Source organism: Diceros bicornis, chromosome X, assembly GCF_020826845.1.
Source record: "Diceros bicornis minor isolate mBicDic1 chromosome X, mDicBic1.mat.cur, whole genome shotgun sequence".
NCBI lineage: Eukaryota > Metazoa > Chordata > Mammalia > Perissodactyla > Rhinocerotidae > Diceros > Diceros bicornis.
The window spans coordinates 134,226,246-134,294,365 of NC_080781.1; the positions used below are offsets into that span (position 1 = coordinate 134,226,246).

At 45.2% G+C, this 68,120-nt stretch overlaps 2 protein-coding genes and 2 pseudogenes across 2 annotated transcripts; 2 read left to right on the forward strand and 2 right to left on the reverse strand.

The window, feature by feature from the left end:
- Positions 1–3,532: 3,532 nt before the first annotated feature.
- LOC131400390 (melanoma-associated antigen 10-like) lies at positions 3,533–4,639 on the forward strand (annotated as a pseudogene).
- Positions 4,640–17,459: 12,820 nt separating this feature from the next.
- LOC131400157 (heat shock transcription factor, X-linked member 3-like) lies at positions 17,460–18,951 on the forward strand. Its single transcript, XM_058534878.1, has 2 exons — positions 17,460–17,951; positions 18,361–18,951. The coding sequence occupies exons 1-2, from the start codon at positions 17,460–17,462 to the stop codon at positions 18,949–18,951; spliced, it is 1,083 nt and encodes a 360-aa protein (XP_058390861.1).
- A 1,314-nt stretch (positions 18,952–20,265) lies between these two features.
- Positions 20,266–21,506, reverse strand: LOC131400391 (protein EOLA1-like). Its single transcript, XM_058535129.1, has 2 exons — positions 21,326–21,506; positions 20,266–20,489 (listed from the first exon to the last, which is right to left on the reverse strand). Exons 1-2 carry the CDS (start codon positions 21,504–21,506, stop codon positions 20,266–20,268), a joined length of 405 nt encoding a protein of 134 aa, XP_058391112.1.
- Positions 21,507–60,055: 38,549 nt separating this feature from the next.
- On the reverse strand, positions 60,056–61,216 carry LOC131400392 (melanoma-associated antigen 8-like; annotated as a pseudogene).
- Between the last annotated feature and the right edge of the window lie 6,904 nt (positions 61,217–68,120).

The window sequence follows — 68,120 nt, forward strand, 5'->3', positions numbered from 1 at the left end:
GGAGGGTCTATAGGCTGCATAGACGCAGATGACAGGATGAGAAGGAGGAAAGATTTCAAACTTCTGCTCCTCCTTCACTGCACACATCTGAAGCAGGCCCTCAGACCACACATGCCAGTGGGCCTGGGGCAAAACCAGGACAGCGGGAAAGATGGGTCGATTGAGGCATTTGACTCCTGAGTCTGTGCTAATAACCACCTGAAACCATCTTAGTGGGTGAGGACTGGCCTTTCAAAAGATTCTCATTTTAATAGAATATAAAGAATAGATAAGCAACAAAATAGCAAGCCAGCCCTGATGACCATTGGTTAAAGGTCATTGCACACTTCTTCGGCAGCTGAGGTTCCATTCCCCAGCACGGAACCGCACCACTCGTCTGTCAGGAGCCATGTTGTGGCTGCGGCTCACATAGAAGAATTAGAGGGACCTACAACTAGAATATTAAACTATCTACTGGGTCCTTGGGGAGGGGAACAAAAGAGAGCAAGACTGGCAACAGATAATAGCTCAGGGCAAATCATTCCCAGCAAAAAAGAAAAAAAAGAAAAAAGAAACAGAATAGCAAGTATCAGAGCTAATCACATAGAGAAAGAGAAGGTGTTCCTTCATAAAGGTATACACATATATATATAGTCTACATGTATCTATAAAGACTAATAAAAACATACATGATTGTATACACGTTTATCTGCATATTCATGTGGTATGGACACATATGTGTCTATGTGTACATATGTTATAGATACATATGTTATAGATACAGATACAGGACAGCCGCAGTGGGCAGAGACGTACAATGTATTTCTTACAAGGAAGGAAGATTAAAAAGTGAAAATACCTGCACTCGACCACGCAATACAAGGTCACCATAGACCCGGACGACCATCCAGAAGACCCTGCAGCTGTTCGGCCTCTTCAGGACAAATGAAATCCAGAAAAGTGTTCGCAGTGTCTGGCTGGCTGGTGAGACCCAACGGGAAGGTGGGCTTCTTCTCTGACCTCCCCCACCGCCCTGGGCGCAGCAGCCCCCATCCAGCACCTCCCCTGGGACCGCAGCCCTTCTCGGCCAGGTGGACGAGGACCCTCCCGAGGGAGGCCGGAGGGCAACCCTGGCCCCAGAACACAGTGTCCGACAAACCCCCTTGCACCCCTGCTGTGCGTTCTGAGGGACCCCCAGCAGGGCTGACAGTGGAGCGCTCCCCCCAGTCACCTCCTCAGACAACCAGGGGAGTCAGACATGAGGGTGAGGGGCACAGACTCAGGCGGGCAGAGGGCTAGAGGCCCAGGCCAGGCAGAGTCAGGGTGAAGAGCGGAGGGTGAGGCCGAAGGAACATCCGGACCCCTCTCTGCCCCTGCCCTCAGCCCTGGGAGACCCCAGGCCATGGTGTTTGGATGTGACGTCCTCTAACCTTGTTCTGAGGGCCGGTGTCAGGTGAGCAGAGGCAGCCACATCTGGTCAGCAGAGGAAGGAGTCTCAGGATCTGCCAGGACTCAAGACAAGACCCTTTGGGAGGAACGGAGGGCATGGATGTTCCCCCCACCCCATTAGAGAAGGAAACTTACAGAGGCCAGCTTCCCCTGTTCTCAACCCGGGAATCCGTGGGCAAGGATGGCTGGATGTACCCTGCTCTGACTTCTGCCACGTGGTTGGGAATGGGGCATCTCAGGGAGGTGAGGCCTTGGTCTGAGCAGAGACATCAGGTCAGCAGAGAGAGGAGTCTCAGGATCTGTCGGGTGTCAAAGTGAGGATCCTTCATGAGGACTGAACGTACCCCCCTCACCTCAGAAAAGAAAGGCCGGCACAGAGTCCTGCTGTCCCCCGTTCTCAGCCCTGGAAGGAACAGTCGGCGGTGGTCCTCAATGGCATGCTCACTTCTACCATGGGTGGGAAGGTGGGGAGTCCTCAGGGACGAGAGGTCTTGCTCAGAGGGAGATGTCAGCTATCCCATGTGGGGGGCCGGGAAGAAGGGCAAGCCCTGGCAGGAGAAAAGAGGAATAAACTACAGGAGGTCTGAGGGAAACCCCACCCAGGACAGAAATGCTTTTCCCCTCTGCCAGCCTTTTGTCATCCTGGTGGGGGATGTGGGGGGTGAGGCGTTGGCGTGGATGTGGTGCCTCCTCCCGTTTCTCTCAGAGCCCTCGGGGAGGTGAGCACTTTGGTCTGAGAGGACGATGTCAGGTCATCTGAGGAAGCACATCTGGTCAGCTGAGAGAAGAGTCCCAGTTCTCGCCAAGAGTCAAGGTGAGGACCCTGAGGGAGGAGCGAGTGTACTCCAATCCCCAGGACAAAGAGGGGGATCCTCAGAAATCTGGCCTGCCCCTACTGTCAGCCCTGGAAACCCCCCGGCAGGGCCTGTCTGGCTGAGCCCCTCCTCACTTCCAGACCAGTGGTCTCGGGAAGGCGAGAGCCTTGGTCTGAGGCTCTGTTCTCAGGTCAGCTGAGGCAGGATCCCAGGCCCTAGCAGGGGTCATGGTGAGGACTGAGGGAACTCCCACCAACACAGTCACCAGGACACATGGAGTCCAGGCCTGCCCTACCCTTCTGTCTGCCATGGGGAGACCCGGGATCGGGGTGTGGATTGATTCCCCCTCACTTCCTCTTCCCGTGTCTTTGGGAGACGAGGTCTTTGCCTAAGGAGGGCGGCCTCAGGTCAACAGAGGGAGTTGTCCCAGGCCCTGAGGGTGTCAAGGTGAAGACTGGGCAGACAACCCAGCCCAGGACACATGTAACCCACAGAGTTTGGACACCCCTTATTGTCCCTTGGTGCTTCCTCTTAGCCCCTGGGCAGGTGTGGCCTGATGTGGGGACCCCTCACTTCCTTCTGTTCAGTCTCAGGGGTGTGTGATGTTGTTCTGAGACTTTTGCCTCAGGGCAGCAGTGGGGGGGGGCCAGGGTCTGCCAGGGGAAAGGAGAGGACCCTGAGTGAGCATGCAGGGGACCACCCACCCCAGAACAGTGGGGACATCACAGAGTCTGGCCCGCCCCTCCTGTCAGCACTGGGGTCCCAGGGGTCTGCTTGCAGTCTGCACCCTGAGGTGCCCACTCGCTTCCTCTTACAGGGGCTCCAGGAACCCAGAGGTGAAGGCCTTGGTCTGAGGCTCGTGTCCTCAGGTCACAGAGCAGAGGAGGCCCAGGCAGCGCCAGGAGTCAAGGTGAGGTACACACCCTGAATGTGTACCCAGGGGACACCCCATGCCAGAACCGAGAAGTCCCTGCGCTGCCCGAGGCCACCCCACCCCACTGTTGTCCCCAGAACCTCAGGCTGTGCTGGGTGCACCCTGAGGAGCCGTGTCACTTTCTCCTTCAGGTTCTTAGGGCACAGGCTGCCCAGGAGGACAGAGCCCTGCGAAGCCGAGAGCACCCCTAAAGAGGAGACCTGGAAGTCACCTTTGTCAGAGCCACCAAGGGTATGTTCCTCAGCTGAGGCCGCTCGCACTCCCTCTCTCCCCCAGGCCCGTGGGTCCCCATCGGTCACCTCCTGCCTACGCTCCTGCTGGCTGCTGGACACGCGTGACCATGTCTCTAGGTTGGATGAGTGAGCACTGCAAGTGTGAGGAAGACCATGAAGACCCAAGAGAGGCCCAGGGCCTGGTGGATGCACAGCTCTCTGGGGCTGAGGAGGAGGAGGCCACATCCTCCTCCTCCTCCCCCCACTCCTCCTCCCCCTCTGTCCTGTTCCTGGGCACCCTGGAGGAGGTGGCTGCTGCTGCAACCCCGAGTCCTCCCCAGAGCCCTCAGAGTGCCTGGCCCTCCCCCACTGCCACAGCAGCTGCTCCGTGGAGCCAATCCCAAGGCCATGGCTCCAGCAGCCAGGATGAGGAGGGACCAAGAGCCTCGGAGGACCTGGAAGATGCCAAACCCTCACTCCAAGACGCACTACATTTGAAGATGGCTGACCTGCTGGGGTTCCTGCTTCTGAAGTATCGTACAAAGGAGCCGACCACAGAGGCGGAAATGCTGAATCTGGTCATCAGAGATTACCAGGACCACTTCCCTGTGATCTTCAGCCAAGCCTCTGAGTGCATGCAGCTGGTCTTTGGCATTGACGTGAAGGAAGTGGACCCCAGCGACCACTCCTATGTCCTGGTCACCACCCTGGGCCTCACCTACGATGGGATGCTGAGCGGTGAGCAGAGCATGCCCAAGACCGGCCTCCTGGTGCTGCTCCTGGGCATGATCCTCCTGGAGGGCGACTGCGCCCCTGAGGAGGATGTCTGGGAAGTGCTGAGTGTCATGGGGGTGTGTGCCGGGATGGAGCACTTCATCTACGGGGAGCCCAGGGAGCTCCTCACCAAAGTTTGGGTGCAGGAAGAGTACGTGGAGTACCGGCAGGTACCCGACAGCGATCCTGCACGCTATGAGTTCCTGTGGGGTCTCAGGGCCCATGCTGAAACCAGCAAGATGAACGTCCTGGAGTATTTTCTCAGGGTCTGTAGCAGGGATCCCAGTTCCTTCCTCTACCTGTCTGAAGAGGCTGTGAGCGATGAGGAAGAGGGGGCCTGAGCCAGAGATGCACTCAGGCACAGTCCAGGCCCACGTCCAGCAGCTTCTCCTGCCGGGCATGAAGTGAGGCTGCTGCTTCACTGTGTGTTTGAAGAGAGAGCAGTCAGCGTCCTAAGTAGTGGAGGGCCAGGGTGAGGTGGGGGGGACACGGTGCATAGCGTCTTTGGGTTTCTGTTCTCTATGATGGATCTTGGAAATGGATCTTTGTTTCCTTATGAATTTTTCAAATGAGTTCCTTTAATAGAAGGTTTAATTAGCTTCCACATCTAAGTTTGTTCATTAGCTTCCACATCGAAGTTTGTGAATAACATTCATTACATATGAATTTGTACTTATCCAGTCCAAGAGGAAGAGTTTTGCTATTTTGTAAAATAATTGGGACACCTTCCATTGTAGTCTGTAACCGAACCTGGTGACATGGCACTGGAACAGGAATATCCTTGGAAAATGTGAAAGAACTTAGCAGTCAAATCGATGGGGTCAAGAAATTGACAAATAAATGTAGAAGGTACTTAATTCTTGGCTTCTTATCCCTTCTCTTCTGTCATTCTATTAAACTAAAAGTTATATGTATAGCTGGATTTGCTTGAATTATTCAAGAAATACAGAGAAATTTCATCTGAATAAATAAGACCCCTGCTCACTGGCTCATTTCTTCCGCACACTTTTGCTGAGCCTCTGCTCTCTGGAAGGCCCTGTGTTAGTAGTGGGGAAAGCAGGGTAAGCAGAACACCACCCACCCACAGCATGAGACTCTAGGAGCCTCAGTCCTAGAAGGAAGGTGATGAGGTGTCCCCGCCAGAACAAGTCAAAGAAGGTGAGCGGTGGTGTGGCCCCAGGGGAGAACACTCAAGTGTAAATGCCCTGAGCCAAGGCAGTGTGGGGCTTTGGGAAACTGTGATTCCTTCCGTGGGAGTTGATTGTAATGATGCTGGGTAGTGGCAGCAGCCAGACTCGCAGACGGTGTGTCTTAGGGCTGAGAAGAATGTCTGAAGTGGGAAATGGCTCTGAGAAGTTTCTTTTGGATCATGGGTAAACCAGAGAGAAATGCTGATCTGGGGCAGGAAGGGAAGCTGTCCTGGGCTCTTGGTCACATTGTAGTTGAACAACAGTGAAAACTGAGGTGTTTAATTCCCATGATCTGCAAGGATTTCCTGAGAAATACAGTCGCATTCCTTTGAAGTGATGCCCTGAAGTCAGTGGCCTGGCACTCGTTTCCCAAACCTGGGAGAGCCAGAGCCCACAGTATAAATTAGGTTTTAATCTGATTTGAGGTCAATTTGGGCAATAGTAATCAAGGGCTAGATTTTTGGTGGGCATGAAATTAATGGATGGTCTGGATGACCATAGTCTGGATGAAGAGCAGCTTGGAGTGAGGCAAGGAATTGGTCCTTGATTCTATTTCTAGGTTTGTGTTCCATCCAGCTGGGAAGACTCCGCCAGACCAGAATACTCACATATATCCTCTAATTGGGAAGATTTACTGAGTTCTATTTATGAAACATCCTTTTTGGCTGATTAGCTATTCCATATCCTATTGAGCTGCATGTTCCCTCATATGACCTGGATAACAATCAAAATTCCAGAGGAAAGAGTGAAAGGCGTGGGATCTTAGAAATAACCGCCAGTCCTCAAAGTGCCCATACACACCAGGCACCGTGCCAGTTCCTTTCCGTACATCACATACACACCTGCAGTCCTACAAGACAGGGCTCACCAACCCACTTCCTTCACAGAGGGAGAGCCAGAGGCTCAGAGGGCTTGCTAATTTTCCCAGGATCACATGGCTAGTAAGTGACAGAGTGACGAACAAGTTAGAATAGTTGCCTTGTGTTGAGCACCTACTATGTAACGGTACATGGGAGAGACCAGTGCTCATCCATATCTTGTCTAGCTGTCTTCCATGGATACAGGAGATACTACATTGCCAGTCCACTTGCAGTTATGGAGGGTCATGTGATGACCCTTTGCAAGGGAGACTTGAGCAGAAGCATTGTTTGTCACATCCAGGCATTTGAGAGCCAGTATGCCAGGTCCATGCTCTCTCTCTCAGTTCACCAGCAAGCATGGTAACCCCGTGCTGAGATGGTGGAACCACAAGATGGAAGCAGTCTGGACCCCTGGGTCACCTAGAGTGGAGAGATCCTGGCAAACCGCATCAGAGTTTATGTGCACCAAACATACACTTTTGTTGTGATAGCCTTTCAAATGTCAGGGTTGGTCTGTTGCCCCAGCTAGCAGAAACTTTAACTGACATAGTGACTATTTATGTTGTTAGGTTTATATAATAAAATACTTTATAATATAAAGATTACTATATATTGCATATATTATATATTACATATATTGCATATATTCTTGTTGCAAAAAATTCTAAAATAGAGCTAAATCACAATTTCCCCCTTTACAAAATTCTTCCCAAATTCAGCCCCCTCATCTGAGGTCACCACAAAAAACATATTGCTGTATGCTATTCCAGAGCTTATTCTGGGCTTTTTCATACATAAATACATTATGAAATATGTGGCATTTTTAACCTACCTAGGTAATGATGTACATATTGATCTGTCACATGCCTTTGTCACTTAATATGATGGATGCAGGGTATTCCCATGACAAAAGATATAGATCTACCTCACTTTTGCAAAAAAACACCAAATAACCCTATTCAAAAATGTGCAAAGGAATTGAATAGACATTTCTCCAAAGAAGATATACATGTGGCCAATAAGCAAATGAAAAGATGCTCAACATCACCAATCATTAGGGAAATGCAAATCAAAACCATAAGGAGATATGACCTCACACCCATCCAGATGTCTACTATCAAAAAAAAAAAAAAAAAAACAGAAAATAACATGTCTTAGCGAGGATGTTGAGTAATTGGAACCATTGTGCACGGTTGGTGGGAATGTATGATGATACAGCCACTGTGGAAGACAGCATGGCAGTTCCTCAAAAAATTAAAAATAGATTTACCATATGATTCAGCAATCCCGCTTCTGAGTATGTACACAAACGAATTGAAAGCTGGGTCTCAAAAAGGTATCTGTACACCCATGTTCGTAGCAGCATTATTCATAATAGCTAAAATGTGGGTGTGACATTGTGACTTTGAGAAAATATATATATTTGGTCATTCAGATGACCAACATATATTTCTCATATAAATTGGTCTTTGTCCAGGGTTCCTGACTCACAGCTCCCAAATCCCTTGGAATGTTCCAACTGTTGAGAGTGACTGAGTTGTCTCTTGTTATTAATGAGCTGACTTTTGGAGCCCACCCAAGGATGGGAGCTGTTGCGAAGAGAACCAAGCATGCGATTAGAGGGTTGGAACTTTTAGTTCCACTGTCTTGACCCCTGTGAAGGGGAGAGGGCCTAGAGATTGATTCAGTCACCAATGGCCAACGATTTAATCACTCGTGACAACATAATAAAGTCTCCATAAAAACCCAAGAGGACAGGGTTTGGAGAGCTTCTGGGTTGGTGAACATGTGGAGACTCGGGGACAGTGGTGTGCCTGGAGAGGGTATGGAAGTTCTGTGCCCCTTCTTATGTACCTTGCCCTATGCAGCTCTACATCTGGCAGTTCCTGAGCTACATCCTTTTACAATAAACCAGTGATCTGGTAAGTAACTGTTTCTCTGAGTTCTGTGAGCCACTCTGGCAAATTAATTTAACCTGAGGAGGGGGTCATTGGAACCTCGGATTTCTAGTAAGCAGGTCAGAAGTACAGGTAATAACCTGCATTTGCAATTGGCACCTTGAGTTGTAGGAGGTCGTTGGAACCTCCAATCTGTAGCTGGTCACTGAGAGGCACGGGTAACAACCTGGGCTTGTGATTGGCATCTGAACTGGGGGGTGGGACAGTCTTGTAGGACTGACCCCTTACCTGTGGAATCGGATGCTGTCTACAGGTAGGTAGTGTCAGAACTGACTGGAATTCTTGGACACCAATAGGGCGTCAGAGAATTGCTTGTTGTATGTGTGGGAACCGCCCACCTCCAATGTTGAAATTGAGTCTCAGAACACTAGAAGAGTGCGAGCAAACCAAGCGTCTATCAACAGGTGAATGGATAAGGAAAATGTGGTACTACCATACGCTGGAATATTATACAGCCTTAAAAAGGAAGGAAATTCTGACATATGCTGGTGAAAATTAAGACACAGAAAACTCATTTTAAATGAAGTCAGGAGGCCAGAAGAAAGAATTCTCATGCACGAGCCTCTCAATGCACACTACAGACCCCAACAGGAAGAGACATACCTTGCATCTCCCACAGGAAGATGCAGCAGAAGGAAGGAAGAAATTCCTCCTTGCCGAGCAACAGTTCAGCCAACGAGAGTTGTTCATAACTCATCCAATGAAAACACACTATACTTTGAAGTTCCAGGTTCCTCCAACGGACTATTTGTTTATAACAGCCCCTCCCAGCTTCATAAATGAATGTTTTTCTGCTTTGTTTCTCTGGACATGCCTGTGGTTTGCCACAGACCACATGTCCCCCATTGCAATTCTATTTTTTTGTTTGTGTGAGGAAGATCAGCCCTGAGCTAACATCCACGCTAACCCCCCTCTTTTGCTGAGGAAGACTGGCTCTGAGCTAACGTGTATTGCCAATCCTCCTCCTTTTTTTCCCCAAAGCCCCAGTAGATAGTTGTATGTCATAGTTGCACATCCTCATAGTTGCTGTATGTGGGACGCGACCTCAGCATGGCCAGAGAAGCAGTGCGTCGGTGCGCGCCCGGGATCCGAATGCAGGCTGCCAGTAGCAGAGCACAGGCACTTAACCGCTAAGCCACAGGGCCGCACCCCCCCACTGCAATTCTTTGTTGTTCCTGAATGAACCATTTTCCTATTAAAATAACTGGCTGTTTATTTGTTTTAGGTCAACATGCTACAACAAAGATGAGCCTTGAGGACATTATGCTAAGTAAAATAATCCAGACACAAAAACACAAATGCTGTGTGACTCCACTTATGTGAGGTACTTAGAATAGTCAAATTCATAGAGACAGAAAGTAGGATGATAGGTGCCAGGGGTTAGGGAAAAGGCAGAATGAGGAGTTATTGTTTAATGGGTATAGAGTTTCAGTACTGCAAGATGAAAAGAATTCCGGAGATGGATGATGGTGATGGTTGTGCAACAATAAGAATGTACTTAATACCACTGAACCATACATTTAAAAATAGGATGGTAAATTCTTGTTATGTGTATTTTACCACAAAAAATATATTTTATTAAAAAAGGACACTGTAACAGAAAGGAAGACTGCCTTAGATGGGCTCATCAATAGACTGGACCCCGCTGAGGACGGAATGAGCCAGCTTGAAGAAATGTCGACAGCAATGTCCAAAACTGAAATGTAAACAGAACAAAGAATGAAAAAGATGGAAGAAAATACCCAAGAAATGTGGGACAAGTGCAAAAGGTGAAACATATGCATTAGTGGAATACCAGAAGGGGAAGAAAGAGAGAAAGAAACAGAAGAAATATTGGAAGTATTAATGGCTGAGGATTTCCCAAAATTAATGATAGACTTGAAACCAGAGATTCAGCAAGGTCAGAGGACACCAATTAGGATAAATAACCAAAAGAATGTACATCCAGACGTATCATATTCAAACTGCAGAAAATCAGAGAGAAAGGAAACTTTCTGAAAGAAGCCAGAGGGAACCAAAAGTGTGAGAGGAATCCCTTCTGTTATTTCTCTTGTCAACTTAAAAAGCCACGTTGCCTGTTATTTTATCTCAAAATGAGTTTATTCAGGAATAGCCAAAAGAATTGCAATGTGGGATGTGCATGCTATGGCAAACCATAGGCTAATCCGGAAAAGAAAGGAGGGGAGCTGCTTTTGTAGAGGAAAAGGGGGAGTAGGGAGGGGCTGTTCTAAGTGAAAGTCCTTTGGGGGAAAGTAACAGTTCAGGGCGGCAACAGCTTCTCATTGCCTGAGCGTGGCATTTCTCATTGGCCGGGCTGTTGCTGGGTGGGGAGAGAAATCTTCCTTCAGTAGTAAAGTAGTTTTACTTCCTGTCCAAGGTGCCAGCGTCCACTTCCTGTTTCGTGTAATTGAGGATGTAGGATAGGGTGTGAGAGCTCCCTCTGCAGGCCTTTCCGACTCCAATCCAATTTAGTTAAGGTTTCTTTTATTAATTTCCGCACTCTCTCCCTATGCTCCTGCCACTTGGCCAGCGAGTCAGACCCATTCAAGGGAAGTGAACAGTTGTGTCAGGAGACTGAAGGCCCATCTCCTAGATAGAGGACCACAAGGGGGCCTCATGTGGGGCCAGAGAGTGTGGTCAAGGCGTTCTGTTCTGAACAATTTTAGCTGCCTGTGACCAGTGTCAACGATGAGTGGTGCAGGCGTTCTGTGTGAAAAGTGCCAGAGCTGGGCCCACCCCCGGCTGTGTCATAGTCAGTGCTGTCAGGTGTGCTCCCAGGCTCAGCAGTCAGTTTGGAGTCCATCACTTGAGGCAGCTTGCAAAGGCGGCATGGTGTGTTCTCCTTCAGGAGGAGGGCAAAGCTTCCAGGAGCACTTCTGGAAAACCAAGATCAAAAAGCCCTCCCCGTGCACAACACCTCCCCAGCTGTCGGGTTTTGTTTTTCCTCCATCCTTACAAAATCAGTGTGTGCCATTCAGTGATCAAACTTTACATTGTTTCCATCATCCCCTCTTCTCCCCCAGACCCTTTCTGCTCTGGAAGGGTTGTATGCAAGAGGGACAAAAGCATTTTCACAGAGAAACACTGGCATACAAGTGAGCCAGAAAGACACGTCATGTTCGGGAAGTGGTCAGGATGAAATCCTGGTTTTGAACAATTTTCAAAATGGATTTACATAACTCTTTTCATCCTGATCGCTTCTGCAGTGAGGGGTGGAGAAGAGAGCAATGCCTTTCTGGGGACAGCTCCGTTAACACTCACACCGCCTGGTGCCTGCGCCAGGAGAGTGAGGGAAACAGTCAGGCAATCGGTCCTTGTTGCAAACTGCGACTAACCCGGCTAGTCAATGGCAGAGGAACGTCCCGAGAGGGGGTCTGAGTGGGATCTGTCTGAAGTGCGTGGAGGGCTCCCAGTCCCTGCGATGGGCCCTCCCCCGATGTACAACTTTCACAGGAACGCCAAGTTAGGAGTGCAACCATCCGCCTCAGAAATGCAGTGCCCATGGGCAGCTCCATCTCACTTGGCCCCATCCCATATCAAGCCCTTCATCGCGGGCATCTGCAAAAGACCCAGATGGTGCAGGACAGCACCCAAGATGCTATGACAGATTCGGACCCCACAGAGGGGTGCCCCAAATCTGCAACAGTCCCAGAGTCCGAGACCTGTTCATTGAGCTTGGCCTGCTCTCCATTCAGCACAGCTAGCACTGAGGCTGAATCAGACCATCGTGGACAGTTTCAGGTTTTAGCTTAGAGTTAAAGCCAGTCCATTAGGATTTGTGAGTCTGGGGTCCACAGAAAGTCAGTGGCTTTTCTGCAGCAGCAGGAAAGCCGAGACGCTGCAAGGACAGACGGCAGCGGTCCAAGTCTGAGTGACAAGCAACGCTTTCCTAAGCCCTTTTTGCCTTGTCAGCCTTAGAGTCCCTCCCAATCCACCCCTGAAAAACATGCACCTCAGGTCGGATAATCATCGGCCTCTAGGGGTCAGACATGTGATTTCACAAGAGCTCATGAGCCAACTGTAGGGGGTTCGAGGGATTGGGGGCTGATCCAGGAAGAAGAGATGACCAGGGGAGGCAGCAACACACCACAAGCTTTACTGGGTGGTGTCTCAACAGGATTGCATTAGAGGGGACTCCCTCACAGCATGCAATCGTCCCGGGGTTTATGGGTCAGGAGGGCACTCTCAGAAGGGGAACACTATGGTCAAACTAATGTGTCCCCCCAAATGCATATGTTGAAACCCTAATCCCCAAAGACGAGTGCATTGCAAGGTGGGGCCTTTGGGAGTTGCTTAAGTCAGGAAGGTGGAGCCCCCATGGATGGGAATCACCTTCAAAAAGAGGCCCCAGAGAGATTCCCAGCCCCTTCCACTGTGTGAGGACACAGTGAGAAGGTGGCGGCTAGGAACCCGGAAGAGGTACCTCATCCCACCATGCTGGCGCCTTGGTCTTCCAGTCTCCAGAATGATTAGAAACAAATTTCTGTCGTCTATAAGCGACCCAGTCCGTGGTCTTTTGTTAGTTGGACTGTGGGAGGAAGGCAGGGGAGCTGCTGGGAGAGAGGCATCAGAGAGGGGGCCCATGTGTCTAAGGGATGTTGCTCAGCAGTTCGGGGCAGTGGCCTGGGGTCTTAGGGCCACAAGGCTCTATCTTATTTATTCTTAGCAGATGTGGCTTGAGGTTTGGTGGGGTACACGAAGCAGGCAGGTTCTAAAAGGCCTAAAATCTGCTAGTATGAGCACTGTGTGAAACAACTGGATATGTGAAAATTTGAGGTGGTTGCTGGCAGGTTTGTAAGCCAACAGGACTCAGACTACTGTGAAGAAATATACCACCTAGGGCTGGCCCCGTGGCTTGGCGGTTAAGTGCGCGCTCTCCACTGCTGGTGGCCCGGGTTTGGATCCCGGGCGCGTACAGACGCACTGCTTCTCCGGCCATGCTGAGGCCGCGTCCCACATACAGCAACTAGAAGGATGTGTAACTATGACGTACAACCATCTACTGGGGGGCTTTGGGGAAAAAAAGGAGGAGGATTAGGCAATGGATGTTAGCTCAGAGCCGGTCTTCCTCAGCAGAAAGAGGATTAGCACGGATGTTAGCTCAGGGCTGATCTTCCTCACTAAAAAAAAAAGAAAAAAAAAGGAAATATACCACCTAGGGGCCCATACACACAGGTCACCCCTCTTTGGCTCGTCAGTATAACACAACCTGAACGCTGCTTTTTAAATCTCTACAAGTCTATCTCCATCTGGAGACTGCCTCTCTTTCCCAAGTGGTCTTCCTTTTTCCAGGGTCGCCAATAGGCAAAAATCATCAGGAGGCTTGTTCTGTTTCCAATCCTCAAAGAGTTTACACCAGAGAGATTGATTGAGACTGACTTGAACGCCACAATTCCTACCGGGATAATGTCCCTAAAGGAGAATAAGGCTAGTGGAAATTCCTAGAATCCAGGCCTCCCTGTCTAAGGCAAGGGGAGGAAGCAGGCTGCTAACAAAGCTTGCACGTGGCTCCTTTACAAAGGCACATTTCACCCAATGGCCCCCGTGCCATTTTTAGCCTCTTAGGACATGTTTACCAGCATGCCCTTAGCCTTGGACAACTACAAAATGAGACATCACCAGACAAGAAAGACTCTCCTTTGCTGCTTACCCTGCAGTGTGCAGGTGGCTTCACGGCACACAGAAGGCCCCCGTCTGGGGGTGAGGCTGTGGGCCCCATCCTGGCTCTACTTCTTCCTCAGGGTGGAACCTGGGCCCGTGACTCCACCTGCTATGGCCCAGGCTTGGGTCTTTCCTGGAACCTGCCCAGGGACTGTGCTGAAGAGCAAATGGCACAGACCCTCAGAGCACTCCCACAGCCAGTGATGCAGGAGCCCTCCACATCTGCTCCTATGGTCGCTGTTACAAGGCAGAGCTGCTTTGAGGACACTAAACCCCACCCAGGTCCTGGTGACACAGAACTTCCTTCATTCCAACATGTATACTGGGGACTGGGTTCACATCATGGTCTCTGCCATCCTCAAGGTCCTCCTTCCTAGTCTGGAGGGAGAGACACACCCACACAACCTCACAGGGGGCAGGAGCAACCCAACTGGGACTGGACATGGGTGCTGGGCTGTGGGAGCCCCAGACAAGGAGCTGTGAGGGAGAACTGGGATGGGAGAAAGGACTTACTGAAGAGGTAGCCTTGGAGCGGGACCCCGACAGGATGAGTGGCCTCTGGACTGAGAAGGGCATTGCCATATGAGGGGGCAGCACAAGCACCATTCCTGAAGGAAGCTCCCAGCATGTCAGAGTTTAGCGCCAGGGGCCCAATGGGGCTGGAGCCCAGCAGATGGTGAGTGAAAGCAGCTGGAAGGCCTCTGGGCTGGCAGATGCCTGAGTGGGTAAGAGGAGCACAGTGGCTGGGGGGCTGGAAAGGGCAGGCTTCGGATGTCACGAGGGCCTGTGTCTGAGCCATGGCTGAGACAGACCCCTCAGGTGCAATGTAAACCAACTGCTGGGGCACAGCTGGTGCCCGAGGGGGAGGGAGACCAGTAAAGAGGCAGCTTCCACCGGGACCCAGGGCGCGAAGGGGGCCAGGAAGGAAGGGGAGGCACAAAAGGCCACCCAACCCGGCTTGCCCCTTGGCTGCCCCAGGCCTTGGGCCCCATAGCCCAGAACTACGCACTTTCTCCACGGCTGCAGGCTGTGCAGAAGCCGCAGCCAGTCCAGACTGAAATCACTTTCCCTCCGAGGTGGCTGTCCTCGGAGCCCAATCAACTGTGCTCTGCTCAAGTCACCTGACTCTGGGGATTTGGTCTATAAGGCTGCAACACTTACGAGTCATCTCTGGGGCCTCTGGAGCACTGAAGAGCCAATCAATCATTTCTCTCCAAGAGGCTTGAGCGTGGTAGCTACCTAATAAAGACTGTCGGACTGGTGGCCACAGGGCCCAGGGTTGAAATTCTGGGACTGAGAAGGCTTTGTCGAGGGAGGCCATCTCCATAGTGCCTTTCATCAACTAGACTGAAGTCAGCACTGTGAATGTTTCATTTTCAGAGGACAAGATGAGCCTCGTGTCCTAGATTCTTAACCCCAGCGGAAATTCGGTGACTCCTGAAACAAAGGAGACGAGCTAACGGTCCTACAGAAGACTCAGGAGGTAAGAGTGCCTAAAGCACATCAAGGAAACACCTGCTCTCTGCAGAATGCCAGGCTGTGGTTTCCCGCGTCATTTTCTCCTCTCCCTCCAGTGGCCCAATCCCTTTGTATAAGTCATCGGCAGAGTTCATGAGCTAGCACAGGCCACAAGGAAATTTCATTTTCAGTCTTTAAAGAGCTCACTGAAGCAAAAACACTTTGGTGTGCAACTGAACGAAGCTGGCTGTTCATCCAGAGACTCTAGGAGCCCTCTTCTGAGAAGGCACCAATGGCCTCCATTTGAAATTCTTAGACTCTGACGGGATGTCCCTACAGGATAAACTGACATCATGAATGAACACTTTGGAAACCTGTTTAGATGCACAAAGACCACAGACCAAGCCCAAATCTAGACCTAGGGGCTCCCTTAAGGGTTACAGTCCCTAGACTGAAAGGCATCTTGGGAGATTCTCTTTCAAACTCTCTTGGCACTCTCCTTTTAGAAACAAAGGATTGACCCTCAGAGAGGGCAAATGACCCTACTTAGTGGCAGAGCCGGGACAAGGACCTACGATCCTTGCAGGCAGGGCCTTCCCACAATACCAGTCTATCCCCCTATGTGGAGTGAATATTAAGAACAAAGTTGTCCAGAAAGGCTAGAGAACACGTATTCACCAAAATCACTGTCGTACCCTCTCATCTATGGTGAGGATGACTTTCATTTGGGTTTTGTCCCATTCTACACCCAGACTCTCATCTATTTTCAAATACACATTGAGAGGTATCTTCATGTTGATCTCTTTTACACACGTCTAGCTAAACGAGTAGGAACGTTCATTGGGAGTGAGTCTATGTAAAGTAGGCCCTTTGAAAAGCGTCTAAGCCAAGTGCAAACAAAATTATTCAATGGACCTACCATCCAGATAATGGCAGGGGAGGGACACACGGCTGGGGTGTGGGGGTGAGCTTGGGGCAAGGAGAGCAAGGCTGGCTCATGGGAGTGGGTCAGTGAAATGCTGTCTCAACAGAACAGAATAGATGCTGGGCCCCCCAAATCAAGTCATCAAAAGGGAAAGTACCAAAGGAGATCCAACTTGGAAGTGGGAAGCCAGAAATCTGGGAGAGAAGAACTCAAACCACTCTATTGAAGAAAGGAAATAGGGCTTTAGAGGCAGCCTCAAGGGAGGCTGAATCCGAGCATCTGGGGAAGGTGATTTGAAAAGGGCAAATACAGGTGTTCCCAAAGTGAGCTCATCCTGGGCAACGAGAAGAGTCTCTATGGGGAAGAAATGGAAACTGGAGACAATTCTGTTGTGATCTGGAGAAGGATGAGATTTGGGGACAAGCAGAGCTCAAGAGGAGACTCACTCCCACGCAGAGTGGAAGATGTGGCCACCCACTCACACGCTGGTGCTTTGGGTGACAGAGTTTCGGGAACCTAAGAAGCACTTCCACTGTGCTCCAGCACAGCCCTACTCTGGGGACTACTTGACCCCGGGGCAAGAAAACAGGACTCTTTGTTTGGGCCCACCTGAGCAGGACCAACCAACCAGCAGGAGTAGCTGGAAGAGACCAAAGCAGAAAGCGAGGGGGCGACCAACCTAGACTAGGCCAATCAGCCTGCTAGGGACCACCCTCTTCTGGGAGGCGCAGTCACCCAGGGGCCCTTCTGACCCACCTAGTCTTGGTGGGATCCAAGCTAGGACGAACCAGGGCCTGGTCCTTGAGCAAATCAGAGAGCTCAGCAACAGGCCCACCTCTCTGTCTTTACGGGTGGGAGTGGAGATAGGATCATGGTTTCTTAACCCATCCAAGGCCTGGCCCCATGAAATAACGTGCCTGGCAGCAGATGGGAGCCTTTTCTGGGAACTCGAACCATAAGTTTCTTTACTTTTAGAAAAGAGAGAAGCTGGGACCCCCACACCCCTCCCCTCCCCCACACTTGGCCAGGGCTCCCTCTCCGGACCAGCTGTGAGCCACCCTTGTGACATCACGTTACAACCGAAGAGAATGATGACTTAAGCAGCTGGTTGCCCAACTACCGAGACTCTAGAATTTTGTGGACAGTCTTTACTGGGCGTCCCCGCTCTGACTGAAGGCATTTCTGACTCGAGAGTTCAGTGATAAGGTCTTGGGTAGAACGTGCTCCTGACCTAGACTAGCTCCATGGCTAGTCAGAGTACTGACCAGATAGATCAAGTCGAGCTGGCCCCATCAGGTAATGGAGAGTCAGCAATAGGGGTCCCATCTAATTCATCCCTAGTTCCAAATTTGGATTCAAGGGAGGTTTTGGAGAACCACAGTGACCAAGCCATGAGCCAAGATCCAGGCCCCCAAGATGACCCACGACCACAGGATCCAAATCAAGGCACAGCCCACGTGGAAGAAAACGATCTTCTCGGGCTCTCCTTCCCCAGAAAGCTTTGGATGTTAGCAGAGGACAGCGCCTTCACGTCTGTGCGCTGGAATGACGATGGAGACACCGTGATCATTGAAGAAGATCTTTTCCAGAGGGAGATTCTTAACCGGAGAGGTGCAGCGAGAATTTTTGAAACAGACAGCTTGAAGACTTTTATCCGCCAACTGAATCTCCACGGATTCAGCAAAATACGTTCAGACAACTCTTCGGCTCACTCTCCAGGGAACAAGAGAATCATGGTAAAGTAGAAAGTCCTTCCCTTTCCTATATTCTCTGTCACTCGAATATCTTCCTAGTAGACCAAGATGAATGATACACTGAAAGGGTTTAATTTCTGAGGATAACTTTTTTCACGTGAGACATTATCGAAAGATGAGAAAGTACAGATGTTCCTATGAAACTACAACCTCCTTAGAGATAATCTCTAGGTATGACTAAAGACTCTGAGAGGTCAGTTAATGTCAAGGAGAGAGATTAACACCTTAACCTATGCATTACGTATGCCTAGTGAGCTTAGGCTCTAGGGCATAATGAAACTTGACAGCAATTTAAAAATATCTTTTCTCCATAGGAAAACAAGACCATTATGATTGGGGGGGCGGTGAATATTTGCTCCCAGAATGACTAACAGGATTGATTTTGTTTCAGATCTACCGAAACCCCAACTTTCAGAGACACAAGCCTCTCCTCATTGAGAACATTCGGAGAAGAGGAGACCTGAGAATTATCGCCTGCCCAGGGACCAGTGCAACAACTCCCAAGAGAAAGAAGCAGGTAGCAGCTACGAGGCACTCCCCAAGAATCCATCGCAATGAACCCACCAAAGAAACCAACAAAAAGGCGCAGAAGGAAGCCCCCAATGCTCAGGGACCCAGTGGCAGCTGGTGGTTCACGTGTTCTGGTATCTGTTCTGTGACCTGTGTAGCCAGACGTGCCATGGGAAACCATCACCCAAGTGAGCCAGGCAGCCCAAGTGGGGAGGGCCCGTCCAGGAATGATATGTTTGTGCCCCTGGCTACTGCCAGAAGGGACGGCATAGGGGAACCACCCGCCAGCCCCCCAGATTACTCAGATTACGATTTTGTGATGTCCTTGTACAACACCTGTTATTTCATCCTGCTGGCTGCCCTTTCAGTCATGTCCGCATACGAGGCCCCTGACGAGGACGAGGAGCAGGAAGGCTCCTCAGATCACAAACGTGTACTCTGTGAGCAGTGCAAGGACAATCCGGGTCCCTAAGCTCACAGGTCAGTGGTGACAGATAAACATCACCGTTTTATAACCAAGATGCAAAACTCCATGGGAGTAAATAAACAATCTAATGAGAATTGTGAGTCGGTGTTCTTCCTAACTTTCGATACTACACACACCTCATCAGATAAGCCTGAGGAGGCGGGAAATCCCGGCCCCAAACAGGTTTTGGTCCCTGTTGTCCTCCTTCACTTGAAGCAGCAGCATTTTCACACACTCAGCCGAGGATCTGGCTAGGGAGTCTTGAGGCAAGCCCAGGAAGACCTGGTTCCCTGAGCCTTGCCTGGTGGTCAGGAGACAGAACAGCCGGGCTCTTGACCTTGGGGGTATCGCCTTACACTATGCATGTATCTTGAAACAGGAGGGTCTTTCCTCACGGGTTCCCCTATGATACTAGGAAGTTTCTGATCAGGAGCTGGACGTCTCTGGCCCAAGAGCCAGGGGCCTTCCAAAGAGGTCCACCTAATAGCAGGGCCACCCCACTTGCCCGGGGATGTCCAACCACTGCAGTCTGACTCAGAAGAGGCAGGTCATTCCAGTCAATGCCTGGGGGAAAGCCCGTCATCCTCACAGGTAACAACCACTAGAAACCTTGCTAAGAAAAGGCCAAAAGAAAGAAAGAAAAAAAGATTTCCCACAAAATAAACAACACTATCTATCACTCATCCAAGAGAGCTGTATTTAGACAGGAAGGACATGAAGTAGCTGTGCGACTTGTCAAACACACATGCTCCGTGATCCACGGGACACTTGACAACAGAGCAACAGTCATTTGCAAGGACACACAGCTGCTCTGGGTCCAAGTCTGATGTCCCCTTCACCAGGAATGAGGCCATCCAGGGCTGGTCACTCTCGAGCGATCTTTCAGCACCCACTCCCAGCCTTCACACAACGTCCCCTGGATGTTTTTCAAACATTCTGAGTTCGACCAGAACAAAGAGAGGGGAGAACACTAACGACTTCTCTTAAAAGATATTTCTTCGTAGAATCCAGAAATCAGCTGGACCAAAATTAGTGGCAAGGCCAAGACATTTACTGGCAGCTTTCCCTTTTTCCTGAAGGTCAAAGTCCTTGAGACTGTTCCTGAGCCTAGAGAGGCATCTTACAAGCAAAGTCCCGCTTCCTCGTCCCTGCATCCGAGTGGAGAAATCTGTTTACACGCACAGCACATGGTGGGTAGCGCCCTCCACTGCGGTGCCAATCCATATTGAACCCGATTTACACGTCCGCGGTATGACGGCAAGTTGATGGGTTACGACTTTGCTGGTTTCTCAGTACCTTCCTCTGAGGAGCCCACGTTCATCAGGCCTCCTGCCCCAAGGGGATCAGGTGCTCTGGGATGTCTACCTGGAAGATATCCCTTCCGCCTTTCCTGGGTATGGGCTCCAGTAACCACCTGGGGTTTGAAAGCACAGTCAGGAACTTCTGCTTCAGGTTGGTCAGTACAGCTTGACTTTCCAGTTCCACAACCTCATCAGGAGCTAAGTCCTCTGGGCACTGCAAAGTTTCCCCAACGTCAACGAGCCCTGTGCACAAAGAGAGAAGCACAGAGTTATCTTCTCTTGCATAAACCAAGGCCTGCCTGTGAGAGAACATGGTTTCAAAGTTACAACCACTAGAGACTAAGATGATGTCACCCAATGGACACGGAGTGAACTGGGTCTCTCGGAGTGAGCATTTCTGACGTGCCAAACTCTGTCCACGGCATTCCGGGTGAGGCCAAGGGAGGGACAATGAGGAGGAGAGGGCCTTGTCCTCAATAACCCCACCAAAATAATGGGCAGGTCGCAGTCAGACTGCTGAGGGCAGCAGGTACAGATCACAAGGGCCCCGGACGCTGCAGGGAACCTACAGGCCATTGGGTCCCCAAGCACTTCACCAGGCGACAGGAGCTGATGTGAGACCTCAACCATTGAGGGGTTAGGGGACTTGTGCAGCATGCGGCAGGCACTGGGGGTGGGACACACACGTGATGCGAGGCAGGCAGCCTGAGTCTAGAGGCCACCCCGACCCCCTCTGCGTGCTCTGCTGCCTCTCATGGTCTCTGCAACACGCATGCACACGCAAGCACACACACACGGGCAAACACCACACGCAGATTCGGATCCGTCCCTGCCTCTCAGATCACACACGGGAACTGAGTCCCAAACGGAGAAGCACTTCACCCCAGGTCGTGGAACCTCAGCCCACCGACCCCCAGGCCAGGGCCCCTTGCAGCCCCTCTGAACGTGTGTTGTTTAAAGAAACCACACAGCCCACACACCCAGCAGTTCAAAAGAAAACAAGCCACAAAACTCCTGAGCAAGATCCTGGGGGCAGCCCTGGGAGGTGTCTGAGCAGTGCTCGGCATCGTGTCACTTGCCAGCAATTACTCCACGGCCATACTTTTCCCCTTCCCAGAGCAAGGCCTGAATCTGAGCGGGGGTCCGCCCCAGCCTCTCCACCAGCAGCTCCCTCCAGGCGGCATCTTCCCAGTCCCTGTGAGCAATGTGGATGGCGATGGTACAGTTGCGGTGGCTGCTCAGCAGGGGACGCCAACGCATCTCCAGGGTCTTGACCCCATTTGAGACAAAACCTGCATAGGGCTGCCGGAAGGAGAGGCAGCCGAATTTCATCTCCCCAGGGCTCCTCGGGCCTCCTGTGGCCTGTGGAAACAAAGAACAATGAATGTCAATAAACATCACGCACCAGCACTCCAAGCTCATGGCCCCTGGGCCTGATCTCTCCCCAACGTCCCACCCGCCCCCCCCGCCCGGTTGACCTGAACCCTCAGTGACCTGGATGGTGGGGGAGCAGAGAGTATTGGCTCCTTCTTCCAATCACCAGACAGTCTGCCGATAGGCCCGATGGAAGTGGTTGCTGACTGGGATGACCCGCCCATCAGATGGAGTCTTTGGGGAGCTCACGGAGGAGGGTGGGGACCCCCAGAGAAAGTCACTGCCAGGACAGCATGTGGTCAGTTCTACAACAGATCACTGAACCCCAGAGCAGCACAGAGGAGGGAGGGAGGGCCCCTTGGCTTCACAGTACAGTGGGCTGGCTCTAGCCATCTCCCTGCACAGCCAGGGACAGTCCTGGGCTTTGCTACTTCTCCTGCCATCCCCACCCACCCCAGCACTCTCAGCTTCCTGGCACTGCCACCACCAAGGCACTGTGGGTCCCAGACCTCACCGGCCCCTAGCGCAGGGCTGCTAAGCAGAAATCCTCAGTCTCCAACCTCAGCTGGGCCCTGGGGATGCCCTTGATCTCAGATGGCCCCGTCGGGTGTCTCCTAGTGACCACTTTGGGTGCTATTCCCCTTCAACCCCTTCCCACACCACTGCTCTCCACTGTCAGCAGACACCAAGAGCCTAGAGAAACGAATAACGAGAGTAGGAAAAATTGGTAGTGATGTGCATGCACCGCCTCCATGCCAGGCACTGGGACGGGCACGATCCATGACGGATCATAGAATTCAATCCTCAGATAACCAGGTATGGGGCAGTGCTACTGTCACCCCACTCTACAGCTGAGAAGGGGGCACCGAGGGGTGAAAAGATGGCTCAAAATAACAGCGGACCTGACTGCATGCACCTCCTGCCCTTGCCTCCTTTCCTTTTACCTGGAAGGGGATCCTCCTCCTCGCTGGAGGACAGAGCTGTGCACTGGGAGGAATAGGGCCCCGGGCCCGAATCTCAGCTGGTTCATGGCACCTCGGGGAGCCTCAGTCTCCACGTGGCTGTGAGGACAGGGGACAAGGCACCTAGGGCACCTAGCCCAGTACCTTCAGGGGCTTCCTTCCCCATCCAGAACAGATCCACACTTCTCACCAGGGCCTGCCAGGCCCCGTGTGATCCGCCACCCCACTCCCAGCTGTCTGCTCTCCTCTCCCCTTTACTCCCCACCCTGCAGCCACGAAGGCTGTCCTTCCATCCCTGGAAAATTCCAAGTTCCTTCCTACCACAGGGCCTCTGTAGGTTGCTATCGGTTGCATTGTGTCCCCCCCGATTTCATGTGTTGAAGTCTCAGTCCCCAGTACCTCAGAATGTGACCTTATTTGGAGAAAAGTTCTTCACAGAGGTAATCAAGTTAAAATGAGCTCATTAGAGTGGACCCTCATCCAATATGACTGGTGTTCTTACAAAAAGGGGAAATTTAAAGAGACATGCACGCAGAAGAGCACCATGTGAAGCTGAAGGCAGAAGGAGGGATGCCAAAGATTGCCAGCAAACCACCAGAAGTCAGAGACAAGGACGGAACAGATTCTCTCTGACACTTCTCAGAAGAGGCAGACTCGGCCGACACCTTGATTTTGGACTTCTGGCTTCCAGAACTGCGAGACATAAATTTCTGTTGTTTAAGCCACCCGGTCTGTGATACTTTGATGCGACCACCCTGGCAAACTAATACAGAGGTGTACGCTCTTTCCTGGACATCTCCACAGGGTGGAGAAAGATTTCTCCATTAACGGCAGATCAGCCACATCCTTTCATGTCTGCACATCTTCATCTATCCTATTTGTCACTGCCTGTATGGGATCCCATTGTTGGTTGCCCTGCAATTTACTGACTCTTCTCCTACTGATGGCGAGTCACAGACCGCTTTGCACTTTCTGCCACTGTAAAGGACATTACCACAAACAGTCGCTGACTGAAGACATATTTAGGAGGAGGCCTGGGTCACACAGCACGCACATCGGAGATGCTGACACGCACCAGCAAGAGGCCTTCCACGGAGGCTCACCCGGGCACGCTCCACCAACCGCAGGCAAGGGTGCCATTTCCTCACACACTTGTCAGCCCTGACCATCACCTTTCTGCTTAACCTTTGCCAACCTGATGGGTGACAAAGGGTCGCCCTATTCATTGGGTTTGGATTATTTATGAGGGAGGCTGGCTGTCCCCCTGTGGCCTGGCCATTTCTATTTCTTCTCCTGGGATAGATGACTGGACTGCAGGTTTGCCTAGTTTCTGCCACTTGGTGTCTTGGCCCTTTTCTCAGCAGCACCACAAAGTCACAACAAGGAGACCTGAACTGCATGGGTGGAATCCCTAGAGAACTGAGGTAATGGCCCCTTGGGTTCCCTGGGAGCCTTCAGGGTCCTGCTATAGTTGTTTTCTTCATCAGTTAACATCAGATGTGGCTGTGATTCACAGAGAGTGGAAACAGCAGCAGCTCACACAAGATGAAAGATTATTTCTCTCTCACATGAAAGACCAAAAGTAGGCAGTTCAGGGCTGGTCTAGTGGTTTTGTTCCACAAAGTGCTTAGGGATCCAGGCTTCTAGCTTATTTTTTTTTACCATACATGGGCTTCATTCTCAAGGTTCCCTCATGATCCAAGATACTGTTCCAATTCCAGCCATGTCATAAGCATTCCAGCCAAGAGGAACGAGGAAGAGATGAAGAAGAGGGGTAAAGGGCATATACTAAAGGTTCTTTCAGGAAGGCTCCTTCATGTTTTCACATGACAGTTCCATGACACTAAGGTCTCGTTGGCCAGAACTTAGTCACATGGCCACACTTAACTTATAGGAAGCTGAAAATGAAGGTTTATGAGTATAAAAGAAGAGGAAAGTGGCTATTGGGGGACAACACACAGTCTCTGCTTCATCTTCACACTTGCCGCATGGAATTGTGAGGTTCTCCATGATTCTAAAGCACTCTTTTTGAGATTCCAAAGACAAGGTTATGCTGGCCATGTCAAATTTTTAAATGCTGTCACGCTGCCCCTACAATGACTTTCATAAAGGTGGGGGTGGTAAAACATTGCTGTTCATTGTGGCTTCTCTGGAATTTAGTAATGCAATTTCTTACAGCATCGTTGTTTAATTTTTAAATGTACAATCTATAAATGTTTCTTCTTAGGTAACTTTGGAACTTCAGTCAGTAGGTCACAAGATCTTAACTCCAAACATCCCCCTGATCCTCACTCATCTTCTCAACCTACCCGCCTGTCTCAGAGAAGAGGCTACCCTTACCCTGTCCAGGCTAATCCTGGTCCCCTGTTCCCTGGCTCACAGCTCTTCCCACTTCTCCGGGGACCTTCCTGCCAAAATTTGTTGATCTTGTATCTCGAATCTTCCTCTATTTCTGCCCAACATTCTTAGTCAATCACATGTTCTTTCCCTCTGTTCCACACATATTTTCTTTCTCTTCTATCTTCTGCTTACTCATAGCTCCTGCTGCCTATCTGCTCCTCAGTCCATTGCATTTACTATTTCTGCCATACAGATACAATATATGTAAATAACCTGAAGCTAATATATAATAGTAAACTGTAGGAAATTAATTAGGAAGTGATGAGTTTTGAGTATTTGTTATCTTTGTTTTCAATACCTTTTATTTAATTATAATTGTCACCACCAATTGTCATGGGGCCTTGGTCCAATTACCTAAACTCTTGGTTCCTTAGTTTGCTCATCTGTCAAATGGGTCTAGTGATATTCCCAGCCTCTTGGGACTTCTGTGAGGATGCCTGCTTTTCACCTGCTGTTACTGAACTGGCTTCCCCCAAAAGCTGCTTTCTGGAGCCCAGATCCTGGTCCACCCTGATTCCTGGCTTCTAGGCCCTTCCCCAGGGCTAACTTACTGTTTGTCTGTCCTTCAGCTTGTCACCCCAGCCTTACATCCCTTTATGTACTGGTTCTTTGGATTCTGATCAGAGCTCTCAACACCCCCATGCCCCAGCCTCCTGTAGTAATAGTCAACACAAATTTTCACAGTGGCTTTTGTCTCTAATCTCGTCACCTCATTAATTTGCTTTTACACTTAGTCAACAGACTTTTCATAATTATGGCTAATACAAACCAAGCCATCTGGTCCTGAGCTTTTCTTTGTAGGAAAGTTTTTGATTAGTAACTCAAGTTCTTACTTATTATAGGTCTACTCTGACTTTCTATTTCTTCTTGAGTCAGTGTTGGTACTTTGTGTCTTTCTAGGAATTTCTACATTTTATTCATGTTATCTAATTTCTCAGCATACAGTTGTTCCTAGTATTCCTATATAATCCTTTTTATTTCTGTAAGGTCAGTAGTAATGTCTCCTCTTTCATTTCTGATTTTGGTAGTTTGTTCTATCTTTTTTCTCTTGAATGATCTAACTATAGGTTTGTCAATTCTGTTCTCCCAGATTTCTCAGTCACTGGCTGGTGGCCTCTCTGAGAAGTATGTGGCCTTGGCTACAATTGCGTTGCTTAGTCATTGCCCAGTGGCCACACCTAGAAGATTGTGACTTTGGCTATTACAGTAAAGGCATGTCCTGAAGGAGCTAATGGAGGCTGTCAGCTAACCACAATATTTGACGTTGGGGAACAAGTCCTTTTTGAAAGGAGAGTCCTACAGTCACTGATTGGATTACCCCTGATGCCTAGGAGTCTATGGCTTAGTACTATTGAGATGCGAGTAATTGTACAGTAATGTGTCACTTAACAATGGGATACATTCTGAGAAATGCATCGGTAGGTGAGTTCATCATTGTGCAAACATCATAGAGTGTACTTACACAAACTTAGATGGTATAGCCTATTGCACACCTAGGCTGTACGGTACTAATGTTATGGGACCACCGTCATATATGTGATTGACCAAAACATCATTATGTGGCACATGATTGGATTGCTGTCCCTATCTCAGAAGGCGGCCCACCCAAACACTCCTAAGTGCACTATTTTAGGGCCAGGAATTCAAGTTTGTGATTAGGGTACTGCATCTTAGTCTTAGACAGACTCCAGCTAGGAGAACTGCCTTCTTGTTTTTTTAATAATAATTTTTTATTGAGATATAATTCACATAACAAAATTTACCCCTTTAAAGTATGCAATTCAGTGATTTTAATATATTCACATGCTTGTGCAACCATCACCACTAATTCCAGAATATTTTCATCACCCCAAAAAGAAACCCTGTACCCATTAGGAGGCATTCCCTTTTACCCACAGCCCCTGGCAGTGACCAATCTACTTTCTACCTCTGTGGATTTGCCTGTTCTGGGTACTTTAACTTAGCACGATGTTTTAAAGGTTGATCCATGTTGGAGCAAGTATCAGTACTTCCTTCTTTTTTTTCTAAGCTTTTAGTTCATTCTTTTGTAATTGTATAGATACACAACATTTTGTTTATCTGTTCATCGGTTGATGTACTTTTGGGGTTTTTCCACGTTTAGGGTATTATGAATAATGCTGCTATGAATATTCATGTACATGTTTTTGTGTGGACGTATGTTTCAATTCTCTTGGGTATATACATAAAAGTGGAATTGCTAGGTCATACGATAACTTTATAACTTTTTGAAGATCTTTCTAAGTGTTTTCCAAAGTGGCTGCACCATTTTACATTCCCATCAGCAATGTGTGTGAGTTCCAATTTCTTCATATCCTTCCAACAGTTGTCCTTTTTTATTATAGCCATCCTATAGGTGTTGTATCAGTAAAAGTTCAACTAGAGAAAGATAACCAGTAGCACTCATATATATGTATATGCTATATGATACATAATATAATATAAATATATAATAATATATAATAATGTATATATAATATATAATGATATAACGTAATAATATAAATATATTATAGAATATATATATTATATATAAATATATTACACATAGTTCTTTGGATTCTGATCAGAGCTCTCAACACCCCCATGCCCGAGTACACACACAGCAGGAGTAAGCAGCAGAATAATTAAAGATTAAATCAGAGAAGTCATGGAGGGGGAAGCCATGGAGGACCAGCATAACCTAGCCTTTTTTGGCTGATACACTCTCTAAGGGCCTTTCCAAGACATATACACTTAAAAGCCAAGGTGGCAGAGAGGGTGAAAGGACAGTTTACATTATGTTACAAGTGAAACAAAATATAAGTTGTGGACAAATCTACCAGCATGACTTTTGTTTCCTTCATCTCCTCCACTAACCCGGCATCTCCTAGGAAACTGGGTCACAGTTTATTGGCTACCTGCAGTGTGCCAGGCAGTGTGGCAGCCCTTGACACTATTTAGGAATTAAGCCCCTTGGTGAAGCCTGCAAGATTTCTTAAGATACTGGGCAATTTTGAGTAATAAGCAGTTTTAATTTATTCACAAGTAATCTGAAAGTGACTAGTTTGAGTTCCCTAGAACAGAAGTGGCATTACTTGCAACAGCTGTTTCTCTGAGAGCAGTACAGGAAGCTGCCTGTCTGGCTCTTCTCACTGGTACTCCTTCCCTGTAGGGGACTGCCTTTGCAAGGGCTGGATTATTTTGTCTACCCTGGGCTACTAATAGCCAATGCCGGAAAGCAACATGCATCCTCAAGTGCCAGGGGAGCAGATATAAGGGAAAACCCAGGGTTGAGCTCAGAAGAGCAGGAAAATGATGGAACTATTTAGAGGTTGGTCATAAATATGAGTACACCTGTTGAGATTAATTTTCCAGTTTGGCCAAGGCTCCCAATTACTTCTCAAATAACAGTAGAATGTGTTTGATGGGCAGCAAAATCACATGCCCTGTCCTGCCAGACTCATACATCGTGAGAGGGGTGGAAAGACGTGAATGAGTGTTTGGGAGTGAGCATCAGATGTCAGGACATTGATCTACTTATTTATCTAAATGAGAAGAGGCTACAGAGTAGCCGATGTCAGCTTTCAAATTATTACTGTGGGGCCGGCCCCGTGGCTTAGCGGTTAAGTGCGTGCGCTCCGCTGCTGGCGGCCCGGGTTCGGATCCCAGGCACGCACCGACGCACCGCTTCTCCAGCCATGCTGAGGCCGTGTTCCACATACAGCAACTAGAAGGATGTGCAGCTATGACATACATCTACCTACTGGGGCTTTGGGGGAAAAATAAATAAAATTATAAAGCCTCTTAATCCTTTATAAAAAAATATTACTGTGACTCCTGTGCTCTGAAATGGCAGCGGAAGTGAATAGCAGAATGAAATGCAAAGTAGACCATGATCTCGCTATTGGAGTCTTAAGTCATGGGTAGGGGGGCCATCTGTGTGTTCTGTCAGAAACTCCAGAAATAGAGCTCCCCAGGTGTTTGGCTTAGGCTCAATCAAAAGCCAGAATCTCAAGCCTATTGTTGATTGTTTTAGCAAATGAGATCATCTCTGTGACTCAAGTGTATAAACTGAAAAGTACGAGTAAGAGGTTGCCATTATTATTGTGATAACAGTAAGCAGTGCATGGACAAGCAGTGCACTCTGCAATCAAAGCACCTGGGTTACTTAAAGTCTCCAGTGAGAAAACGCCTGTGACCCACACACTGATGAAGAGCACTATGTGATGTTGGCAGAGGCCAATCAGTATGCTAAGGGATTTCACCAGAACTGGCCACAGGGCGGTTGCAGAGCCAGTAAGAACATTTGACAGATGCAATAGAGTCCTCTGAAGCATCAGAGGATCTGAGGGCTTCAGGGCCAGCCTCAAGGATGAGGAGACCCATAACACCAGGTACTGCAGGGGGCTGTGATTCAAGTTTATCACAGCCATATGGAGTACAAGTTTTACCCTGTTTGACAACCTTCCATGAGCTGACTTAATTAATCCTGAGGCCATACACCAGTGAGTGGTGAAGTCAGAAGCTGCTGATTTCATAAACACTCATGTGACTCTTCCTATGTACCAGACACTCTTGTGTGTACTTTACAGATATTACCTGGCTTTTTCCTCATAACTGCCCCATGAAGTAGGTACTATTGCTATCCCCAGTTTACAGATGAGGGAACTGAGGCATAGAGAGGTTGGAAGCTTACTCGATATCACACAGCTAGGAAGTATCAGAGTCAGGATTCAAATCCAGGCTGCCTGGGTCCAGAGTCTCTGCTCTCAGCCACGTACTCTGCTGCCTCCTTTACACCTAAGTCTGGCTAAATAAACTATTCTCATTCAGAAACAAGCACATTTGTAATTATAAAGTTTTGTCCATATGCCTTGGCAGTTCCAGAGCCATAGAGAAAGAACTTTGTTATGTGCCCGTACCCTCCTGTTAGATCATGAGCTCCTCAAGACAGGGGTCACATGTCATGCTCTGCACTCCTGATGTCCACCATGGGCCTTGGCACTCAGAAGGAGATCAGGAAATGTCTGTTAAATAACATCTTACTCAAAACTCACATAATCTTGTTGTGTCAACTTTAGGTGGCCTCCAATACACAACATGTCAACAAGACCATAAACACAAACAGGATCCGTAACACAAGTGACGTATCTCCAAACGCCGGTAGGAGAGGTGCCTAATACTTACACGGCCAACAGTAGACAGAACAATTCTGGTCTATGTGTAACTTTAAAAAGTCACATTTTTCATGAAAATCAGTTCAATGCTGTGAAAGAACAAAATGATGGCAAGATTGAGCTCCTCACAGAGTGAGCAAGCTGAGCCAATGTCCTCCAAGTGCTGGAGGGACAGCTGTAGCATTTAAGAAGAAACGACAAATCAGGCACAATAGGCAGGCAAGCGAAGGGGTGGAGTGTGCAACAGTATTCTGATGGTTCCAGAAGTGTAAAACCACACCCTTTCCTAAAATACCCCCCAACAAACTGAAACTTTTACACATCAAGTTGCTTTAAATGTAGTCTAAATAAGGTGACTTTTAGCCGTTTAGAACCCGCCTGCTTTGCATACCCTGCAAAACTATACCCAACATCTGCTAGGCATAGATGAGATAACCCTGGGGCTACGAGACTCCAAGCCACTGCTGCCTTTTAGGTGCTTTCTGACCCGCAGATTCCCCACTGTGCTGATGAGTGACATCACTCTCTGATTCCCCTCTCCTCTGGAGTCCCCTTGCTATCTTCCCATTCTGGGTGGCTAGTCTTTGCCATTGTCTCTGCAAGATCTCCTGCTGTGAGGGACTTCCCTTCACGTGCCATCCTATGAAAGTACTGCTCAAAAAATTTTGTCTGGCTAGGGTTTTATCAGTTGTATTGATCTTTTCAAAGAACCAGGTTTGGTTTCCATGATTTTCTCTATTTTTTCATTTCAACTTTGTTTATCTTCTATTGTTTTTTGTTTGTTTCTTTGCTTCTGATTGCTTTGGGTTAAGTCTTTTCTTCTTTTTCTAAGTTAAGGTGGAAACATAGATTATTGATTTGAGATCTTTCTTCTTTCTTAATCTAAGCATTAATTGCTATAATTTTCTCTCTTAACACTGATTTAGCTGCATCCCATATGTTTTAATATGTTACACTTTCACTTTAATTCAGTTCAGTGCAGTTTCTGGTTCCTTGAGACTTTCTCTTTGACCTATATGGATGGTTTCAGAGGGTGTTGTTTAATTTACAAATGTTTTGGGATTATTTGTCTTCCCATTATTGTTTTATTTCTAGTTTGGTTCCTTTATCATCAGAGAACATACTCTGGATCATTTGAATTTTTTCAAATTTGTTTTTATGACACAGGATATAGTCTATCTTGGTGAATATTCCATGTGTTCTTGAAATAAATGTATGTTTTGTTGTCATTGGTGCAGTTATATTTGGATTCATAGTGTTTGTGAGTCACCCAGGGCCCAGTCTGAGCGCTGGGCAATGGTTCAGTTCTCCAAGCTTTTGGTATCCTGTTTATGGTAAGATTCTTGCATGAGCAGCTCAGGTTGAACCCAGAGCTTTCCACATAACTTGATGGAATCCCTTGCTCGTATTTGCTCTTCTCAGAGATCTCCCCTCCACTCTCTGGCTACCAGGAGACTCCTCTTCTGATCCTCTAAGACTAACTTAGTCTCCCTACTCTGTTGTGTACTTTCCTTGAATGGATTTGCCTAGGTGGCCAAGTGGTGGGGTAATAGGAAAATAGCAAAGCAGTTTCCTCTCACTTTTTGGACCAAAGTTTTTCTTTACAGAGAGAAGTGTTGCCCTCTCTCAAAGTTTTAGATGCCTGCCCTGCTCTTGCTGAGACTCCCATCACAGGATTACAGCTTTGGGCCAGAGGCTTTTACTTCTACCTATGTTACAAATACCTCAATAGATTCATATTATTTTGCTTTACACCACTCGTCAACAAACTTTTCCCATAAATGGCTAGATTGTAAATATTTTTGGCTTTGTAGGCCATACTTTCTCTGAGATAGAGAGAGATATTTATAATTAATTTAGTAATTAAATTATTCAATTTAATAATTATATTTAAGTTATTTAATATTTATAATATGGATTAATGTTATTTTTTATATTTAGTTTTTACCTAATGTCCTTTTTCTGTTATAGGATCATATCTAGTATACCATATTCCATGTAGCTGTCATGTCTCCTTAGACTTCTCTTTGCAGTGACAGTTTCTCAGACTTTCCTTTTTTTGATGACATTGACAATTTTGAGGAGTACTGGTCAGGTATATTATAGAATGTCCCTCTATTCGAATTTGTCTGGTGTTTTTCTCATTATTAGACTGCTATTATGAGTTTTGGGGAGGAAGACCAGAGAGGTGAAGTGCCCTTCCCATCACACCATATCAATGGTATGTAATATCAATATGACTCATCACTATTGATGTTGACCTTGATCACCTGGCTGAGATAGTGTTGGTCAGGTTTCTCCATTGAATGGTTACTCTTTTACCCCCCTTTCCACACACTATTATTTGGAAGGAAGTCATTATGTGCAGCGCACAGTTAAGGAATGAGGGTTATGTTCCACTTCCTTGAGTTGGGTTGGATCTACATCAATGATTTGGAATTCTTCAGCATGAGAGATTTGTCTCTTCTCTCCCATTTAGGTATTTATTCAATCACTTTTTTATCTCACTGTGGACTCATAGATATTTATTGTATGCTTTGGGTTATAGTACAGTACAATTTTATTTAGTTGCTCAAATTGTTCCAAATTTGGCCATTGGGAGCTTTTTTCCATTGACTCCTGTGGCCCTTTGACATACCCTCCATTATTGTTTTGTTTGTTTGTTTGTTTTTGAGCATTTCCTTACTTTCTGGCATGACAAAATATCCCAGACTTATCTTCTTTATTTCCTGCCCCAGGCCTAGAATCATCCAGTTTTCCAAGGGTCCCTGGTTTCTTTTACTGGGAAATAAGATTAGTAACCAATGCCAGGTGTGTCCATTCCTACTGGTATGTCCTTGCTTCTAGGCCCTCTCAGCTGACAGAGCAAGGAAATATATGTGTGTATATACCACTTATTTTTCCTAGTTCTAAGGTAGCTGCTCCATACTTTTTTCCTAGCATTTATAGTTGATTTCAGTGGGAGAGACAAGGAAAGGTATGCTTAATCCATCTTGACCCTAGACCATTTACGTTTAATGTATCTATAGAGATGATTGGTTTAAATACTCCATTTGCTTATTTTTTTCTATTTGTTCATCAGTTCTTTGTTCCATTTTTCTCTTTCCAAACCTTTTTTCTAATAAATTGAGAATTTTTTATGATTTCATTTTGTGCCCATTATTGGTTGAAAGTTATGTACCTTTTGTGGTTTTTTGGTGGCTGCTCTAATGTTTGCAGTATCGTGTTTTACTTATCACAGGCTGCTTTCAAATAATATTATACCAATTCAGGCATAAGGTAATATCCTTAAAGCAGTAAACTTCCATTTCCTCCCTCTCATCCTTTGGACGGTTGTCACAAATTTTACTTGTGCATGTTTTATAAACCTTCAATATAGTGTTGTTATTTTTGCTTTACACTAGAAGTCAGCACACTTTTCCCACAAAAGGCCAGGTGGTAAATATTGTAGGATTTGCAGGTCATAGAGTCCACAATATGTATAATCCTTTAAAATAATTCTTAATTTAAAGGCTGAACACAAACATGCACTAGTCTGAATTTGGCCTACAGACAGTAGTTTGTCAACCCCTGCTTTAGACAGTCAATTACCTTTTAAGATATCTAAATATAAGAAAAAATTGTCTTCTATATTTACCCTGATTTTTACCATTCCTGGTGCTCTTCATTTCTTTGTATATATCCACATTTACACATTTTAGTATACTCTATTTGCCTGAAGAACTTTCTTTAAATTTTCATAGTGTATTGCTGGTGATGACGTTTCTCAGCTTTTGTTGGTCTGTAAAATTCTTTATTTCCTGTTCATTTTTAAAATTCAGTTTATTCAAATGGAAAAAAAATAGTTCTTTCGTTTCTTCTACGCACCCCATCCCCCACCTCTGGCAACCACCAATCTGTTCTCTGTGTCTATGAGCTTGTTTTTCTTTTTATTTATTTGTTTATTTTTTTAGATTCCACATATAGGAGAGATCATATGGTATTTGTCTTTCTCTGTCTGACTTATTTCACTTAGCATAATGCACTCGAGGTCCATCCATGTTGTTGCAAATGGCAAGATTTCATTTTTTATGGCTGAATATCATTTATATATCTATCACAGTTTCTTTATCCATTCAGCCAAAAATGGACACTTAGGATGTTTCCATATCTTGGCTATTGTAAATAATGTAACAACGAACATGGGGGTGCATATATCTTTTTGAGTTAGTGTTTTTGTTTTCTTCAGATAAATATCCAGAAGTGGAATTGCTAGATCATATGGTAGTTCTATTTTTAATTTTTTGAGAAACCTCTATACTGTTTTCCATGGTAACTGCACCAATTTACATTCCCACCAGCGGTGCACAAGGGTACCCTTTTCTCCACATCCTCACCAACACTTGTTATTTCTAGTCTTTTTGATAACAGCCATTCTAACAGGTATGAGGTAATATCTCATTGTGGTTTTTATTTGTGTTTCCTGGATGATTAATGATGTACAACATCTTTTCATGTACCTGTTGGCCATCTGTGTGTCTTCTTTGGAAAAATGTCTATTCAGATCTTCTGTCCATTTTTAAATTGGATTGTTTGTTTTTTTGCTATTGAGTTGTATGTGTTCTTTAAATAGTTTGGATATCAGTCTCTTATCAGATATACGATTTGCAAATATTTTCTCCCATTCAGTAGGTTGCCTTTTCACTTTGTTGATGGTTTCCTTTGCTGTGCAGAAGCTTTTTAGTTTGATGTAATCCCACTTGTTGATTTTTGCTTCTGTTGCTTTTGTTTTGGGTGTTAGATTCAAAAAATCATCATACCATCTATGTCAAGAAGCTACTGCCTATGTTTTCTTCTAGGAGTTTTGTGATTTCAGGTCTATGTTCAAGTATTTAACCCATTTTGAGTTAGTTTTTGTGTATGGTGTAAGAAAATGGTCCAGTTTCATTATTTTGCTTGTGACTGCTCAGTTTTACCAACACCATTTATTGAAGAGACTGTCCTTTCCCCATCGTATATTCTTGGCTTCTTTGTCATAAATTAATTGACCAAATACTTGTGGGTTTATTTCTTGGCTCTCTATTCTGTTCCATTGATCTATGTGTCTGTTTTTATGCCAATAACATACTGTTTTAATTACTATGGCTTTGTAATACAATTTGAAATCAGTGAGTGTAATGCCTCCAGCTTTCTTCTTCTTTCTCAAGATTGCTTTGGTTCTTTGGGGTCTCTTACGGTTCCATCCAATTTCAGGATTGTTTATACCATTTCTGTGAAAAATGTCATTGGAATTTTGATAGGGATTGCATTGAATCTTTACATTGCTTTGGGTAGTATGGACATTTTAACAATGTTAATTCTTCCAATCCATGACCATGTAATATATTTCCATTTATTTGTGTCTTCTTCAATTTCTTTCATTAATGTCCTGTAGTTTTCAATACACAGGTCTTTCACCTGCTTAGTTAAATTTATTCTTAAGTATTTTATTCATTTTGATGTAATTGTAAATGGGATTGTTTTCTTTTTTTAAATCATTTTAATGAAGTCATCTTGGTTCATAACTGTGTAATTTCAAGTGTACATTATCAAATACCAGTTTCTGTATAGACTGCATCTTGCTCACCCCCAACAGTCTAGTTTTTATCTGTTACCATACATATGTGCCCCTTTACCCCTTTTGCCCTCTCCCCCACCCCCTTCCCCTCTGGTACCCACTAATCTGTTTTCCTTATCCATGTGTTTGTTTATCTTCCATATATGAGTGAAATCATACAGTGTTTGTCACTCTCTCTAGCTTATTTTGCTTAGCATAATACCCTCAAGGTGCACCCATGTTGTTGCAAATGGGACAATTTTGTCTTTTTTATGGCTGAGTAGTATTCCATTGTGTGTGTGTGTGTGTGTGTGTGTGTATACCCCACATCTTCTTTATCCATTCATCAGTTGATGGGTTGCTTCCACATCTTGGCTATTGTGAATAATGCTGCAATGAACATAGTGGTGCATAAATCTCTTTGTATTGTTGATTTCATGTTCTTTGGATAAATACCCAGTAGTAGGATGGCTAGATCGTATGGTATTTCTATTTTTAATTTTTTGAGAAATCTCCATACTATTTCCATAGTGGCTGCACCAGTTTGCATTCCACCAGCAGTGTATGAGGGTTCCCTTTTCTCCACATCCTCTCCAACATTTGTTGTTTTTTGTCTTGTTAATTATAGCCATTCTGATGGGTGTGAGGTAAAATCTCATTGTAGTTTTGATTTGCATTTCCCTAATAATTAGTGATGTTGAACATCTTTTCCTGTGCCTGTTGGCCATCTGTATATCTTCTTTGGAAAAATGTCTGTTCACATCCTTTGCCCATTTTTTGATCAAGTTGTTTGTTTTTTTTGTTGTTGAGTTGTATGAGTTCTTCATATAGTTTAGAAATTAACCCCTTGTTGGATATATGATTTGCAAATATTTTCTCCAGTTGGTGGGTTGTCTTTTAGTTTTGTTGATGGTTTCCTTTGCCATGCAGAAGCTTTTAGTCTGATATAGTCCTATTTGTTTATTTTTTGTTTTATTTTCCTTGCCTGGGTAGACATGGTATTCAAAAAAGACACTGCCAAAACTGATGTCTAGCAGTGTACTGCCTATGTTTTCTTCTAGGAGTTTAAGGGTTTCAGGTCTTACATTCAAGTCTTTAGTCCATTTTGAGTTAATTTTTGTGTATGGTGTAATATAATGGTCTACTTTCATTCTTTTGCACGTGGCTGTCCAGTTTTTCCAACACCATTTATTGAAGAGACTTTCCTTTCCCCATTGTATGTTCTTGGCTCCTTTGTCAAAGAGTAGCTATCCATAAATGTGTGGTTTTATTTCCAGGCTTTCAATTCAGTTCCATTGATCTGTGTGTCTGTTTTTGCCCCAGTACCATGCTGTTCTGATTACTATAGCTTTGTGGTGTATTTTCAAGTCAGGGATTGTGATGCTTCCAGCTTTGTTCTTTTTCTCAGGATTGCTTTGGCTATTTGTGGTCATTTGTTGTTCCATATAAATTTTAGGATTCTTTGTTTTATTTCCATGAAGAATGTCATTGGGATTCTGATTGCATTGAATCTGTAGATTGTTTTAGGTAATATGGACATTTTAACTATGTTTATTCTTCCAATTCATGAGCATGGAATATCTTTCCATTTCTTTATGTCTTCTTCAATTTCTTTCAATAATGTCATATAGTTTTCAATGTATAGGTCTTTCACCTCCCTGGTTAAATTTATTCCTAGATATTTTATTCTTTTCATTGTGATTGTAAATGCAATTGTATCCTTGACTTTTCTTTCTGCTAGTTCGTTATTAGTGTGTAGAAATGCAACTGATTTTTGTAAGTTGATTTTGTACCCTGAAACTTTGCTGTAGTTGTTGATTATTTCTAATAGTTTTCTGGTGGATTCTTTAGGGTTTTCTATATACAGAATCATGTCAACTGTAAACAGTGAGAGTTTTACTTTTTCCTTTCCAATTTGGATCCCTTTTGTTTCTTTTTCTTGCCCGATTGCTCTGGTCAAAACCTCCAGTACTATACAGTACTTACAGTTGAATAAGAGTGGCGAGAGTGCGCAACTTTGTCTTGTTCCTGTTCTCAGAAGGATGGCTTTCAGTTTTTCACCATTAAGTATGATGTTGGCTGTGGGTTTGTCATATATGGCCTTTATTATGTAGAGGTACTTTCCTTCTATACCCATTTTATTGAGAGTTTTTATCATAAATGGATGTTGGATCTTATCAAATGCTTTCTCTGCATCTATTGAGATGATCATGTGATTTTTATTCCTTATTTTGTTAATGTGGTGTATCACATTGATTGATTTGCATATGTTGAACCACCCTTGCATCCCTGGTATAAATCCCACTTGATCATGGTGTATGATCCTTTTAATGTGTTGCTGTATTCAATTGCTAATATTTTGTTGAGGATTTTTGCATTTATATTCATCAGTGATATTGGCCTATAGTTTTCCGTTTTTGTGTTGTCCTTGTCCGGTTTTGGTATCAGGGTAATGCTGGCCTCGTAGAATGAGTTAGGAAGCATCTCATCTTCTTCAATTTTTTGGAATAGTTTCAGAATGTTAGGTATTAAATCTTCTTTGAATGTTTGGTAGAATTCTCTAGAGAAGCCATCTGTTCCTGGACTTTTGTTTTCTGGGAGGTTTATTTATTTATTTATTTATTTTTATTTATTTTATTTATTTTTTTTATTGATGTTTTAATGGTTTCTAACATTGTGAAATTTTGGGTTGTACATTTTTGTTTGTCCATCACCATATATATGACTCCCTTCACTCCTTGTGCCCACCCCCCACCCCCCTCCCCCCACCCTCACTGCCCCTGGTAACCACAGTCCAGTTTTCTCTGTCCATGTGTTGGTTTATATTCCACATATGAGTGAGATCATACAGTGTCTGTCTTTCTCTTTCTGGCTTATTTCACTTAACATAATACGCTCCAGGCCCATCCATGTTGTTGCAAATGGGACGATTTTGTCTCTTTTTATGGCTGAGTAGTATTCCATTGTATATATATACCACATTTTCTTAATCCAATCGTCAGTCGAGGGACACTTAGGTTGCTTCCACTTCTTGGCTATGGTGAATAATGCTGCAATGAACATAGGGGTGCATAAGCCTCTTTGGATTGTTGATTTCAGGTGCATTGGATAGATTCCCAGTAGTGGGATGGCTGGATCATAGGGCATCTCTATTTTTAATTCTTTGAGGAATCTCCATACCGTTTTCCATAGAGGCTGCACCAGTTTGCATTCCCACCAGCTGTGTATGAGGGTTCCTGTTTCTCAACATCCTCTCCAACATTTGTTGTTTTTTGTCTTGGTGATTATAGCCATTCTAACGGGCGTGAGGTGGTATCTTAGTGTTGTTTTGATTTGCATTTCCCTGATGATTAGTGATGTTGAGCATCTTTTCATGTGCCTATTGGCCATCTGTACATCTTCCTTGGAGAAGTGTCTGTTCATTTCCTTTGTCCATTTTTTGATCGGGTTGTTTGTTTATTTGTTGTTCAGTTGTGTGAGTTCTTTATATATTATGGAGATCAACCCCTTGTCAGATGTATGCTTTGCAAATATTCTCTCCCAGCTGGTTGGTTGTCTGTTCATCTTGTTTCTAGTTTAATTTGTCTTATAAAAGCTCTTTAATCTGATAAAGTCCCACTTGTTTATTTTTTCTTTAGTTTCCCTAGTCTGGGTAGGCATGTCATCTGAAAAGATTCCTTTAAATCCAATGTCAAATAGTGTGTTGCCTATATTTTCTTGTATGAGTTTTATAGTTTCAGGTCTCATCTTCAGGTCGTTGATCCATTTTGAGTTAATTTTTGTGAATGGCGATAGCACATGATCCACTTTCATTCTTTTGCATGTAGCTGTCCAGTTTTCCCAACACCATTTATTGAAGAGACTTTCCTTTCTCCATTGCATGTTCTTAGCACCTTTGTCAAAAATTAGCTGTCCGTATATGTGTGGTTTTATTTCTGGGCTTTCAATTCTGTTCCATTGATCTGTGTGTCTGTTTTTGTACCAGTGCCATGCTGTTTTGATTACTATTGCTTTGTAGTATGTTTTGAAGTCAGGGATTGTGATGCCTCCTGCTTTGTTCTTTTTTTTTAGTATTTCTTTAGCTATTCGGGGTCTTTTCTTGCCCCATATAAATTTTAGTATTCTTTTCTCTATTTCTGTGAAGAATGTCATTGGGATTCTGATTGGGATTGCATTGAATCTGTAGATTGCTTTAGGTAATATAGACATTTTAACTATGTTTATTCTTCCAATCCATGTGCATGGGATATCTTTCCATTTCTTTATGTCATCATGTATTTCTTTCAATAATGTCTTGTAGTTCTCATTGTATAGGTCCTTCACCTCCTTGGTAAGATTTATTCCTAGGTATTTTATTCTTTTTGATGCAATTGTAAATGGTATTATCTTTTTGAGCTCTCTTTCTGTTAGTTCATTATTAGCATATAGAAATGCAACTGATTTTTGTAGATTGATTTTGTACCCTGCAACTTTGCTGTAGTTGTTGATTGTTTCTAATAGTTTTCCAACAGATTCTTTGGGGTTTTCTATATATACAATCATGTCATCTGCAAATAGTGAGAGTTTCACTTCTTCGTTACCTATTTGGATTCCTTTTATTCCTTTTTCTTGCCTAATTGCTCTGGCCAAAACCTCCAGTACTATGTTGAACAGGAGTGGTGAGAGTGGGCAGCCCTGCCTCGTTCTTGTTCTCAGAGGAATGGCTTTCAGTCTTTCCCCGTTGAGTATGATGTTGGCTGTGGGTTTGTCATATATGGCCTTTATTATGTTGAGGTACTTTCCTTCTATTCCCATTTTATTGAGAGTTTTTATCATAAATGGATGTTGTATCTTGTCAAATGCCTTCTCTGCATCTATTGAGATGATCATGTGGTTTTTATTCTTTGTTTTGTTGATGTGATGTATCACGTTGATTGATTTGCGGATGTTGAACCATCCCTGCATCCCTGGTATAAATCCCACTTGATCATGGTGTATGATCTTTTTAATGTATTGTTGTATTCGGTTTGCCAATATTTTGTTGAGGATTTTTGCATCAATGTTCATCAGCGATATTGGCCTGTAATTTTCTTTCTTTGTATTGTCTTTGTCTTGTTTTGGTATCAGGGTGATGTTGGCCTCGTAGAATGATTTAGGAAGTGTTCCATCTTCCTATATTTTTTGGAATAGTTTGAGAAGAGTGGGTATTAAATCTTCTTTGAATGTTTGGTAAAATTCACTGGAGAAGCCATCTGGTCCTGGACTTTTATTTTTTGGGAGGTTTTTGATTGCTATTTCAATCTCTTTACTTGTTATTGGTCTATTCAGATTCTCCATTTCTTCTTGGTTCAATTTTGGGAGGTTGTATAAGTCTAACAATTTATCCATTTCTTCTAGATTGTCCAATTTGTTGGCATATAATTTCTCATAGTATTCTCTTATAATCCTCTGTATTTCCATGGTATCCATTGTAATTTCTCCTCTTTCATTTCTAATTTTATTTACTTGAGCCTTTTCTCTTTTTTTCTTAGTGAGCCTGGCTAAGGGTTTGTCGATTTTGTTTATCTTCTCGAAGAACCAACTCTTTGTTTCATTAATCCTTTCTACTGTTTTTTTGGTCTCAATTTCATTTATTTCTGCTCTGATTTTTATTATTTCTCTCCTTCTGCTGGCTTTGGGCTTTTTTTGTTCTTCTTTTTCTAGTTCTGTTAGGTGTAATTTAAGGTTGCCTATTAGGGCTTTTTCTTATTTGTTAAGGTGGGCTTGTATCGCTATGAGTTTCCCTCTCAGGACCGCTTTTGCTGCATCCCATATGGTTTGAAATGGCATGTTATCATTTTCGTTTGTTTCCAGATAGTTTTTGATTTCTCCTTTAATTTCTTCAATGATCCATTGGTTGTTCAGTAGCATGTTGTTTAATCTCCACATTTTTGTCACTTTCCCAGTTTTTTTTCCATGGTTCATTTCCAGTTTCATAGTCTTATGGTCTGAAAAGATGCTTGTTATGATTTCAAACTTCTTAAATTTATTGAGGCTTGCTTTGTTTCCCAACATATGGTCTATCCTAGAGAATGTTCCATGTGCACTTGAGAAGAATGTGTAGTCAGCTGTTTTTGGATGGAGTGCTCTGTATATGTCTACTAGGTCCATCTCGTCCAGTTTTTCATTTAAGTCTACTATTTCTTTATTGACTTTTTGTCTGGATGATCTATCCATTGCTGTAAGTGGGGTGTTAAGATCCCCTACTATTATTGTGTTGTTGTTGATGTCTCCTTTTGGGTTTGTTAATAGTTGCTTTATGTACATTGGTGCTCCTATGTTGGGTGCATATATATTTATAAGTGATATGTCTTCTTGATGGAGTGTCCCTTTTATCATTATATATTTCCCTTCTTTGTCTTTCTTAACCTGTTTTATCTTGAAGTCTACTTTGTCTGATATGAGTATGGCAACACCTGCTTTCTTTTGTTTGCCATTAGCTTGAAGTATTGTCTTCCATCCTTTCTCTCTGAGCCTGTGCTTGTCTTTAGTGCTAAGATGTGTTTCCTGAAGGCAGCATATTGTTGGGTCTTGCTTTTTAATCCATCCTGCCACTCTGTATCTTTTGATTGGAGAGTTCACCATTTACATTTAGGGTAATTATTGATATATGAGGGCTTAATGTTGCTGTTTTGTCACTTATTTTCTGGTTCTTTTGCATTTCCTTTGTTGCTTGTCCCATTTGTTTTGGACTGCCAATTCAGTTTGGTTGTTCTGTCTTATGACTCTTCTAGTTTTCTCTTTGTTTATCATATGTGGTTTTGTTTTGATTATTTGTTTAGTGGTTACCTTGAGGTTTGGGCAAAAAATCTTGTGTATGAGATAGTCCATTATCTGATGGCCTCCTATTTCCTTATACTAAGTCAATTCAGTCACTTTCCTCTTCCCCTTCTAAGTTTTTCTTGTTATACCTTATTCTATCTTGTGTTGTGGCTGTGTGTTTACAGTGATGAGGTTAAATTTATTTTTGGTGAATTTCCTCCTTTGATCTTTGAATTTAGTATTTAAGTGGTTGCTAACCTATTCCGGTAATGATCTACTATTTTTCTGAGTTTGTCTACCTACTTTTCTCCTTGCTCCAAGCTTTGTGTTCCCTTTCTCTTCTTTTTTTCAGGCCTGAGGGCCTTCTTGAGTATTTCTTGTAGTGGGGGTCTCATGGCCATGAACTCCCTTAGCTTTTGTTTATCTGGGAGAGTTACTATTTCTCCATCATATTTGAAGGATATTTTTGCTGGATAGAGTATTCTTGGCTGAAAGTTTTTGTCTTTCAGTATTTTGAATATATCATTCCAGTCTCTTCTAGCCTGTAAAGTTTCTGTTGAGAAATCTGCTGAGAGCCTGATGGGAGTTCCTTTGTACATTATTTTTTGTTTTTGTCTAGCTGCCCTTAATATGGTTTCTTTGTCGTTGACCCTGGCTAGCCTTACCACTAGGTGTCGTGGTGAAGGCCTTTGTCTGTTAATATATATAGGTGTCCGGTTGGCTTTGCTTACTGGTATTTCCTGCTCCTTCCCCAGATTTGGGAAATTCTCAGCTATTATTTCCTTGAATAGGCTCTCTGTTCCTCTTTCCCTCTCCTCTCCCTCAGGAATACCTGTAATTCTTATGTTACATTTTCTAATAGAGTCAGATATTTCTCGGAGTCTTTCTTCATTTCTTTTTAGTCTTAGTTCTCTCTCCTTTTCCATCTGGAGTATATCTGTATTCCTATCCTCTAAAATGCTAATTCTTTCCTCCATATTGTCAGCTCTGTTCTTTAGAGATTCCAGATTCTCCTTTATCTCCTCCATTGTGTTCTTCATCTCCATCAGCACTGATTGGTTTTTCTTTATGATTTCAATCTCTTTTGTGAAGAAACTCCTAATCTCATTGATTTGTTTGTCTGTGTTGTCTCGTATTTCATTGAGTGTTTTTATGATAGCTATTTTGTAATCTCTGTCATTTAGTTTATGGATTTCTGTGTCTTCGGGGTTGATTTCTGGGTGCTTGTCATTTTGTTTCTGGTCTGGTGATTTCATATATTTTTGCATTGTGGTTCCTGTGTTGGTTTTGTTTTTCCTCATCCTGGAAATCTCTGGTTGCAATTTCCACCTGCCACCACTGTCTGGTGGTAAAGGGCTGTGTAGTCTAAGCCCCCTGTGCTCTGCCCCGGTTTTTCTGCTGCGATCTGCAGTTTTGTTTTTTTGTGTGTTTTTTTTTCCCCGCTACCATCCACAGGTCCAGTCGTTTGATCAGGTCTGCCGCGGATCGCTTGGTCTGGTCTGTCCCGGATCACTTGGTCTGGTCTGCCGCAGATAGCTAGGTCTGGTCTGGTCGGTTGAGCTGCAGAGTCCGGTTTGTGGAGAGGGGGGAGCTCTCTCTTTTGCCCTCTGGGTCCCTGACGTGGGAGGCTTCTCGTTTGCCCCTCTTTATCCGCTCTCTGGGGTGCTCAGATGTTGATGGTAGCCCTGTGGCTCCTCTGAGTCCTCTGTGCGGGAGTTTGCCACTGGCTGAGAGAGTCCGAAGAGCCACAGTTTCCCCGCCGAGCGCCGCCCCACCCCCCTCTCTGGGAGCCGCGCTGGACTGGGATTGCTGATCTGATGGGGAGGGAGAGGAGTTCTCCTTACCTCTCCCCACTTCCTCCGGGGGCCCAGCACGTTCTGCTCTCAGATGTGCTGCAGTGTGGATCCCTCCGCTCTAGCTTTTCACTGCCTGGGATTCCGTTGTTTGTCTGTGACTGTTTCTTTTGTTGTATCTTGATGGGGGAAGAGTTCACAGGAAAGCTCACTCCGCCATGATGCTGATGTCTTCTGGGAGGTTTTTGAGTACTGTTTCAATCTCTTTACTTGTGATCATTCTGTTCAGATTTTCTATTTCATCATGATTCAGTCTTGGTGGGTCCGTGTTTCTAGGCATTTATCCATTTCCTGTAGGTTGTGCAATTTGTTGACAGATAATTGTTCGTAGCAGTCTCTTATGATCCTTTGTATTTCTGTGGTGTCAGTTATAACTTCCCCTCGTTCATTTCTGATTTTATTTATTTGAGTCTTATCTCTTTTTTTCTTCATGAGTCTAGCTCACATTGTTTTTTGAACAATATTTTCACCAGATATAGGATTTATTTTCACCAGATATAGGATTTATGGTAGAAATGTTTTTTGTTTTGTTTTGTTTTTCCCCTTATTTCAACACTTTAAAGATGACTCTTTTGTCTTCTGGATTACATAGTTTCTGATGACAATCTGCTGTGATTCTTAACTTTGTTTCTCTATATGTACTATTTCTTTTTCTTCTTATTGCCCTCAAGAATGTCTCTTTATCTTTGTTTTCCAGCAGTTTGAGTATTGTGTCCTTCTTTTTATCCTGCGTAGTGTTTCAAGAGCCAATGGATCTTTGTGGGTGTGTGTTTTGTCTTTTGCTAATTTTAGAAAATTCTTGTCCATCATCTCTTCAAATATATCTTCTACCCTGTTCTTTCTCTCTTTTTCTTATTCTGGAACTCCAATAACACACAAACGACATCATTTGATATTGTCCCACCACACTTGCATGCCCTATTCTGTTTTTCACTCATTTTTTTCTTTTTGTGTTTCATTTGAATAATTTCTAATCACGTATCTCTAATTTATTCTATTTTTTCTCTACTCTATTTAATCTGTTTATAATCCTCTTAGTAGATACTATTTTTTAATTCTAGCATTTCCATTTGATTCTGTCTTATTGTTTACATCTCTGTGTTAAAATTACCCATCTCTTTGTGCACATTATTCACCTTTTCCTCTAGATTATTTGACATGTTAATCATAGTTGTTTTAAATTTTCTTCCTAATATAGCCAGCATATAGGTCAACTTGGAGTGCAGTTCTATATATTGCTTTTTCTGTAGGTGGTGAGTTTACTCTTCTTGATTTTGGAGTGTTGGTTTTTTGTAATATTTTTTTGTGAATGCCAGCCAGACGTTTATAGAAGAAGAACAGAGACTGAGGTAAACAGCATTTATGCCTGGAAACTGGTATGCCTCTTCTTCTGCTAGGTTGTTAGTATGTGGGAAGTAGTAAATTTAGTCAGTAGTCTAGCTGGGTTTTGTTGTTAGCAGCTTCAAAAATCCCGCAGTGGTGAGCTGCCTTTACCTGTGCTTACTGTGGGGCCTATGATGCCAGGGTTTTTTCTCAGAGTCCCTGCTCCTCCCTCAGCTTTCAGCAGTCTCAGCAGGCCTGCACTACAGAGGGTCTCTCTATCTGTGCTCTTTCTCTTCTCCCACTCCCATTTTGTATGGTGTCTTTTCGCTTGCTTATTCTTCATTGAGCTATAACTCACATACTATAAAATTTACCATTTTAAAGTGTACAATTCATTGGATTTTAGTATATTCACTAGGTTGTGCAACCATAGCCACTGTTTAATTCCAGAACGTTTTCATTGCCCCCAAAAGAAGCCACTCACCCACTAGAAGTCACTTCCCATTCCCCATTTCCCTAGCCCTAGGCAAGCATTAATCTACTATCTGTCTCTATTAATTTACCTATTCTGGACACTTCATATGAATGAAATAATAAAATATGTGGTCTTTTGTGTCTGATTTCTCTCCCTAAGCATTTGGTATTCAAAGTTCATCAGTATTGTACCATATATCAGTACTTCATTTATTTTTACTGGCAATTAATATTACATTGTATGGATAGACCATATTTTTATGCATTCCTCAGTTTGAGTTGCTTCCTGATTTGGGTTATTGTGAATAAGGAATGCTGCTATGAACATTTATATACAGGATTTAGTGTGGACATGTTTTCATTTCCCTTGGATATATACCTGGAAGTGGAATCTATGGGTCATATGGTTACACTCTATGTTTAACTTTTTGAGGAACTGCTGACTTCTTTTCACAGGGGACACACCATTTTACATTCCCACTAGCAATGTGAGGCTTCCAATTTCTTCCTACCATCACCAACACTTATTATTTTCTTTTTCTTTTAGCCAGTGAGTCTGAAGTCCTATCTCATTGTGGTTTTGATTTGCATTTCCCTAATGATCCTGTTGAGCATCTCTTCATGTGCTTATTGGACATTTATATATCTTATTTGGAGAAATGTCTATTCAAATCTTTTGCCCATTTTAAAATTGTTTTATTTGTCTTTTCTTTGTTGAGTTGTAATTTTTTAATGTGTATTCTGGATAGTAGACATTTATCATATATATGATTGGCAAGTATTTTCTCCCAATCCGTAGGTGGTCTTTTCATTTTCTTGATTTTTAATTTTAATGAAATCCAATTTATCTATTTTATTGTCACTTGTGTATTGGTATCTGCTATAGACTGAACGGTGTCCTTCCAAAATTAATATATTGAAGCCCTACCCCACAATGTGATGTTATTTGGAGATGGGCCTTTGAGAGACAATTAGGGTTAGATTAGGTCATGAGGGTGGGTCCCTCATGATGGAATTAGTGGCCTTATAAGAAAAGAATGAGAGAAAGCTCTCTCTCTCTCTGTGTGAGCACAGAGGAAAAGCCATTTGAGGACACATAAAGAAAGCACCCATCTACAAGCCAGGAAGAGAGTTCTCACCAGAAACCAAACCCTGCCAGGTCTTGCTCTTGGATTTTCAGGCTCCAGAACTGTGAGAAATCAATTTCTATTGTTTAAGCCACCCAATCTATAGTATTTTGCTATGGCAGTTCAAATAGACTAAGACTGTGTCACATCTAAGAAATTATTGCCTAACACAAGGTCATGAAGATTTACTCCTGTTTTCCAGTAACTATTATTCATATTTATCTATCATACTTACATATACTTGAGACATTTCATGTTCAGTAACACTAATGAGGCTGTCCTGTGGAAAAGAGATGCAGAAGGGGGAGAATGAGGCATTCCAAAGAAAATACTTCCCTGGGTGAGTGAAGAGAGTAGTCATTCCACGAAGTTCTCACTGAACTCAGCAGGAGATGGCAGAAACAGTGTCCACATTTCTGTGGCTGTCTGTGTGTGGGATGTGTCTGGTAGTCTGCAGGTACAGGTGAAAATCCAAAGCTGAAAAGGAAACACATGGAAGAATAGTTATCGTTTGTTTTTTGAAATAGAGGATGCTGCCATTGCTTCCAGAATCCAATCAGATTTTCAAGCCCCCACACACATACACACACACACTTACAGTGCAATGAGGTAGAGTTTCAAAATCAACCACAAGTCCCTCTTTATCCCTCGCCACTTTACTCTTGAGCTCCACACACTCCAAGACACTCTTGACAATCCACTGGGGTGATGGGGGGCAGGTACAAACCTGTTTGGGTACCATGGTACTTTTCTGACATTAGAAGACAATTCCATGAACCCCTATAAGAAAGTAATGGAAGTTCTGGGAAATAGATTACATCCACTTTCAATTCAGCACAGCTTCTGCAGGCTTTGGTATTTTACTCATCACAATGGCAACTGCAAACAGTCTGGGAGACAGGGTAGTTACCATTTTAGAGATAGATAGTTTCTCAAGTTCTCAGAGGGGTAAGAGGATTTCCTCAACATCTCACTCTGGAGATTTTGCTCTGTAGGGGGCCTCCGACAGCTGGCAGTGGTTGGCAAAAAAGGTTTTGTGGAGGGAGAGTGGGAAGAACCCAGAATCCAGTTGGCACAGGGTAGGGGGAGGGTAGTGTGGTCCTTGTCCTGGCTTCTGTGACCTTGGACTTGGGATTCAACCCTATAGCTGGAGAAATGGCCTGCAAAGCCCAGGGTTGGGGCAATGTGACCTAGAGAAGAGGGCTCATCCACATCAAGAACAAAGATTCCTTTTTATTCTCTCTACAGATGTTGGAACATAGCAGCCCACCTCTGTGGGAGAGATTCTGGCTCCTGGGCCCCTGAGGGGTGGCCTTGACTCTGATACATAGGCAGGTGGACCCCTGAGGATCTTCACTCATACAACTGGAACCAAGAGTAATTCCTCACTTTGTAAAGGATTAATCAAGTGTATTTCAAGTTCATTTCAAAGACAGTTCAATTAATTAAAATATAGAAGACACATTACAGTTGAGGGCTGTAGACAAGGTGCAGAATTTATAGTATGACTTTAGGAGAGCAGAGTGCTATAGAGACACTGTTAGACGGCTTTCACCTGTGCACTCCGCTATGTTGTGTCTTGCTTTGTCATATGGAGCTTACTAAAATTGACTATGTGGTGGTAACTGTGGAAGCTGGGAGATGCATTCACATTTATCTCTGTGTGCATGTGTGTGGGAGAGGTGACACTTTTTGAGTAATTAATCTTTGAACCAGAAAGGCAATTCTTACCAGTAGGTGTTCTCAGGTCCCATGTGTTCCTGCTGTTCATTCAGGGATGGAAAGGGATTTTGAAAGAAGAAAAAGGTTGCCAATTTAAAGATTCCAATTAAAAAAATTAAAACAACCTGAAAAGGATTATGACCTGCAGACTAGTTTCCAGAGTGTCATCTAGGATGCTGTATTGGAGCTAGAAAGGACAGAGAAGCTCCTTAGGGATGTTTAAAATTTTGCTTACAATTGTGAACTCCTTCTTGCTGAAATCTGGGACTGCCATGCGGGTGAATGAAACCAGAATTGCAGTTAGGTTTACTCGACAAAAGGAGAAGCCTTGCTGGCAAGGAGGGATAGAGTTCAAGCAAAAATCTAGTCCCCAATCAGTTTACATGGCTCCAGAGGTGAAGAGGAAATGAGGTTTGTGGGCAGCAAGTCGCTGTTGGAAGGATGATGGTTTCTGAGGACAGCTGTGAGGCACCTGAGTGCATTCTACGATGCCCTCCTCGCCACTCCTCAGTCCCCGTCTTGGTCACGCTCTCAGCAGCTCACACCTGGACAGGTGATATGTCCTCTTTCTACTGACCAGTCTCTCTGCCTCTAGCCATTCTCGGACGTCTGCCCTGCAACCAGGGAGAGTGTCTTGGAGTGCCTGGCTGGTCAAGACTCAGCCATGCTTGAAACCTTCACTGGCCCCCAAGTAAGTTTGCACTACTTGGCACAGTACTCAAGCCTGTCCCCATCTGTCCCTCCTTCCCATACCTAGGGCCACCAACTTGAATTAGGCCCTCATTACTGCTTACCCTCTAACAAGTGTCCTCAGATCTAGTCCCTTGCCCCTTAAATTCACCTGCCACTCAGTTAACAGAAGGTCTAATATAAATGCTAATCTCCCTGCTATATGGTTGGATTCATCTGTTACTGTGTGTATTTCTTTTGGGAATAGCAAAACCACACTGAAGGGGGTAGGGGAGATAAGAATTCACCTACATAATTTTTGAAAACAAAAATTTAGCTCAGTGCTGTAAGACCGAAAGAAAAAATCTGTACACAAGTTCTGTACCCAAGTTGGTACATCTGGTTCTCACAGGGGTATGAGTTAGCAATTATGTAACTGCTTATGTATATACTAGGTTGGAATGAATAAGTGAATATATTCTAGATAATGAGGGCAAGGTTGCTCAATGTCAGAGAAAGAAGTTACATGTAACGAAAGGGAAAGGCTACAGTGTGGTGAGTGGTGGAAGATGAGGCTAGACACGATAGCAGAGGCTAGATCACTAATAATCCAGCATGTGAGGCTAAGGAGCTTGGCTTTATGTTGAGGGCAAACGGCAATTGAGGGCAGGAGGGGAAGGCACTACTTTGTTTTAAGAAGATTATAGTTTTATTTATATATTTTCCTTGAGGTGAAACTCAGATAACATGAAATTATTTTATAATGTACAATTCAGTAGCATTTAGTACATTCACAATGTTGTACCACTATCACCTCAATCTGGTTCCAAAACATTTTCATACCCCAAAAGCAAACCCCGTATCCATTAAGTAGTCAGTCCCATTCCTCCCTTCACCAACCCCTGTCAATAACTAATCTGCTATCTCTCTCTATGAATTTACTCATTCTGTATATTTCGTATCAATGGAATCATGCAATATGTGCTCTTGGTGTCTGACTTCTTCCACTCAGCAAAGTGTTTTCAAGGTTCATCCGTGTTGTAGCACGTATCACTACTTCATTCATTTTGGCTGAATAATATTTCTTTGTAAGGCTATACCACATCTTCCTTATTCATTGATTGGTTGATGGACATTTTGGTTGTTTCTACCTTTTGCCTATTGTGATTTGTGCTTCGATGAATATTGTGTACAAGTATTTGTTTAAATACCTGCTTTCAATTATTGTGAGTATATACATAGGAGTGGAATTGCTGGGTCATATGGTAATTAGATGTTTTAACTTTTTGAGGAACTGCCAAAATTTTCCACTGCCAAAATTTTTTCCACAACAGCTGCCCCAGTTTCTATTCCTAGCAGCAATGTACAAGGGTTCCAGTTTACCCACATCTTCACAAACATTTGTTAATTTTCAGTTTTTTATTATTATTGCCATCCTAGTGGGTACGAAATGGTATCCCATTTTAGTTTTGATTTGCATTTCCCATATGACTAATGATGTTGAGTGTTTTTTCATATGCTTGTTGGCCGTTTGTATATCTTATTGTAAGAAATGCCTATTCAAGACTTTTGCCCATTTTAAAATTGTGTTGTTTGTTTTTTCGTTGAGTTAAAAATTGTGAATAATAGACCATTATCAGATATATGATTCATTGATATTTTTGTCCACTCTGCAGTTGTCTCTTATTATCTTTTTTAAAATTCTTTTTTATTCAGTATTATTGAGACATAATTGACGCATAACATTGTGTAAGGTTAAGGTGTGCAACATGTTGGTATGATACATTCATAAATTGCAAAATGATTCCCACCATAGTATTAGCTACCACCTCCATCTTGTCACATGGTTATCATTTCTTTTTTGTGGTGATGACTTTTAAGATTTACTCTCTTACTAACATTCAAGTATATCACACAGTATTATTAGCTATAATCACCATGCTATACACTAGATCCCCAAACTTGTTCATCTTATAACTGGAAGTTTGTACCTTTTGAGCAATATTTCCCCATTACCCCCCACCCCCCCCAACCCCTGCAAACCACCACTCTACTCTTTCTCTGAGTTTTCCTTTTTAGATTCCACCTATTCCACCTTTATCCATTTACCTGTTGACAGACACTTAGGTTGTTTCCAGGTCTTGGCTATTGTGGATAACGCTGCAATAAACATGGGAGTGCAGATATCTTTTTGAGATCTTGTTTTCATTTCCTTTTGGACATATACCCAGAAGCGAGATTGCTGGATCATATGGTAGCTTTATTGATTGCATCCTTTGATGCACAGAATCATCTTTTAAATTTTGATGAAGTCCAATTTATCTATTTTTTCTTTTTTTTTTTTTTTGCCTGTTTTTGGTGTCATATCCATTAAATCATTGCCAAATTCAATGTCATGAAACTTTTCTCTTATGTTTTCTTCTGAGAGTCTTATACTCTTAGCTATTAAGCTAAGGTCTTGATCTATTTTGAGTTAATTTTTGTATAGGGTGCGTGGTAAGGGTCCCAACTTCATTCTTCTGCATGTAGACATCTGTTTTCTCTAGCATCATCTGTTAAAAAGACTGCCCTTATCAATTGCAAGTTCTTGGTACACTTGTCAAAAATCATTTGACCCTATATATGAAGATTTATTTCTGGTCTCTCTATTCCATTCTATTGGTCTGAATGTCTATCTTCATGCCAGTACCATATTGTTTGATTACTGTAGCTTTGTAGTAAGTTTTGAAATCAGGAAGTGTGAGTCTCCCAACTTTGTTCTTTTTCAAGACTGTTTTGGCTATTCAGGGTCGCTTGAGATTCCATATGCACTTTAGAATCAGCTTTTTCATTTCTGCGGAAAGGGCTGTTGGTATTTTTAATAGGAATTTTATTGAAACTGTAAATTGCTTTGGTAGGATTGCCATCTTAATAATACTAAGTCTTCTAATCCATGAACACAGAATGTCTTTCTATTTATTTAAGTCTTTAATTTCTTTGACAAATGTTTTATAGTTTTTAGTGTACAAGTCTTGCACTTCCTTAAACAAACTTATTTCTGAGTATTTTACTCTTCTTTTCCAATTTGGATGTCTTTTATTTGTTTTCTTTCCTGATAAACTTTGGCTAGCACTTCCAGTACAATGCTGAATAAAAGTGGCAAAAGCAGGCATTCTTGGTTTATTTCTGATCTTAATGGGAAAATTTGAGTCTTTCACCACTGAGTAAAACGTTAGGTGTGGGTTTTTCATGAATGCCCTTTATCATGTTAAGAAAGATTTCTTCTATTTCTAGTTTGTTGAAAGTTTTTATCATGAAAGAGTGTTGGATAGTTTTCTTTTGATGTCTTTGGCTTTACTATCTGGGCAATGCTGACCTCATAGAATGAGATAGGAAGTATTCTCTCTTCTATACTTTGGGGAGAAATTGAGAAGAAGTTGTGGAAGTTCTTCTTTTAAGTCTTGGTAGTATTTACCAGTGAAGTCATCTGGTTTTGCAATGTTCTTTCTTGTGAGATTTTTGATCACTGATTCAGTCTCTACTTGTTAGGTCTGTTTGAATTTTCTATTTTTTCTTGAGTCATTTTGGTTGTTTGTGTTTCTAGAAATGTATCCATTTCATTTAGATTACATAATTTCTTGGAGTACAATTGTTCAGAGTATTCTCTAATAATCCTTTTTGTTTCTATAAGATCTGTAATACTATCTCAACTTTCATTTTTGATTTTAGTAATTCAGTCTTCTCTTTTATTCTTGGTCAGTCTTGCTAAAGATTTGTCAATATTTCGAAAAACCAACTTCTGTTTTGCAGTCTTTTGTTTGTTTAGTGACTTTTATAAACTATTTTTGTAATGTCTGTATTCTCTCTCGTGTGTAGACACTGACATCTCTTGTTTCATTAGTTTAGTGGTCACCGAGAGATTTGACAGAGATTTACTCAAATGTGTGGAACCAAAATTAAAATCCCAATCTTTGTAGGTGTTTTTTTTTTTGGGGGGAGTGTTGTGGCACTCCACACCACAGAAGGTGACCTAGTATACTGTCTTCATTTCCAGCCATTTTGAGAGTTTTTGTGAACACAGCAATCCCTTCAACATTCATCTAGTATCATGGAAAATAGTCATGCTTCTTACAATAGCAGAATTTCACAGTGGAAAATTTTATGCTGGTTATTCTAGGGGCAGCTTGAGAGGATCGTAATTGTGGTACTCATGATTTGCCATTATGTACTACATTTAATCTGAAAACTTGAAAACATTTCAGAACTTCTAATTAGGCTTTCCAACACTCACTGGAAACCGTGTATTATTATATGTTGAACTTAAGTATGAGTAACATATAGCAAATTTGTCAGCTGTTGAATCTGAGGGTCTCTATTTTTGGTCAATCTATCCTGCCTACCCTCTAAGTAAAGTCCAATTTCCAGCTCTGAGGAGCTTCCCATTGAATATTCAAATACAGAAGAAGAACTGAGGTAGAGAAGCTTGTATAACATGCCCTGAGTCACACACCTAGTTAAGGATGTAGGAACAAAGATGCCACTTGGGTTATGGTTTACTCTGAAGCCCATTCTCTGGTAAGAAAGAGATACTTGGGCCGGCTCCGCGGCTTAGCGGTTAAGTGTGCGTGCTCTGCTACTGGCGGCCCGGGTTCGGTTCCTGACCGCACACCGACGCGCCGCTTCTCCGGCCATACTGAGGCCGTGTCCCACATACAGCAACTAGACGGATGTGCAACTGTGACATACATCTACTGGGGCTTTGGGGAAAAAAAAGGAGGAGGATTGGCAATAGATGTTAGCTCACAGCCGGTCTTCCTCAGCAAAAAGAGGAGGATTAGCATGGATGTTAGCTCAGGGCTGATCTTCCTCACAAAAAAAAAGAAAAAGAAAAGAAAAGAAAGAGATACTTTCTGGTGGACAGACTGGGCAGACCAAACTTAGTTATGGGTGGCCTCAACCCAAACAAGCATCAAGAGTTAGACTGTTTGTCAGTTCCAACACTTAAATAACAGGCACTCTTGCCCTTTCAAGAGCTTCACAGACAGGGGCCAGGTAGGCTGCTCAGAGCCCAGAGCCTAGAGGGCAGGTGCCATGTTGATGAGGTCCCAGGGACTCCTGGAGTGGAACTGCTGCTTTGCCAGCACACAAATTCAATTTTAGCAGTTCCTCAAGAGATAACCAGGTCCTGGGGACTACCCAGCAGAGACAATAGGACACTGACACACAAACAATTTGTCAATCTCAAAGTTTTCCACTACTGAATGGAAATTTACAAAGAAGCAAGTGGAGGAGGCTATAAAGATCTATCCAGTGGATTAGAGTTGGAGACATTAGTAAGAAGCCTTGTTTAGCTTTATATATATATATATATATATATATATATATATATATATACAGATTATTACATCTAAAAATATTTATAGATGTATGAATATACACAGGGTAGTAAACACACATGTAATTCATACTCTCTCAGTCCGCGGGTCCTGGAAGAAGACACTCCAGTAGCAAAGAGCACACAGTGCACAGACCTAGGTTTCTTATAGAATTTTACAATGAAAAGAACAAGGGCTCCATAGAGAAATTGTTGATTCTAGAATTGGAGCAGGAAATATGCAAGATGAGCCTGGAGCATCTCGTAGTGCATGAAAGCAAAGAAGTGCTCCAAAAACCCCCACAAAACGCAACAGTTCCAGGGGTATGACAAAGGTGTGTACAAAGGGAGCTAACAGGAAGCGCTCCCAATGGCCAAACCTGGAACAATTTGAACAACAAAAATATATAAAATTATATTAGATTTAAACCCAAAGTGTAAAATAAATTCCCATGAGTCCATACTGAGAAAAAAAATGATTTATTAAATACACAAATAAAGGAGAATAGACAGATCTCCCATGGAGAAAAATTCAAGTTTGTACAGATACTCCCACTTCAAGGAAGTGGAGCATAACTCCCCACCTCTGAAGTGTGGGCCATGTATAGTGACTTTCTTCCAAAGAGGACAGTATGGAAAGAAGATATAAAAGAGTAACTTTACAGTGTATACGCCTGACAAGCACTACCTCAGCCAGGTGGTCATGGTCAACATCATCAGTGATAAGTCATGCTAATAGTATGTATCCTTGATATGTGAAGAGAATGGCACTTTACCTCTGTGGTCTTCCTCCCCAAAACTCATAACCCCAGACTAATCATGAGTAAAACATCAGACAAAACCCAATTGAGGGACATCGTCAAAATATCTAACCATTACTCCTCAAAGCTGTCAACATCATCAAAAACAAATTGTCACAGCCAAGAGGAGCACAAGGAGACACGACGACTACGTGTAATGTAGTATCCTGGCTGGAATCCTGGAACAGAAAAAGGACATTAGGTAAAAACTACAGAAACCTGAGTCAAGTATGAACTTTAGTTAATAATAAATATTGCATCAATTATTAGCTCATTAATTGTAACAAATGTACCATATTAACATAAGATGTTAATAATAGGGGAAACTGGATGAGGGGCATATAAGAACTTTGTACTATCTTTGCAAATTTTCTTCAAATCCAAAATAGCTTAAAATAAATAAAGTCTATGGAAATTTTAAAAATCAAAAGGACAAAAGGAAACTTTGGACAAAAGGTGATGGGTATGTTAAAAAAAAAAAAAAAAAGGAAGGGAAACCGAACACAAGCACATAGAGCCAGGCAGCGTGGAACAAAACCTTCTGGAATTATCTTCAGCTCTTTCCTCTCCCTTAACCACAAGCCCGTGTTACATACTAGTCTGGGTTCTCCACCACATAAAAATCTCTGGAATCCATTCCTCCTCTCAAGCCCTGCAACCATTGCCCTAACCCAGCCTCACAGATGTTTTGCCTGGACTATGGCAAGATCTCCCTAATGAGGCCAGGTGTTGACTTGGAAACCCTTACTTGCTCAAGAAGGGTTTTAAGACACCTGCAAATGCTATCTGCCACAGAGAAGGTCTGGCAAGAGTCAGGCGGAAATTTAGGTCATTGCCAAGGAGAGTACAGTTCAGAGCAGGCTTTAGCTATGCCTGGGGAAACACGGGGTCTTCTCGGAGGAGCAGGACCATGGCTGAGAATCCTCAAGCCAGGGGAACCTCCTGTCTGATCTGACCCACACTGGTCAGGACTGGCTGGGGACCTGGGTGTTGTGTGCCCACACAGAGGCTGCTGCGGACGACGGTGCAGCCTGGAAATGCCTACCTGACGCACCCTGCGGGGTGCTGGGGCATCCCGGATGCTGCAGCCCTGCGGTCCATAGCCGCCCTGGGTGAGCGCTGTCCCACACCAGTCAGTGCTCTCCAAGAACGGGCACAGGGTGTCTCTGCTTCCATCCTGGAGTGCCCTGCAGGGGTCTGGTCCTGGGACTTGTCAGGATGGTCCTGGTCCCATTTCATGATGTGGTCCAGTGCTCCAGCTCACCTCCGGCCGCATCTGCTCCCACGTCCCTCCCCTGGCCAGCCCAGGGTGGTTCAGATGGGATCTGGCGGGTGCTCCTCCTTCCACCTCTCCTGGGTCAGCTGACCCTCTTCACAGCCTGCCTCCTGGGACCCCAAAGCCCTCTCCTGCCTGGCTCCTTTCCAAACTCACCTTTGAGTCTGGGGGTGACTGGGGCCTGGGGGAGCCTCCTGGTGACCACCCCTGCCATCTGCTGGAGGTTTTCATCTGCTGAAACTCTCTGTTGGGGACACCAACGTCCTAGCTGGCTCTGTCAGTGGCTGAGAAGACTCTCCTTCCCTCACTCTATCTCAGCCTCAGAAAGGAAAACCTCAGAGTCACCCTGACCAGGCCATCAGTTTAATCAAACCTTTGGCATTATACAGGGAACTGCTTGAATATAACTCATCATCATAGCAATTTGTCACACATTCACATGGCAATGATTATTATTTACCAGCCACAAGGAGACTCACCAAAAGGCTACATCACGTGGTGCCAGCTCTCCCTGAACGATAACTGTCCTGAAAGGGGATTCTTATCTGGGGACCTCCAAATAGAGATATATGCACAAGAATATCGGCACTGGGGACTGAGCAGTTGCAAGTGGGGAGATAGGCAGGGCAAAGCCCCACCTTGTGCAGACCTAGGAGGCCAGGTTGGGGAGAGAGTGGGCAGAGCGGGCAGCAGAGGTGATGGGGGTGCCAGGCTGAGCCTCAGGAGGAGGATGCCCGCAATCCCTACAGGACCATTGGGCAGCTGGCCTCCTACTAGAGATGCATCACAGTCCTGAGGGGATTGAGGGGTGTAGCAGAGGGGCCTAAGGGTGCAGGTGGCATGCAGGAATTCCTGCAGCCAGCTTCCTGTGGGGCGGCTCCTCTTTTGAACATCTCCAACCCAGCCCAGGGCCTCGAAGGCACAGAATCTGGCATCTCACCTCTAAGGGTCCAATGTGCATGCCTAAGTCCCTGGGGGAGGAAAGAGTATGGTCCGTGCCCCATGTTGTCATGGCTCAAGAATTAATCCACGTCCCCTGTGGTGCCTTCTATAGGAACAGCTGTGACAAAAAATGCATCCGTGCCTATCAGTGGCAAAGGGTCCTCACAGGACCCTTCCTAAGTACAAGAGGACCTAGCATGGTGTCACCATCAGTCCAGGGAGGAGAGGAAGAGGACACGCGGAGGAGCACTTGACGTCTCTCCAATGTCTACTACCATTGCATACTAGATGCTCAACAAAAAACAGCTGTTATAATTTGTTATGACCAAATCTGCTTCATTTCCAGGAGGGTTTCTGAGAAAGTCAAATTTGCCCTGGGATTCTCCACCTTTTTCACGCGCCCACCTACCATGTGGCAGTGCTTCATATCGAGGATCACAACTAATTTTCACATTATTCCCTAGGCCTCAGCAGAGAGAGAGCACCCTCTTCACTCCATAGCACAGTCTTAACCAGTGAGTCTCTGCTACCGTCCCCATTGCTGAATGTGCCTGAACCCGTGGACACGGGCATACACTGGATCTTTGCTGGTTGGTAGTCATTTCTAGTATGATTTTGACCCCAGCTCCTACCACTATCTCTTCTGGAAATTTTTGGTTTCCATGACATCTCAGAGAATTTGCAGCTCGATTGGAAACTGAACAAAAACTCCACCCAAATCACAGCTCTGACAGTTCCCTCCCTGAGGCTATATTATTCAATTTCAGTGTGGGGTCTCCCCCAGCAAAGTGCATCTAACTCAAAGCTCCCAGAATTCCCATCAAAGACCACCCCATTTCCTCTTTTGCCTCCTCTCTTGCATGCAAACCACCTATTTTCATACATATAACCCCACTAAAATCCACCCTTGCTTACGAATGACCAAAATAAACTCCAGGGAGCTGAAATCAACAGTCATTTCAATGGAGTTAGTCCTGGACTTCCAAGGCCAGGGAGGAGGGCGCCTGTTCAGTGACTTCCAGGCATCACTTCAAGAAGCAAGAACCTTATTTCTCAGGAAATCCTTGTAGATGATGGGTGTTAAACACCTCGTTCCTCACTGTTGTTTGAAAGCAATGTGACAAGCCCCAGGACACCTTCCCTTCCTGCCCCAGATGGAGATTTCTCTCTGGTTTACCCAAGATCTAAAGGAAACTTCTCAGAGCAATTTTCCATTTCAGACTTTCCTCTCAGCCCTAAGACGCACCGTCCACGAGTCAGGCCACTGCCACCACCCAGCTTCATTACAATCAACTCCCACAGAAGGAATCGCAGTTTCCCAAAGCCCCACACTGCCCTGGCTCAGGGCATTTACACTTGAGTGCTCTGCCTGGGACCGCACCACTGCTCACCTTCTTTCACTTGTTTTGGAGGGGACAACTCACCACCTTCCTTCTAGGACTGGGGCTGCTAGAGTCGCAGTCTGTGGGTGGGGGGCGTCATCCTTACCCTCCTTTCCCAACTACTAACACAGGGCCTTCCAGAGAGCAGAGGCTCAGCAAAAGTCTGGGGGAGAAACAGGCCAGTGAGCAGCAGTCTTATTTACTCAGATGAAATTTCTCTGACTTTCTTGAATAACCCAAGCAAATCTGGGTATACATATAACTTTTAGCTTGATAGAATGACAGAAGAGACTGGATAAGAAGCCAAGAATTAAGTACCTTCTACATTTATTTCTTTGTTTCCTGACCCCATTGATTTGACTGCTAAGTTATTTCACATTTCCAAGGAAATTCCTTCCTGTTCCAGGAATTCCCTAGTTCAGATCACAGACTATGATGGACGGTGTCCCAATGACTTTTACAAAACAGCAAAACTCTTCATCTTGGACTGGATAAGTACGAATTCATATGCGGTCAATGTCACTGACAAACTTAGATGGTGAAGCTAATTAAACCTTCTATTACAAGGAACAGCATTTGAAAAACTCCTCAAGGAAACCAAGATCCATCTCCAAGATACATCATAGAGAACAGGATGCCAAAGACACTATCCACCTTGTCTCCCAACCTCCTCCTGGCCCTTCACCACTTAGGACGCTGGCTGCTCTCTCTGCAAACACACAGTGAAGAAGCAGCCTCACTTCATGCCCGGCAGGAGAAGCTGCTGGACGTGGGCCTGGACCATGCCTGGCTGCAACTCTGGCTCAGTCTCCCTCTTCCTCATCGCTCACAGCCTATTCGCACAGGAGGAGGAAGGAACTGGGATCCCTGCTATGGACCCTGAGCAAATACTCCAGGACTTTCATCTTGCTGGTTTCAGCGTGGGCCCTGAGACCCCACAGGAACTCGTAGCATGCAGGATCGCTGTCAGGTACCTGCCGGTACTCCACGTACTGTTCCTGCACCCAAACTTTGGTGAGGGGCTCCCTGGGCTCCCCGTAGATGAAGTGCTCTGTCCCGGCACACACCCCCATGACACTCAGCGCTTCCCAGACATCCTCCTCAGGGGCGCAGTCGCCCTCCACGAGGATCACGTCCAGGAGCAGCACCAGGAGGCCGGTCTTGGGCATGCTCTGCTCACCACTCAGCATCCCATCGTAGGTGAGGCCCAGGGTGGTGACCAGGACGTAGAAGTGGTCGCTGGGGTCCACTTCATTCACGTCAACCCCAAAGACCAGCTGCATGCACTCAGAGGCTTGGCTGAAGATCACAGGGAAGTGGTCCTGGTAATCTCCGATGACCAGATTCAGCATTTCCGCCTTTGTGGTAGGCTCCTTGGTGCGATACTTGAGGAGCAGGAACCCCACAAGATCAGCGATCTTCAAATGTAGTGTTTCTTGGAGCGAGGACTCGGCATCTTCCGGGTCCTCCCTGGTGTTTGGCCCCTCCTCATCCTGGCTGCTGGAGCCATCGCCTTCGGATTGGCTCCGTGGAGCGGCTGCCATGGCAGTTGGGGAGGGCCAGGCACTCTGAGGGCTCTGGGGAGGACTTGGGGTCACAGCAGCAGCCACCTCCTCCAGGGTGCCCAGGAACAGGACAGAGTGGGAGGAGAAGAGGGAGGAGGAGGGAGATGTGTCCTCCTCCTCCTCAGCCCTGGACAGCTGCGCATCCACCAGACCCTCTCTTGGGTCCTGATGGTCTTCCTCATGCTTGCAGAGATCACACTTCTCATAGAAAGGCATGATGACGCGTGTCCGGCAGCCGGCAGGAGTGTGGGCAGGAGGTGACCAATGGAGACCCAGGGGCCTGGGGGAGACAGGGAATGTGAGCAGCCTCGGCTGTGAAATGCACCCTTGGAGCCTCTGACAATGGCGACTTACAGGTCTCCTCTTTAGGCGTGCTCTCGGCTTCGCAGGGCTCTGTCCTCCTGGGTGGCCTGTGCCCTAAGAACCCAAAGGAGGAAGCAAGACGGCTCCTCAGGGTGCAGCCAGCACAGTCTGAGGTTCTGGGGATGACAGTGGTGGGGGGTGGGCTCAGGTGCTATGGGGTCTCCTCGGTACTGGTATGGGGGAGCCCCTGGGGACACGTTCAGTGTGTGTACCTCACCTTGACTCCTGGCACTGCCTGGGACTCCTCTGCTCTGTGACCTGAGGACAAGAGCCTCAGACCAAGGCCTTCACCTCCGGGTTCCTGGAGCCCCTGTAAGAGGAAATGAGGGGCCACCTCAGGGTGTAGACTGCAAGCAGAGCCCTGGGACCCCAGTGCTGACAGGAGAGGTGGGCTGAGCTCTGTGAGGTCCCCACTCTTCTGGGGTGCGTGGTCCCATCCATGCTCACTCAGGATCCTCACCTTTCCCCTGTCAGCCTCTGGGCCCCACTCCTCTGCTGCCCTGAGGCAAAACTCTTAGAACAAGACCACACACCCCTGACACTGAACAGAAGGAAGTGAGGGGGCCCCACATCAGGCCCCACCTGCCCAGGGGCTAACAGGAGGCACCAAGAGACAATAAGGGGTGGCCATACTCTGTGGGTTCCATGTGTCCTGGGATGGGCGGTCCTCTAAGTCTTCACCTTGACACCCTACAGGTCCCGGGATAACTCCCTCTGTTGACCTGAGGCCACCCTCCTTAGGGAAAGGCCTCATCTCCTGAAGACACAGGAAGAGGAAATGAGGGGGAATCAATCCACTCCACAATCCTGCGTCTCCCCGTGGCAGACAGAAGGGTAGGGCAGGCCTGGGCTCCATGTGTCCTGGTGAGTGTGTGGGCAGGGGTCCCCTCAGTCCTCACCGTGACCCCTGCCAGGGCATGGGACCCTGCCTCAGCTGACCTGAGTCCAAAGCCTCAAACCAAGGCCCTCCCTTTCCTGAGACCACCGATCTGGAAATGAGGACGGGCTCAGCCAGACAAGCCCTGCTGGGGGCTTTCCAGGGCTGACATTAGGAGCAGGCCAGATTTCTGAGGGGTCCCCTCTTTGTCCTGGTGATTGGGGTACACTCACTGCTCCCTCAGGGTCCTCACCTTGACTCTTGGTGAGAACTGGGACTCTTCTCTCAGCTGACCAGATGTGCTTCCTCAGATGACCTGACGTCGTCCTCTCAGACCAAGGTCCTCACCTCCCTGAGGGCTCTGAGAGAAACGGGAGGAGGCACCACATCCACGCCCACCCCCCCACCCCCTGCATCCCCTGCCAGGATCACAAAAGGCTGGCAGAGGGGACCAGCCTTTCTGTCCTGGGTGGGGGTTCCCTCAGACCTCCTGTAGTTTATTCGTCTTTTCTCCTGCCAGGGCCTGCCCTTCTTCCCAGCCCCCTAACTGGGATAGCTGACATCTCCCTCTGAGCAAGACCTCTCCTCCCTGAGGACTCCCCACCTTCCCGCCCATGGTAGAAGTGAGCATGCCATTGAGGACCACTGCCGACTGTTGCTTCCAGGGCTGAGAACAGGGGACAGCAGGAGTCTGTGTCAGCGTTTCTTTTCTGAGGTGAGGGGGGTACGTTCAGTCCTCATGAAGGATCCTCACCTTGACACCCGACAGATCCTGAGACTCCTCCCTCTGCTGACCTGATGTCCCCACTCAGACCAAGGCCTCACCTCCTTGAGATGCCCCATCCCCAACCACGTGGCAGAAGTCAGAGCAGGGTATATCCAGCCATCCTTGCCCAGGGCCTCCCTGGGCTGAGAACAGGGGAAGCTGGCCTCTGTAAGGTCCCTTCTCTATTGGGGTGGGGGGAACCTCCATGCCCTCTGTTCCTCCCAAAGGGTCTTGTCTTGAGTCCTGGAAGATCCTGGAACTCCTTCCTCTGCTGACCAGATGTGGCTGCCTCTGCTCACCTAACACCGTCCCTCAGAACAAGGCCTCACCTCTCAGAAAGCCCGAAGCAGAGGTGAGTGAGGATGCACCACCTGCGGCCACACCTGCCTGGGGTCTTCAGGGGTGATGGGGGCAGGGTCGATTTCACTGAGTTCTTCCTCTGGCTGGGGAGGGAGTCCCCTCAGTGTCCTCAAGGTATTCATACTCCTGGCCAGGCCTGGAACCATCCCTTCTGCTAACCTGAGGATGCATCCTGCAGGCCAAGGCCACCATCCCGCTGAGACCCCGAGGAGGAAGTGGACAGGCCACTCTTCTGACATCCTGCCTGGCCTCCAGGGACTGACCACGGGGCAGATTTCTGTTGGGGTCACCTATGTCTGAGCTGGGGGTCTGCTTAGTCCTCGCTGGGGGTCTAGGGACTCCACCATCTCCTGACTGAAGCCACATTCCTGACCTCCCTAAGACCCCCGAGGCAGAAGGTAGCAAATGCCTCCTCGAGTCATCCTGCCCTGGGGCCTCCCCAGACCAGCACAGGGCCACAGGATCCCTGTTTGTCCTGGGGTCCAGAGTCCCTCAGGCCTCCCTCAGCATCTCCCCCTGACATCCAGCAGGCCCTGGGTCATCCCCTCTGCCCCCCTCAGGCCCTGCTCCATTGACCAAGTCCCCGGTCTCTCTCAGTCCCGGATGCGGAAGTCAGAAACGCGGCCTGTGCTCATGGCGCCCTGGCGCCTCCCGGGGCTGCCGGCAGGACCGTGTTTCTGTGGGGCCCCCTCTGTCCTCCGTCAGGGTCCTCCCCTTGAGCCCTGGCAGGTCCTGGGATCCTCCCTCTGTGGATCCAAGTCCCTCACTGGCCGGAGAGCCCTGGGGGAAGTCTGTGGAGGTCACCTCAAGTGACTATGCCCGAGGATGCCCAGGGCTGATGGCAGGGGCCGAGAAGGGTCTGGATGTTCCCTCGGCCTCGCCCTCCGCTCCTCAGCCTACTCTGCCTGGCCTGGGCCTCTAGCCCTCTGCCGGCCTGAATCTGTGCCCCTCACCCTCACTTCTGACTCCCCTGGTTGTCTGAGGAGGTGACGGGGGAGTGATCTGCTGTCAGCCCTGCCAAGGGTCCCCCAGAATGCACAGCAGGGGCTCAGGGGGGTTCTGTGGGACCCTGTGTTCTGGGGCCGGGGGTGCCCTCTGGCCTCCCTCGGGAGGGCCCTCATCCACCCTGGCCGAGATGCGCTGCTGTCCCAGGGTAGGTGCTGGATGGGGGCTGCCATGCCCAGGGCGGTGGGGGAGGTCAGAGAAGAAGCCCCCCTTCCCATGGGGTCTCTGCATCAGCCAGCCAGACACCGAGAACCGTTTCTTTTCTGGATTTCTTTTGTCCTGAAGAGGCTGAACAGCTTCAGGATGGTCCTCCGGGTTTATGGTGACCTCATATTTCGTGGTCGAGTGCAGGGATTTTCACTTTTAAATCCTCCTTCCTAGTAGGAAATATATTGTACATCTCTGTCCACTGCAGGCATCCTGTATATATATCTATAACACAATTGTAACTAATATGTACTTATAGACATGTATGTGTACATACCACGTGAATATGCACCTAAGCACATATATATATGCATTTATGCTCCTATTATCTCCTTATAGATCTATGTAGAGTATATATATGTGTGTGTGTGTGTATACTTATTTTATGCGGGAATACCTTCTCTTTCTCTATGTGATTCGCTCTGATGCACACTATTCTGTTTCTTGTCTATTCTTTATATTCTATTTAAATAAGAATCTTTTGAATGACCAGTCCTCACCCACTAAGATGGTTTCAGGTGGTTATTAGCACAGACTCAGGAGTCAAATCCCTCAATTGCCCATCTTTCCTGCTGTCGTGTTTCTGCCCCTGGGTTACTTGCATGTGAGGTCTGAGGGCCTGCTTCAGATGTGTGCAATGAAGTAGGAGCAGAAGTTTGACAACTTTCCTCCTACCCATCCTGTCATCTCCATCTATCCAGGCTACAACCCCTCCCAAGTTGGCTGCTACTGCCCATGCCCTCACCCCAAACACAAGTACCCGGCTCACCCAGTTTTCAGTCTCCCGCAGGGCTTTCTCCTGCTTTGTTGTTTAGATATTGTGTTCATGTTGCGTGTTGTTTTTGAAGACTTTATTTTTCTAAAGCTTCTTAAGTGCCCAGAAAAATAAAGAGGAAGGTACAGAGATTTCCCACTTACCCCCTGCCCCCACACATGCATAGCCTCCCCCATTATTGACACCCCCCACAAGAGTGGGACATTTGTTAGAATTGATGAACCTACATTGTCACATCATACCCCCCAATATCCATTATTTACATTAGGTTTCACACTTGGTGTTGTACATTCTATGCGTTTGGACAAAAGTATAATGATCTGTATCCATTCTTAGAGCATCATCCAGAGGAGTTTCACTCCTTAAACATCCCCTGTTGGTGCCTATTCTACCCTCCCCCCACAGCCTTTGGCCCCCCTGCTCTTTTTACAGTCTCTATTATTTTGCCTTTTCTGGAATGTCACATAGTTGTAATCATACACTTGGTAGCATTTTCAGATTGGCTTAGTTCACGAAGTCATATGCACTTAAGGTTGTTCCATGTCTTTTCATGGCTTGATAGGTCATTTCTTTTTAGCGCTGTATCATATTCCATTTTCCAGATGTACCACAGTTTATTTATTCGTACACCTTGAATCACATATGTGTTGCATCTATTTTTTGGCAATTATCAGTAAAGCTGTTATAAACAAACATATGTAGGTTTTGGTGTGGATCTAAGTCTTCAGTCTCTTTAGGTAAATACCTATATGGTTGCTGGATCATGTGGTAAGAGTATGTTTGCTTTTGTAAGAATCTGCAAAACTGTTTTCCAACGTTACTGTACAATATTGCATTCCCAGCAGCAATGAATGAGAGTTCTTGCTGCTCCACATCCTGGACAGCATTTGGTGTTGTCAGTGTACCAGATTTTGGCCATTTTAATAGGTGTGTTATTATAGTTTGTGTGTATTTTTAATTTCTTACTCCAGTCTATAATTTTCCAGTTGATTTGGGGAATGGAAGATAGATATCCGGGCTTGATTATCATCTTGGCAGCTACAGGTAAGACCCTAAAATCTGTAAATCATTTAAGCAGGTTGACATCTTTGCACTATCCTGTTGTCACTCAAGGAACATAGCATACTGCCCCCTTTGGGGGTACTTCTTTTAACTGAATCTATCAGTAAACTTCTGTAGTTGCATTCTCAAAAATCTTGTATATTTCTGTTAGGCTTCTTAGTTAAATTTTGGATGTTGTTGCTATTGTGAATGGAGTATTTTCTATCACTACACATTCTAAATAGTTTTTGCTTTTGCTTGGCAAGGCTCTTAATTTTCCTATAGGCGTGATCTGCCATCCACTATTTTTCTGAAGTCTGTTTTTCATTTGAATATTCGATGTGTCATTCCTTTCAATTTTCTAGAAAGGTGATCATCTTGTCACAACAAATATTAAGATTTTCTTTTCAAAATTCATACCTGTGAGGAGTGATGTCAGCATCATGGCAGAGTGAGCTCTTCCGTTAGTCTCCTCCCCTAATATACAATGAAAAGGACATTCATAAACCACCAGAGGACACTCACCCAACACAATACACGTCTGAGAGATCCACACAGCCATACATCTGAAGGTGGGGGTGCTGGACCCTCCCAGGGAGCAGTGGAAGGAGGTAAGCAGATCTCCTCTCCCTTCACAGTGGCAGCAATTTAGGGCACAGGACCTCATGCAGTGGCTAGTGCATGACTCTGAGAGGAGAAGAGGGAAAAGGCAGCCCTCTGAAGGAACACTTTTGTTCTCAGAGTTGCTTCCAGCTCACAGGAACGCTCCGCACTGAGACAACTAAGCAATCGCAGGGACATCCCCACCAAGCCAAGCAGCCCAGGTGGGCAGAGAGTGAGTGCAGAGTGGGAATGCATAATATTGCACACACAAAAGAAAATGCCCCTCCCCTCTTCCTGGCTGGCACACCAGCTTGGCCAGTCAGCCAGAGCAAGGGATCCCCACCAGAGCACCTGCACATATGCGTGTAAAGCAGTTCCAGGCAGTGGGAAAATGCAGACAGGCCCTGTTGGCACAGCTTCCAGCGGACAAGCACAACTGCAAGGGTTTGAAGCAGGCTCAGAAAACACAGCTCCTGCCCTCCCCCCCCACTGGTGGCAGGTGGAATCTGCGGCCTGATACTACCACTATGTGATGGCAAAAGTCCACACCATCAAATAGCATGAAGAAGTATGTTAGCACTCCAGACCAGAAGGAAAATCACAAGTACCCAGAAATGAACCCTGAAGTCACAGAAACTTACAATCAAAATGACAGAGAATTCAAAATAGTTATCATAAATAAACTCAGTGAGTTACAAGAAAACTCAGAAAGACAGTTCAATGAACTCAGGAATAAAATTAATAAACAGAGGGAATTCTTCACAAAAGAGATTGAAAGTATTAAAAAAATCAGGAATGTTGGAGATGAAGAACACAATGAATGAGATAAAGGAAAATCTGGAATCTTTAAAAAACAGAGCTGATATTACATAGGACAGAGTTAGTAATTTAGAGGACAGAAATATAGAAATGCTTCAGATGGAGGAGGATAGAGAACTAAGACTGAAAATAAATGAAGAAATTCTCTGAGAAATATCTGACTCAATTAGGAAATGCACCATAAGGATTATAGGTATTCCAGAGGGAGAAGAGAAGGAGAAAGGAGAAGAGAGCTTGTTCAAAGAAATAATAGCTGAGAACTACCCAAACCTGGGGAAAGAGCTGGAATTACATGGAAATGAAG

What these genes read in the sequence shown, in the direction of transcription:
- LOC131400157 (XM_058534878.1), top strand. Translation starts at nt 17,460, where the DNA reads ATGGCTAGTCAGAGTACTGACCAGATAGATCAAGTCGAGCTGGCCCCA. An exon ending in CAGGGAACAAGAGAATCATG is followed by an intron (nt 17,952 to 18,360) that starts GTAAAGTAGAAA and finishes ATTTTGTTTCAG; the next exon opens with ATCTACCGAAACCCCAACTT.
- LOC131400391 (XM_058535129.1), bottom strand. Translation starts at nt 21,506, where the DNA reads ATGCGTTGGCGTCCCCTGCTGAGCAGCCACCGCAACTGTACCATCGCC. An exon ending in TGGCCGTGGAGTAATTGCTG is followed by an intron (nt 20,490 to 21,325) that starts GCAAGTGACACG and finishes CTTTGTGCACAG; the next exon opens with GGCTCGTTGACGTTGGGGAA.